Here is a 71,138-nt window from a genome sequence, read left to right on the forward strand (position 1 = left end):
ACATCCCATCCAAACACAAGAGAATTCACCTTCTTCTCACAGAACTTTTTCCAAAATTGACCACACACTTGGTTATAAAGTAAGTCTCAACAGATAGTATATACAAGAAAATTGAAATAGTCCCCTGCATCCTATCAGATCACCATGGATTAAAGCTAAATTTCAAAGACAGAAACAATAGAAAGCCTACAAACTCATGCAAACTGAACAACTCTCTCCTGAATGACTCTCTACTGAGTCAAGGCAGACATAAGAAATAAATGAAAGACTTCCTAGAACTCATTGAAAATAAATGCACAATATACTCAAACATTTGGGACATTATGAAAGTGATGCTAAGGTTCATAGCATTATAAGTGTTTACATAAAAAATTTGTAGAGATCTCATACTAGCAACTTAAAAGCACACCTGAAAGCTCTAGAAGAAAAAGAAATAAGCACACCCAAGAGAAGCAGACAGCAGGAAATAATCAAATTGAGAGATGAAATAATTAAAATAGAAACAAAGAGAACAATACAAATAATCAATGAAACACTTATTATAGCAATTTTATGGAATTAAAAAGTAAAATTATATATTCTGTAGAAAGAACTTATTTTCAGTTGTCTCAAACAGCTTAAGAGGGGTTCTACCAGCCTATGACAAGCTCTTGTTATTATCCTAATTTTGATGTTCATGGAAACAAATAATTTTTAAACCCAAAGCTTATTTGCAAGCATTGCTCTCTTTGTCCATGTTCAAAGCAGCACAAACACACATAGGCAAATGTCTGCCCTTCGTACCCCTGAGAAGGAGATTTATTTTATACTCCTCCCTCTTGCCAACATTGGACCATGACAAAGTTAAGGTAAATGGCCAAGCTCTGGTTACGGTGGAGCTAAGTGGCTCAGCTCCACAAAAGATGTTGGTCCAAACTATTCATCTGGTAAGGGTCATGCTCCGTATCCTGGCTCCATTCAGCTGCAAAAACTTAACCATTCTAGTCATCAAGATGGTCAGGTTTTTCCGGGATAGCAGTGGTGCCAGAGACAAGTACAGAGTCTGACATTTGGTTCAGTTTTTAGGTGTAGGTACCCAGATTTCCCCTACTTTTGGCAGGTTCACCTTTGTATTTAAAAAAAAAAATACAGTGTTATTTAACTAATGAGATATTCTGTAAATGGATACTTTAAAGGATATTTGCAGCACTACCTTCAAAATGGAAATTCCTTGTTATCTTATATGGGAATAAGAAACGGTTTCCCAGTGGGCTCCAGATAAACCTCTCAAGGTCACTGGCGCAAGTTTGCATAAATCTATCAGCCAGAAATGTGGAATTTCCAAAATTGACTTAAGACTTTGCTCTATCTACCTCAGGGACACATGGAGGAGGGATGGACAGTGAAATACAATTGGGGAGCAAGGAGGAGATCACTGTTTGGGAGATGGAATAGCCTGTCGGTAGCAGGGATAATTTAGAGGAGACTGGGGAGGCCAGTCTGATTACAGCAAAGTACTTGGTCTAGAGAATAATAGGACAAAAGATTGGAAAGGTTTTGCAGGGGTCAAAGTGTGGGAGCATCACGAATGCCTAGCTAATGAGTTCATGTTTTACCCTACATGGAAAAGAGCAACACTGAGGAGTTTTGAAACAGAAATGATAACGAAAATGGTTTGTGAACATATAACTTGGTACTTGGGAGGCCAGAACACAAGGATTGCCATGAATCTCAACCAGACTGGGTTATATAGTAACAACCTATTTAAAAAGAAAATTTTAAAAAATTCCTCAAGCATATATGTGTGTGTATTTATTTCTTTATTTCTTTATAGTATGTGAGTACTGCCATGTAATTATTGCTATTTTGACAACGGTGTTAAGTATGAATTAGAGAAAGAGGAGACTTCAAGCAGTAATTTTTATTTAGGAAACATTTGTCATAATACAGATATGGAAAGATAACAGACTGTGCAATGTTGGGTAGCAACAAAAATTCAAAGGAGGGGGTACGTTATTAAAAAGGAGGAAGTGGAATTTGATAGTTAAATTAGACATATGACAAATTATTTTATAAAGCACAAAGAGAGAGGGGGGAACTATCACTTTTCTCAGTGATGTAGCCGCCAATAATTTGCCCGTATATGAGAAAACAACTCCCAACTCATGCTCAGAAAGCAACTTTGTTTAAATTTAGTGGGTCAAACTTTAAAAGACATCACCAGACCATCTAGGGCAGCGTAGTGAGACCTTGTCTCTGAATTAATTAAGTTAATTAAAATTTGAAAAGAACATCGAAGTAGGAGGGTGATTGTTAGGAAGAAAATGAGTTTCACTGTGAGAGACATGTGGATGAGAGAGAGTAATGGGGAACATAATGACAAGTTCAGTGGTTACATCTATGAAATCTATCAAAGAATTAAACACAAACACACACACACACACACACACAGCGGAAGACATTCAAGATTAAAGACCCCCATAATTAAAAAATTAACAGATGTAGTGTTGCACACCTTTAATCCCAGCACTAGGTAATCAGAGACAGGCAAATCTCTGTGTGGTCAAGGCCAGCTGGGTCTTTGTGGTGAGTTCCAAGACAGCCAGGTTTATGGTAGCGGAATTACCAACGTAATAGCGGCTATGTTATCGAATGCAATCTGTATATTTGGTACGGTCCTCATCCAGATTTCAACTGCATTCTTCACAGGACAGATAAAGTAATCCTAAAATTCAGATGGAAACACAAAAGGCCCCAGATAGCTAAAGTAACCTGAGCAGAAGTAGTACTGTTAGAGAGATCACAATACCTGGTCTCAAACTACAGTCTAGAGCTGTAGCAGCAACAGAAGCACGGTACTTGCACTAGCACAGATCTAGAGATCAATGGACTAGAACATAGGAAACCGCCACACAATTGCAGTGACAGCGGTTTCCAATCCATGCATTGGAAAACAGCCTCTTCACCGAATGATGATGGAAAAACTGGATCTGCCCGTTTAAGGATAAAACCAGATCCATGTCTTTCATCTTGGACAAAAATCAGTTAAAAATAGATCAAAGTTTATATGTAATATCTGAAACTTTGAAGCTGCCAGAAAACAACACAGGAGAAACACTTCGATGTGCAGGCATAAGCAAGAACGTTTCTATTTCCTGTCTTAAAATGTTGGAAGAATTAAATGAAGCAGAGTCTCTTACTTCAACACAAAAATGGTGCAAAACTCCTAATGCTCATGGGGCATCTCCTAGCCACATAAAATAATCTAGTTTGGCTTTTACAATGGAAACCAGTATTTATGGGTATGTTTTCTTAAAGATGTGTATCTCAGGTATGATCTGTGGGAGAAGAGTACCATCATTCTTCATGTCGAAGGAAAGGCATCATGAGCAAAGGGTGACAGAGTACACTCCACAAGGAGAGCAACAGAACTAAGAAATCTGGGCCCAGAGGTCTTTTCTGAGACTCATACTCCAACCAAGGACCATGCATGGAGATATCCTAGATGTAGCCCATGGCAGCTCAGTGTCCAAGTGGCTTCCCTAGTAATGGGAACAGGAACTATCTCTGACATGAACTCAAGGGCTGGCTCTTTGATCACCTCCCCCTAATGGGGGAGAAGCATTACCAGGCCACAGAGGAAGACAATGGAGCCAGTCCTGATGAGACCTGATAGGCTAGGGTCAGATGGAAGGGGAGGAGGACTTGGAAAGGGCATGGGAGGAGATGAGGGAGGGAGGGTAGGATTGGGAGGGGATGAGTGAGGAGGCTACAAGCTGGGATGCAAAGTGAATAATCTGTACTTAATATTAAAAAATATTAAAAAATTTAAATTTAAAAAAGGAGTGGAAGGTTCAGAGTTGAGGGTTTTTTCTACCTACTTTATATCTAGATGATGGGATAAAACTTTTGTGTAGTCACCTATAGACTAAAGAAGTTGGCAGTCTTTTGGTAAACCTAAAGGTGGAACGTGAAAAGTTGCCCCATGGAAAAAGAAAAATTATACTGAGTTTCTGGATCACGCCTTAAAGGGGAAGTAACATGAAGACCTGATGACCAAAAGCATCAGAAATGGGTATTACATGAGTGACAACTAAACCTTCTACTTTCCCCACCAGACTTACTAACAATGCAGCATTTTCTTATCTACTTAACAAGGTGATTGAGATTATTTTAATGATGAAGCCAAAAGTAATATGCCTACCACCTCACAATTTCTGTGTAAAAATATCTAAGATCTATTCTAACAATTTTCAAATATATAAAAATTTATTAACTGTGAGTATTCTTCTAAGACCTCATCTTGCATAACTGAAATTCTGTGAAAGTTGGCTAGTGTCTCTGTTTCTCAATCTCCTCAGCCCTTGGAAACACTGTTAAGCTCTCTGCTTCCTCAGTTTAATTATTTGTCATTGTTTCTTGGCTTGATGTTTACATATAAGGTCTCAATGTGTTGTGCGGGCTATTCTCAAACTCCTGATCTCCACTGATTTTCCTTTTTTAGACTCCTGAATGAACAATGAGCAGAGCTGACTTGGCTGTCTTAGGTTCCTCACATGACAGGTATCACTGTTTTGTTCTTACTGAGGCTGGATTTTACACTTACCATAATGTCCTCCAGGTTCATCCATATTACAGGATCTCCTATTTTTGAGTGAACAGCATATTTTGGCCCTTTCCTCACTAGACATTGTGATCCTAGCTATGATCCTAAAGTGGCAGCAACCAATACCGACTGACGTTCTGTATCAACAAGGAGTAATGATCTTGGGCTCTGAAGGAAAGCACAGTTGAAGGATGAAAATGACTTTGTTCCTTGTTGCTGTCACAAAGCTACTGAACCAATCCAAGATGCTAGACCCATCTCTAGACTTCCTGTTCTGGAAGACTTGATCAACATTTAAAGTCTCTTCCTTTCCTCTCTCCTCCCCCTCTTCCTCCCTTACCTCCTCTTCCTCCTCGTCCTCCCCTTTTTGTCCTTCTTGTTCTTTTTGTTCTTGTTCTCCTTCTTCTCCTCCTCCTCTTACTCTCTTCTCATTCTCCTCTCCTTCTTTTTTTTTTTTTTCCTTTTGTGGTAGTAACTGAATCCAGGGTCTAAGACACACTAGGCAAGTGTCCTGCTTCTTAGCTGTACTCTTACCCTAAATGTCTTTGAGTAAATAAAGTTGGTCTTTATAACCATTTATGAGCAAAAGTTTCCAACTCACAACCTGCACTAAAGCTCTCTTCTAGAAATCTCCCTGTTTCCTGCAAGGTTGTCATTCACAATGCTATCAAAAGTATAAACTTTCCTTATATTTATTATAAATACTCATGATATACCTTATTACTACTTCAAATTTTACTTTTGTCATAGACTTTTCCTCACCAAGTGGTTTTCAAAATGGCTTTATAACATGTTGAATATAGGCTTGTTGAATGATTATATAATTTAATTTCTTATAAGCAAGCTAGTTTGGGAACACCATCTCTGGAATTCTAAACCGTAATCTAACACATACAGCAAGCTTTTATCGTTTGTCAATAAAAACTAATAATCATTTGACTAAGCTAAATCTAGAGCTGTTAAGGATCAGTGGTAAAGGCAGCAGCTGAAGTACTTAGCATCAAAGCACAGAAGCAGTTTCCAGTGCAGTGGTCACGACTGGCGGTTACGGCCCTGTGCTGTGGGCGTGCACCCTCCTGAGTGTTTGCATGATATTTGATTTAATGCTCACAGTAACTTGGAGTTGGGCATTTGTTATATTTCACAGAGGAAGGATCACATTCTTGCAGGGTTTTAATGAGCTCCTTCTCAGACGTTGAGAAAGTAGCTACCTAGGTTACAAGAAAATTCCAGGTCCTCAAGACTTCAACATTAGCTTTTCTACATGTCTTGCTACCACTCAAGAGTTTATTTACTCATGGACTTAAGGATGGCTTAGTCACTGTTTTCATTTATTTATTTATTTATTTATTTATTTATTTATTTATCTATTTATTTTTGAGACAGGGTCTCACTTTGTAGCCTTGACTGGCCTATAATTCTCTATGTAGACCAGGCTGGCCTCAAATTTAGAGATGTCTGCCTGCTTCTGTGTCAAAGTGAAGGGAATTAAAGGCATGTGCCACCACACATAGCTTAGCCACTATTCTTAAATGCAGAACAAATTGTAGGCAGAATGTATATATTCTTATTAACAATCATAGAATTTACACCTGGTAGATGGTATCACACAGTTATGATCAAATAGTCCATAATTTCAGAACTCACTGTGCATACAGCACATATTTTATAGTGCTCAGTCAGTCATGAAGCTCTGGATTTTCCCTTATTATTGCTCCCATAAAGTCATAGAAACAATTTAGTTCATAGGATGCTGCCCAAGGCGAACCATAAGGAAACGTTACCAGAGCTGGGATGATGCTCAGTTGTTAGAGTGCTTACCTAAAATGCCTGTGACGCTGGTCTGGCTTCCGGTACTGCACTAAACCTAGTACGCTGCTGCATGCCTGTTATTCCAGCTAGGGAGGTAGAGACAGGGTTTGAGATTGTTTCTAACTACAATGAGAGGTCACGGTCAGACTAGGCTACAAGAGGGAGACCTTGTCTCAAAAATAAATAAATAGAGGCTGGAGAGATGACTCAGTGGTTAAGAGGCCTCGCTGTTGTTGCAGAGAATCTGAATTCAGTTCCCGGCACCCAGATGGCCACTCACAACTGTCCAAGTTCAGGCAATCTGATGCCCTCTTCAAGCACACACATGGAACACATACATATGTACAGTAAAAATACTCATGCACATAAAATTAAAATACATTTAAAAATAAATGCATGAATGAAATATGATCAGACAGGGCAACTAACGTGGATGGCGTCTTGAATAAACTATACAGATAGGAGCACAGCGTCTACAGCCATACCACCCAGAATGAGCCCAATTTCATCTGATCGCAGAAGCTAAGCAGGGTCAGGCCTGGTTAGTACTTAGATGAGCACACTACCATTTAACTGCAGAAGCTGAATACATTCCACAGCTTTTGAAGTTGCATTAGCTTTACACCTGTGGAAAACCTAAAGGGGTTGCATGTGCAGTGTTGATCACCGAAGCATGTCATTCCTCCCCACCACTGGGAAGATATGAACATGTATCATACTCAGTAGACTAGTCGTACATGTCAGTGTCATGGATATTTGACCTGAAACTCAGTGTGCCTTTCATTCCAGTCATGGAACAGTGGACATGCTTCCCCCTCAGGCAGCAGCAAGGCTGCAGAGAACAGCTCTCTGATTTGTAGGCTGCATTTATGGACTTAGCCAAGATGCCTGTTACAAACGTGTTGTCATGTGAGAAAGCCTGTAAAACTGTGATATCCATACACCTTAAAAGCACAAATCAAATCCATCTATTTTAATAAAATTATTTTTTTTAATTTAGCAATGCTCTTTTGGGAGATTCTGCCTTTCATACTGAATAGATACAATTGTAGGCTTCATTTCTAATGCTTGCATAACAAAAGGGCTAGAAGTAATTAGTGCGGATATTCCATGTGACAGTGATTGCATGTGTGTAGTTTATAATTGGAATGATTGTGTGGGGTTAACAAGGCTTCACTTCACTGTCAACATGTACTTATTTCATTTGGACTGCAGCCCATACACTATGCTCGCCATTAATTCAATGACGGTTTCAGGGAAACTTACTAAAGAGATTGCCAAATAAAATCACAGTTACTTTATTATCTTAGTATACTATGACTCAGAACAATAGCCTAACATAAACTGATATGTTGGGACAGTACAAAGCTGATTCCTAATCACAACGTATTAGCAAAAAATGCAAACCCATTGCTTCTTTTTAAAAATTTATTTAATTTTTACTTTATGTGCATTGGTGTGAGGGTGTCAGACCACCTGGAATTGGAGTTACAGAGAGTTATGAGCTACCATGTGGGTGCTGGGAGCTGAACCCAGGTTTGTTTGGAAGAGCAGACAGTGTTCTTAACCACTGAGCCACCTCTCCAGCCCCTCATATTGCTTCTTGATGATGTGATTCACAACTGGGCTTCACTGCTATTATTTATTCATCCATTCATTCACTAGGCCAATTTTTCTCCAACCTCTCTCACTCTTTTTCGTCACTTCTTATGTATTTGTGCCACTACAGATAAAAAAAAAAAAGTCAAGACTATCTTTATCATTAAAGGCCCAACAGTGAAAGGAGCAGGAAAAAACACATCATGAAATGATATAAGAGGAGAATGCAAATGTAGTTGTGCTTCAGATTTTAGGGGAGCAGCGAGGGAGTGTGCACACACCCTGCAGAAAAGGCTGGACACCATGAACAAACAAAGTGAACTGTCAGACAGGTGACCACAGCAGGCACAGGCTGGGGCCTGAGGAAAGACAGGTACAAAGATGTCACACAAACAAAACTGGCAGCACCTGCTGACGATTCTCCTGGGAGCTCATGTGGAGAGTTCAGGATCTCTCAGTCAAGTGGGAACTGCGTGAGTGTACCGGATTGACCAGTCAAGTCATTTGAGAGACCAGAAGCAGGCAATGGGGTAGATGCTAGACTGCTCTTCATTACAACAGTCGAGCGAGAGGACGGGACAGGGAGATGAAACAGTGAGATTCCTCTATGTTATGTGGCCCATCTCCCTGTGTCCAGGCGAACAAGAGCCAAACAGGATGAGAGTCAAGTGCAGCAGTGCTCCAGGCATGCGACCCTTGCAAATAGAAATAGTTAGAATTCCCTGAAGAATTTTCTAAGACCAGTTCCATTAAAAAAAAAAAAAAATGTGTGCTACTCAATGTCTCATTAAATGGGAAAAAGGAAAAAAAAAGAGATATAAATTCTCCATAGGCAACCTTAGGGGCATGTAACATTTGCTCTCAATCACAGGAATGGACAGTGAAGATGCATGCAGCATGCAGCATGGCATGTCATAACTTATCCAACATGAATGAATGCAACCGGCAGCACAGAGATAAAAGTGTGTCGTTTGCTCGGTGGTTCCAGCACTAATTGTCCACCCACAGCTCAGTAACTTCACAATTAAAAACATCACTTGAGCCGAGCGTGGTGGCACACACCTGTAATCCCAGCACATAGGGAGGCAGAGGCAGGTGGATCTCTGTGAGTTTGAGGCCCGCCAGGTCTACAAAGGAAGTCCAGGAGAGCCAACGCTACAGAGAGAAACCCTGTCTCAAAAATAAAAACAAACAAACAAACAAACTAACAAGTTGATGAGGCAGCAATTTAGGGGCTCAGACCAGACCCATGATAAGTTACCCATGTGCACTGTTACCGACATGACCCATTTATTTAGTAACTTTTCAAATTTAGCTTATCATCTTACTCAGGTTTTTAAGAGACATTTAGTTACAAGTAATAGCTATTTGTTCAAATATGTAATATCATATATAGAAACTTATAATTTCAGGCGGCATGTAGAGAAAGACACACAATGACTTATTTATGCAGTCACAAGTTTTCTAGTGACTACTGTGTTTCATAGTCACACAAGGTAGAATGATGGGCGGTCGAGATGGAAAGGGCATGTTCTCTATTGCTTGTAGTATTCTGGGGCTACAATGCCAAAAACTCGAAGGACATGTATAACTGTGAGGTGCCAAGGAAAGACAACCAGGGTCAACTAGAGGGACAATTTAAAACATTTCTAAAATATATTTCTTTATGTATATGAGAGCTTTGGGGGCATGTACATGTGCGCTACAGAACAGAGCATTGGATACCATCATAGACGGTTGTGAGCCAACATGTGGGTGCTGGGAACTGAACTCAGGAACTCTGGAAGGGTAGCCAGTGCTCTTAACCACTGAGCCATCTCTCCAGCCCAATTTAAAACATTTTTAACATGAAAATTTAAGCACTACAATCTCTGGGTGGGCTGAAAATTTTATTTTGCTTTTGGAAGCCACACATAGCAGATATTTGTTAATTGTGCCTCTAACATTAATAAAGTCCACTTTGAGACAGAGATGGGTGGGTTATTCACAGGCAGGTCCAGATTAACCCTGATTGGATTAAGTGGAATCTGTTCTCATAAGATGATTTAGGAATAAACATGATGCTGATTATAATAAATAAAATCTGATGGCCCATTTTCAGAGATGCCTCAAGCCAGAAAATACTAGACCCTTTCTAAAGCCTGACAATGTAGCTACACCCCACTCGTCCAAACTCTGCTAAATTTTCCACATTCAAAAACTAAGTTAGAATAAAAAAGTTCTAATAGCCAAGCTTGCCTACAAGGTCACCTATCTGATAGTCGAACTAGAAAAGATCATCCTGAGTGAGGTAACAGACCCAGAAAGACACACATGGCATACACTCACTTATAAGCAGAGTTTAGTCATATAGTACAGGATAGGCATACTACAGTGCACAGACCCCAAGAAGATAAGTCTGACGTGAATCTTAAGCTTCATGTGGGCTCACTAGTTAGGGGAGTGGGGATATCTCTGACACAGACTATGTTGCCTGCTTTCTGGTCACTTCCCTCTGATGGGACTTCCCTTCCAGGCTACAGGGGAGGAAGAACTCAGTCTTCACATAAATAGATGAGCTGGGGTATCTGGGTAGGGGGGGGGGTTCCCCTATTCTGAAGAATAGGGGAGAAGGGATGTAGGAGGGAAGGTGGGATTAGGAGAGGAGGCAGGGAGGGTTCTATAACAGAGATGTAAACTGAATGAATAATAAAAAAAAAAGAAATCAAAAGTATAGAAAATGTAGAGATGACGCCTGGGTTGGGTGTTTTCTTGAGGAAGAGTCAAAGGTAAGTGAAAGAAAGAAACACAGGACACAAATGACCAGTAAGATTGTCTTCAGCCACAGAAGACAGGAAGAAAGGGGCTTTGCTTTCACTGTGGTTTAAAACTGCCTGTCCTCAGTTCTCTGCAATCAGTCAGTACACTCCTGCCCTTCTGGACTGATGTCAGACTTCACAAAGTTGTAAAATAAACTGCCTCAGTGTCTATACTCTAAGGCTCTGGTGCTCTTTTTATTGGAAGCAAGAATTAAAAAAAAATTATATAGTATATTTTTATCATGTTTCCCTTCCCCTAACTCCTTCCAGCTCTCCCTCACCTCCTTGTTTACCCAACTTTACGCTCCTTGCTATCCAAACAAAAACACAAAAATCAAGAAACCCCCACAAAAATGAAAATCAAAACAGACAGGTAAAAGAATAATGAGATAGTTGTATAAGAAAAAAAAAAAACAAAACAAAAGAAAAAGTGTACAAAAATACCATTGAATCTATTTTGTATTGGTCAACTACTCTTTCCCAAATAGCTCCACCAACTGCGCACCAAGTGTCCAAACACAGGAGTCCACGGGGATCATTCTCATTCAGATGCCAACTCTATCATCTGAGGTTGGACTTGATGCTCTCACTTTCAAACAGTTTTGGCTAATATGAATTGAGAGAATCTGAAAAGGAAAGCACACACAAGAATGAATTGAAAGTCAGTCCCAGCAGGGGCCTTTCAAAACAAGTGACACAAGGAAGGGTGATTTGATATGGAAATCAAATGAAACTTGAAGACAGATATTTACTCAGTGTCTAAATGATGTCATAACTAAACTACCAAAATACTTAGGGATTATTATGAGATATTTTCTCATCTCTTTTAATTATGTCTTCAGCTTTGGTACTTAAGGATGCATCTGTAAGAATGCCCACAGCGGGAACATGTGATGAACACAAGAGCATCTTCAGCTTGTGTGCAGGGGCACAGACTAATCAGGATGATTATTCCTCTTTTTCTTAGACTGAATCTTGTTATGTCTGGAACCCAGGCGGGCCACAACCTTATAATACTCATGTCTCTATCTCTTGAGCACCACACCTGCATGATTGTTAAAACTGGGAAGAAAGGAGATATTGAAGAAAGGTTCTGTGTATTCAGTAACCTGGAAAACATTTTTTATCTAATTTATTACTGTTCTACATTGTAAATAATTTTGGATTCATAAGTTTTAAATATTTGGAGAAAGTCTATATATGCCCTCCACCAAATTTCCTTCAATGCTTACATCCTTCATGCACTACAATATGAAAACCAACAGTGTGAATTCCAAGTGTTGGAACACTGTGTGTACAGCTCTGTGCTATCTTCCCACATGTAAATTTGTGTAAACTTCACAGCCAATAGGAGGAGCTATTATGTTCATGCAAAGATCTCTCATGCTCACTCACTCCTCTCTTCTGAAGCAGGGTAACAGTTTTTCTTCCTAGACAGAGGAACTGCTCTTCTGTGGTTTCTATTTCCACCCAGTCTTTTCCATTTCTGTAAAATGTGGTCTCCATCTTTTGAGTTGATATTATGTTGACATCTTGATCCTCGATTTTAAATTGCAGTACAATAAACCTGAGCAGATAAATTTAATTTTGAGGTGTTTGGGGATAAAACGGGAACCCAATTTAAACGTATTTCAGGTGAGTTTAACCTTGGTCCCACCCATCCAGATTTCCTTAGGGTTGCTCAGATTACAGGACAGTCAGTCCCAAAATCTCAAATGTATATGAATGTTTGAATACAGGATTCCAACTTATTGATTCATTGAGATTTACAATACAACAATAGAGTTGTTGCAATGTGTGACTAAGATCAAGCTGTGAATTCAGGGCTACGTTGTAAATGTAGCTACTGTAAAAAAGGAGTTGCGACACTCTGTGGTGTCTTAGAGACCTTTCTCCTGTCCAACTAATCCACTTTTGCTGTCAAGGATCCACTCCTGCCCTTACTTCTTCACACCGAAGAGCTTTAGCAAAACTACTCAATAATAACCCCTCTCTTGAAATTCAGACTGCGGGATGCAGGCCTAGGGGTGGTGTTAATTTAATGAACACATGAAATTATCTCCTGGGCTTCTGCTAAATTCCCCAAATTAACTTTGTGGGAGTACACGTGTCACTGTTTCGGACAGGATTTTAGATTTGATTTTGTGGAAACTTCGCTACATGAAAACAGCACCCTTAGTGTGAAACTTTTCCTTGACTTTCATTCGAGGGCGAGACAATGAACCAAGTCACCAAGCTACTGCTTCCAGCTTTATTCCCCTCACACATGACCAGAAAACACCCAACCTTTTCTATATGGGCTGAAGGTGCTTCCTATTTTTTTTTTTTTTTAAACGGGTATGATGATGCTGAATATGACCTAGCCGGACGGGAAATTAAAACACTCGCCTTAGTTTTGAAGAGAAGACGGCAGGGAATTTAAGAACAGGGAAGGCACCTTCTTCCAGTCCTCGCGTGCAGGTTTTTCTCCACAACACGGCCAGGTAGAGGAAGCTGGAGACCGAGGGCCAGTGCTCCGCCTCCCCCTCCGCCCCGCCCCCTCGGCCCGGCCCCGCCCACCGCCACCGCCCTCCGCCTCCCAGCGCGGCGGGGCCATGGCTGCGCGGGGTTTCCGGGCGCTAGCCAGAGCCGCGCCCGGGAGGCCACTGCCTAGGGCCAAAAGTTTCCGACAGCTGATCAGCTCCGCCCTCCGCTCGGCTTCCGAGGGAGACCCGAGGCTTCCGGCGAGCCAAGAGTTAACCGCGGCCGAGAGGCACATCGCCGAGCTGCACCGGGCCGCCTGCGCGGTGAGGCCCGCTCCGGCCTGCCCCGCGGCCTCTGCGCCTGCGCGTGACCGGCCCCTGGAACCCAGGGGCGTTCCGACACCCCCGGCCTCGGGCGGCCGGCCCCGTGCGCTCTCTGGGAGGGTCCTGCGAGAAGCCTGGCCGCACTTTTGCGTTCCGGATGGAGGTGTCAGTTCTGATCTGTGTCCCAGCCAGAGGCTTGTCTCGGGGTTTGTGTGTGTGCGCGCCCTCCTGTGTGTGAGTGTGTTGGGTGGAGAAATGGGACTGTTAAAGAACTGAAGGTGGAAGGACTGAGCAGTTACAGGAAAAGTATGTTGTACAGACATGCTGCCTGTACATGATAGCTTGAGCAGCCTGCCGTCCAGTGACTTTAATAATGAAAACATAAGACAGACTCTACATTTTTGCCCCATGTCCTCTCATCCTTTGTCTCCAGTCCAAGTGAGCAGAGGAAATTACAATCCGGCAGGTTTGCATTTTTCCTCCAGGCATTCGAGAATAAACTTTTCTTCTGGTTTATGGATTTGACAGTTGCTTGTCACCACCAATATCTAACTTTATCTCCCTTCAGTATCGTTACACCTCAGACTACAGGAGTTTGAAGATAGCATTATTTATATTTTAACTTCTATAATGATAGAAACATGATTTGTAATAAACCTGTATATTAAGCTCTGTGTTTGGCTAGTACTTGATAAGACCACTGAGTATTATTTGGTTTGGCTTGAGCCACAGAGGTAAAGAGGAAAACCTTGAACCTTTCCTAAGATTGATGCTCTTTCCCTTGACTATAGTAGGCCCTGAGAATCCACTGTCTGACCCTTTCATGTGTTGAAAGTGAATGAAGATTCATCAAGAGCTTATTGGCAGCACTGGGCAATTCTTGCTTATGCTCTTATTTTAAATTTAACACGTGCAGTTTGTTTTCCCAAGTCACCGTACAAATATGGTGGATAAAAGCAAGAAGCCTCATAATTTTCAGAGTAACCAACAGTAGCATATAAAGACTGGTTCAATCAACATGGGATAGGGGACTGCCTTCCACTGGGGAACCCACAACTTTTTCATCAGTGTGGGTTTCACAGGTTACATGAATGTCCAGACCATAAGCAAACCCCAAAATAAGCCTGGCATTTCTCTTTTCCACAAACAAGAGCACCCAAACAACAGCATTTTCCATGTGTCCAACCAGATGGCCGCCTTACCTTTTTCTCCTGCTTCTGCTGGGCATCAGTGGCTGTCTTGCTCTCCAGTCAAACTGTCAGCACACTTGCCTCATCTTTGTTGCCATCAATATCTGAGGCTCACCTAAAGAGGGCAAACTGTATGTGTAGGCCGTCACCCTCCACGTGGAGAGCAGGGGAGTATGTATGCAGGAGCGAACCATTAGCCTTCCAGGTTGCCAGATACTTGTCCCCGGAAAACACACAGAAGCTAAGAAAAACGAAGACTATGAAAGACTTCACAGTGTTTGTTTATTTGCCTTTCAGGTCTTCAAACATGAGCTTTGTTGGGGAGGGTGAAGAGGGAAAAAAAAAGGGAGGTCCTGACAGTGGTCCTTCTAAAGCAGTGTTGAGTGTATCTATGGCCCCAGGATTTGGGAGGCCCGTGAGACCAACACTGGATTTCCTGGATTCTGACTGCCCTGATCTATCAGTGCAGGGATGCCTTAGAGTGAGCCCAGACTTGAGCCAAAGTGAGGTGTCCTAAATGTCAACCATAATGAGTGACATCATTAAATACAACACTGAACAGCTGAAGTTGTTCAAGACTAATTAAAGAATGCATTCTGTAGCTGGTAGTACTGGTGCATGCCTTTCATCCCAGGCAGGCAGGTTGCTGTAAGCTTGAGGCCAGCCTGGACTACATAGTGAGATCCATGCCAAAAAACAAAGGAAAGGAAAAATGTATTCTAGATCTTCATTCATATTCTAATGAAAAGTCTATATGCAAGAGTGGCACACTGAGTTACTAATGATGAATGTGTTATATAAAAGCCTATAGGGAAATTCTATAAAATCGGGAGGCTAAGAAACATCATTAAAGCCATACAAGTCCAGAGACGTTACAACTTACCTTTCCTGTCACATAAAGTGTTTTGGAGGCTTCATTTTTTAAATCACAATTGGATATAGGTGGAAAATATTTCCCTGACATTTGAACTGGTATACTGGAAGTTGCTTTTGATCAAGCTTGTTAAACCAGTCAGTGTTAATGTGGCAAAGCAATACTTTTTTTCAGTTAAGACTAGAACTAACAACACTGGTGAGGGAGAGGACAGGAAAATAGCGTGGCCCTGGCAGTGGTGTAACAGATCATGACGGTATAGAAAGTGTTCAATAATCACAAAGGCAGTGCTGTTCTGTGAGGGCTGTTTGGCTTTGATTAGCACCTTTTCTGTGAGTTTAAATCATTGTCCACATACTGTAAGTACTGAAATTGTAACTGTGACTTCTGAGTGTAGTTCATTTCCAGCCACTTAAGCTCTTAAACTCATCTAAATCACCTGTTCCTAAGCTTGTTACCTGGAGGCGGAATGAAAAATATCAGAGCAGTGCCCACATAGTTATTGGGTACAGAGGAGTTCTTGTTTTTCCATCAGCTTCTCATTTTACTCAAACTATATGTTTTCCCCTTTAATCACATATAGTTAAATGGTATATAACATTGAAATGCATTCACTCCTTAATTGCAAATGCCACTACAATTACTGGGAAAGAAATTTAATATTCTTTTTTTAACAGTAGTTTGGACTAAAAATATTACTAGGGAGATATGATGAACATTAACAAAGATTAATGCATTGTTTTATTGTTTTCAGGCTGGGCAGCTGAGCTATGTGGACCCAGCTACTGGCTATGTGGTTCTCACAAGGCTGGCCCACTTGCAGAGAGGTTCCTGCTGTGGTTCTGCCTGCAGACACGTGAGTAACAATTCTCGAATTACTCCAGCAGTGTGCTGAGCTTCTGTAACTTCATAAATACGTGTTATTTGAACAACAAGTCAAATAAAAAAGCTAAATAGACCTAGAGTGTGCTTTTCACAAGCTGTTTTAGCAAAGGACAATGAAGCTGTTAGTACCAACACAGGACCTTTAAAGTTAATGGAATTTTGTAACATTTTCCTGCAAGCATCAGCTCCTCCAAATGCTAAGACTTGAAATTCAGGGGAGTTCTTTATTGCATGGACAGCTTTCATGAAGTCTGAAAGAAACTGTATTCACTAGTTAGCACAGAGGGCAGGAAGAGAAACAAACAACAAACAAAAAATGTTGCAGACCAGATCATAGAAATACTGCTACCTTAAGAAACAGAAATGTGGGGGCAGGAGAGATGGCTCAGAGGTCTGCTCTTCCAGAGCTCCTGAGTTCAGTTCCCAGCAACCACATGGTGGCTCACAACCATCTATAATGAGATCTGATGCCCTCTTCTGGTGTGCAGGCACACATGCAGGTAGAATATTTAATTTAAAAAAGAAAGAAAAAGAAAAAGAAAAAGAAGAAAAAGAAAGAAAGAAAGAAAGAAAGAAAGAAAGAAAGAAAGAAAGAAAGAAAGAAAGAAAGAAAGAAGAAAAAAGAAACAGAAATTTGCCCGCATTAGGAGGTGGATGGATGGATCTCCTTCAAATGGTGTGACTTCTTCCTCCCCTTCCATCCCACTCCCCTTTCCTGGGCAGATATCCAATGCTGGTATTCTACTTTCTTCTTGCTCATTCATTCCATCTGTCTCCCTCTCCCTCTTTGTCTCTTTCTCTCTCTCCCCACCTCTCTCTGTCTGTCTGCCTGTCTCTGTCTCCTATCCCTCCCTTCTGTTCTTCACACTTCTTTCTCTGCTTTCTTCTAGTTTGTGAGGCTAAATTACTCCAGAGTTAGTGCTGTAGGTCTGAGTATGCTTATTTCAAGAGATACATACCTATGTTTAATGATCAAAGTGAATGAACTGTTTATTCCTTCCTCTATTCTGATTTCAGAAGAAATCAGATTTTTTTTTTTTCTGTTGGGAGGCCTACCTCTGAGGTGCATTATTTTTCAGTTAAGATTATAACCAGGTAACATCTGTTTACAGAATACTTTGTATGTTTTTCCTTTAAGAAGATGTTATTTCCTTTCACTAGTCCCCTTTCTAATTAAAGACTAGACACTCATGAACTGTAGACAGTGTTTTAAAAGTCAGTTTTCACTTTTATGGATACTCCTATATATACCATGAACTGTTTCTAATCAAATGAATAAGAGCATAAGATTTGTATAAATCTAACACACATGGATTTTCTAAGAATGGGGCTCTGATAGTAAAATTCTTTAGATTGGGATGATGTACTCAGGAAATGGTTCCTAGACCCTAATTAGGGCTGTTTACCTGAGATTCCTATGCTCTTTAGTCCCCAAGACATGATTGATCAAGTGTTCTAAAACACAACCACCATGAGAAATGTGCTTTCCCACAGTGACTGTTAAATAATTCTATAATTTGTTGTCCTTCTTTTTCAGTGTCCATATGGACAAGTCAATGTGAAAGATCCATCTAAGAAGAAGCAGTTCAACTCCTGTTTTTATGTTTGACAATGCCTTCATAGCTATTCTGTCAAATTGAACTTGTGTTTTGGAAAATAAAGCCCTAATCTAGAATTTTTATCTGTTATGAATATTTGAACAGTGATTTAATATTAAATACACATATTCATAGAATGCACATTATTTTCATTTATTTTTGCTGCAAAACTACACACATGTATTGAAGGTGAAAATAATGGCTGTCCTATTACAAGAAAGTAGCAGTCAGGTCACAGGAACAGCTTTGGATTTTCCTGAGCTTTGCTTCTCCCATTGTTTTCTCATCAGTGCAAGGAAGGCTGCTGGCAAATAGCAAGCACATTCTTTATTTTATTTATATCTTCAGTTTAAGGAGATGAGTACAGTACCATGGAGTGCAGCATTTGAATACTCAAGAAATGCCATCCTTCAGCAAGAGATGGTCCCGTCATCTTCTTTCTGTTCTTTCAGTGTAAACTTCACACCATTTCGGTATGGGGGTTAGACCACTAAACATGCCTCCCTTAGACCATTCCTCATTCTCCCTCTACCCAGTTTTCCTCCTTTTCTTTTGATACCTCTCGGGCAAATCTGCCTTTGGACATCTTTCTTGTTTTGTGTCCATTTTCTCCACTGTGGTGATTTTGCTATGAGGGCCCAGCCTCCAGGGAGACAGGATCTCCAAGGATTGGTTCTTTTCATACCTTCTCTGCTTCTCCTGCAGAACAGCAGCCACCAGGAGGCCCTTTGTCTGACAGTGGAAGAGTTATGCAGTAACAGAAGGCTGCTGCCCAGGGCTGGACCTCAGGCTTGGACCACTCATAGATTTTCAGATCTTAAACAACAAAAAGGTTCCAGTGCCAATATTCATTACAAAATGGAAGTTCTTCTTAGCTGTAAAATATGTGAAAAGAAACCTAGTGGCTCTTTATTTTTTTATTACTATTTTGTTGTTTTTCATGCCTGACATTAAATTACCTTCAAAGCCTGTTGACCATATTGATAGCTGCATCCTTTTGGTCCTCTAACCCTTTGGTTACTTTAGGAAGCACCCTGGGAGTGCCTGAAGCTTCCTTGCATTAAAATGCTGCTCTGCTGGACCTGGTATGGTCATATCTACAAGTTATTCTGAGGAAGGGATTAATTGTGACTGTGAGTGCAGTTAAGGATTCCTAGCAGTCACTTTCTTTCCCACTCTTAGGTACAGGAGCAGCTACTTACTTTTTTTCCTTTTTCTTTTTCAAACCTAAGTTTGAAGATTAACCATATAGTTTTCTGGGTGGAGGATGGATGGTGTTTTCTTCTGACACCCCAAGAAATACTGCCTCAAAAGATTACCTTTCTGAAGAATCTAGAGAAGGGAGAAGGGGAGATTATCTGGAAAAGGAGTACTACTCAAGGGAGTGTTTAGAAAAAGACCCTTGGTAGATGGAAGGCACTCCAGAGGATGCTCTTTCTTCCTCTTGGTGCATTTCTTCCAAACGAACAGCAAAAGCCATGGCTATCATGGACTTTGGCAATTCTTGGGATCTCAATTTGCAGCTTAGTGGCTGCTGGGTTAGGGAGGGAGGAGGAGGCAGTTGTTCTTCTCTGCACCTGATGCCAGGGAGTAAGGGTCTGCGCAGTTCTGGAGAAGGCCACCTTGGCTGCACCGAGGGGGGGTCTTTATTCCAGCAAAGCATCCCTCTCCGAAGGCATGGTACAGTCCTTTGCTCTGCACAGTGCTGACATCAACGGTTGGTAGGCTTCAGTTCATCTGAACAGTGTTAGAACCTGGTGCAGCAGGGCAGGGCTCTCACAGTGAACACAGCATTGCCACATAAATGGACTTTGCTGGGGGAGGGTTTAAGCTATACTGTTTTCACACATTGTAAAGTAAAAACTCAGCTCTCTTATTAGGTGCATAGATACAAACATATGGAGATGCCCAGAAACAGCAGTGTCCCCACATACATCACCCCTCCTGTAGCTCTACTCTCAAGGTTTCTGGAGGCTCCTTCTGCCTCAGGGCACCATAAATCAACAGAGACTGATTTTTGGGTTGTTTCTAACACAGAATGACCCAAGGGAAACTAAGGTTACCAGAGCAGAGGTGGAGATAGATTGTTGAGGCTACATTTTCTTCTCTCAGCTGGGAGAAGACCCTCTCTAGCCCTAGATGGTAATACACACTCCTCTCTCTTCAGGGGCCGCACTGTCCCCCCTGATTAAGAAGGTCGAGAAGAAGAATTGTTATCTTTTCAAGTAAAACCTGAAGTTCCAAATAGGGTGTTTGCAACAAGGAGATCCTGAAGTTCTCACAGGCTCCACCAAGGGTCTTTCAGCAAAGTGCCCCTCTCCAAAGGCGTTTTGTTGCAAAGTTCTTTTGCTCAACAAAGTCCTAACATCAAAAATTGGTAGGTCTTTGATTCATCTCCAGACAAGATTAGGAAAGGAGGCCCCTACCTACCTGATGAATGACAATTGCCACATTGCGTTCCTCAGCTGTTAGAAGTCTCAGGGCTCCAGGTCAGCCCGAAAGGAACCTTGCCCCCTGAAGCATCACCTTTCACTCCTCGCCTACTTCAGCCACTTCATCTTCTCCACCTCAGCGATGGTGGAAGCTCGTGAGCTGACACGTCAATGGTGGAGAAGTAAAAGCTCCCTGTTACTTTTTCACTATCCTACAATAGTTAAGATGTATTTCCGAAATGGTTTTCTCCTTTCAGGGAGAAAAGCCCCTCCCCCCTGGGTGTGTGTGTGGGGAGTGGGGGGAGGCGCATATATATCAGATACCCAAAACGGTTACCCGAAGAATTAAAAGGCGCTGCATAGAACAGAACTCCCGAACACCTAAGAGTTTCTAGTTCAGTGATTAGCATAAAAGCTGAATCCAAGAGTTTTGTACCCACCAGGAGGGTATAATAGAGAAAATAAGCTGAATAGGCAGGGGTGACCACTAGTTCACGAAGCCTAGTGGAACCCGAGGCGCAGTCAGTCCCTAGCCCCTTCGGGCGACTTTCTGCCTCTTAGGGTGCAGAGTGAGCACGCATGGGAAGGGGGCTGGGATTCGCCATTCCTGAGCGGTCCCTTAAAGCCCCCAAACTGTGGAGAGCAGGCTGGCTTCCAGCCCCGCACAATTCCGTGGTTTTCGCTGGTGGCTTCGAGGCACACAAATGCCTTCAACCCATCCAATCCGTGGCCCGTGCCAAGTCAAGGAGCCGCTAAGATCGCCCGGGCTTTGGGGAGCAGACGGGTGGGGGAGGGCGGCGCCGGCTCTGACCGTCCGGAGCTGCCAATCTCTCTGCTCACACCTCCTTCCCAACTGGCGCGGGAGCCCAGCCTAATCCCCCGCCTCCCCATCTCCGACGGTGAGGGGCGCCCTGGGTGGGGAGTGGGGTAAATAATTGGCCAGAGGTCTGGCTTCCGATTCTCCTCCACTTCCCAGCGGCTCGAGGGAACTCGGGGCTACGCAGCCCTAGCAGAACCTGAGACCAGGTAACAGGGTCCTCACCGGGTCCGGGGTCCCAAAGCAATATCTTCTACCCGGGGATGGGCGCAGGTTTCCTTCCAGAAGATTAATCTCAGTCCTTGCGCTTTAGTAAGGACCCAAGAGGGACAGGTGTCCTGGCCCCCCTCACAGACGGTCACAAAGGCAGTGCAGAATGTTCTCCAACTTGCTGGGTTTCCAGTGTCCGGCTACGGAGCACCGACGCTGAGTGAAAGACGGGGAGGAAGGCGGGGGTGGTGTATGAGCAATCGCCCAGTTTCCCCAAGAGCTACCACCCATTCATTTGCTGTCTGTGTAGCAGGCACCAGCTGGCGGCAGCATCTTTTACGTACCAGCTTCAGCGAGGCAAAGGCAGGCTAGGGGTCCGGGAGCCCAGGGCGCATTGTGGGGCTCCAGCCGCCCCCCACCCCCACCCCGACCCATCTCCCCTCTCCTCCACTTCGGCTGCGCCCAAGCCTCGAGATGCTCGTCGCTTTATGAGCTTCCCTTGCCGCCAAGTCTTCCATTAACACCTCCTCGGATTATTGAGAGGTTGGCAGGGCTGAGCCTGTCCTCAGCACTGGTGTCGGGGCACTGGTCGGAGGCTGAGCCCTCTGCCACCCCCATCCCAACCCCCCGCCTTTTCCGATTTGAGAAAGCATAAACAGAAAATAAAAGACAGGTGGAGGAGGCTGAAGGTCAGAGGTGAGAGATTCAGGTCAATACTGGAGGAGGGAGAGAAGGGAGGAAAGGAGGGAGAAGAGGAAGGAGGGAGGGAGGGAAGAGAGAGGAGAGGAGGGGAAGGAAGGAGGGAGGGAGGGAGGAAGGAAGGGAGGGAGAGAGCGAGCGAGCTTATGTTCATTCACTGGCTTATTTATTTGCTTAACAGAGTGAGACGTGGGGACTGGCCGGCCAGCACCCCTGACCGTCACCTCTGGCCACCACCTCTCCAGGAATCAAATTCTTGAAAGGAACAGCTGACACCAGGACATCAAGGTAACATCCCTTTAGGTCCCGCGTAGTGGGGAGTGCTGTCCTCTCCCGGGGAGGAGGGTCCATTCTGAGCCCGGGAAGGGAAACTCAGCTTGGCCATAACCGCGCGGGTCCCCGAATCTCAGCAGACAAGAGGCTGAGAGCGGCCCCACAAGGGAGAGAAGGTTCTTGGGACCGTACAGTCCAGCTGACAAAGCGGGATTTCTTTTTACGACAGCACGACCTTCTGCGACCCACCCCTCTTGCAGAAAGGATGCTGAACGGCACCACTCTAGAGGCAGGTGAGTTTGCGCCAGGTTCCTTGGCATTTTCCTGGCCACCGTTTCCTTGGGCCCGCATGTGTTCCAGGAGAGAGAGAGAGAGAGAGAGAGAGAGAGAGAGAGAGAGAGAGAGAGAGACCCGGTATGTGATCGGACCGTGAGCGTGCCTCCATTGAGTGGAAGGGTCGTATTTGGAGGCTGGAAAGTGTTTTGACTCAGGACTCCCAGAACCACCCCACCCCCACCGCTGCGCGCTTTGGCTCTTCTTGACTGTCTTTGACTTTCCTTGGTGTCAGGAGGTCTAGGCTCCGGGTAAAGGTCCAGGTGTCATCGGGCCGTCAGAAAGCACAGGTACCAGGGGCTTGTGACCCTCGTCTGTCGGAGCTGTCCTTCAGTGGCAACGTACTTTATTCACATTTTGTTTTTGTTCTTCATCCCTGATACGTTGCGCTGCGTAGAATTCCCCTTTTTGTTGTGAAGGTTCTGAGGGCCACCGGCACCGCAAGCTTCAGGTAAAAGGGCTTTAAGTTGCAGAAGCCCGGTATTCTAGGCGAGACGGTAGCCCTGGTGGGGCTGGAGGTGGGGGCAAGATTAAAAAACGTAGGTCTGAAGAAAGCAAGTACTTGATAGGGGCCTTTGTGGCCTCAGGTGTTTGTGAACCCTGACCCCGGCACAGACACATGTCCCAGAGAGCAGCAGGCAATAGCGCCGGCGTGGCAGCGAGAGCGCGGCCACCCGGCTCTTGCAGCCACAACTCTGAAGGCTTGCTTGCATTTGTCTTGAGGAAAGCTTCACTCGTAGGACTGAATCAGAGATACTCTCTGAAGCAGAAGCAGGCTGGAGCTGCCATAGAAAGATATGTCTCGGCTGTCCAGGGAAGGGTTTGGGGACTTGCGGGCCCTTGCCCTGAGCCTTGTCATCCAAAGTGGATTGGAGCCACCAGTGAAAGCAGGACTCCTGGCTTCACAACACCTCTGACTTTTCTTGGCTGTTGAGATACTCCCACATGCCAAAGCCTAAACATGTTCTCAGAAGGTTCTCCTTTCAGGCCAACAGTATTCTTAGGATCTAAAGGAAAGGAATTCTGGCTTCCAATGGCCCCACTTGCAAGCACTGGGACACGGTCACCAAAATTGAGGTCTAAAGAGACCTTGAGTCTCTTACCGATAAATGATGAGCATTTGCTAGGTTATTTCCTCTCTGGAGATTAAAGCCATGCAGCTATTAGAGCAATCCAGGCCATCTCTATTTTTCCTTTCCTAACCCCCAAGGAGTTGACTAAACCAGGGACCTTTCCCCAGGTGGGACTGCCTGAGCCCAGACAATGGCCCTTCAGTCTCCTCTGCCCTCAGGAAAATGCTGTGATCTGGTATGCTAAATCTAAAACCTTCTGTTTCGTTAGAATACAGACTCACACTCTACTGAAAGTTGTAACAATAGCCTTATGGACAGCCAGCCACAGAAGAGAGAGAGCACAGCAGATTGCCTATGCTGGGGCAGAGGGGACAGCGCCAGGCCAGGGACCTGCCTAGTGGAAAGAAGACTCTAGATCCCACCGGAAATGCCAGCCAGCCAGCCAGCCTGCCAGCCCCCATGCACCTGTCCTATTGATGGGGGGGGGGGTGTCTTAGTCTCTGGAATTGAGCTGGCTAACTCAGGGAACATGTTTGATGAGATGTTCAGCCTCGAGTTGGAGGGGAGAGAAACACTTCCTGTGGAACAGGAGTGTTTTTACCTGGCAAAGTGATCGAGATGCTTTCCCCTTTAAAGTCACCGAGAGTCCTTTGGGTGAAGAGGAGGAGGTGAGACGGGCCCTTCACCAGTCTCTTGGGGCTCCTAGACAAAAGGTTAGCTAGCATATTCTGTTGCACTCCTAATTCTTGGGCCATTTCACCCTTTACTCCTTTGGGGCTTCTTTTGGAGGAAGCTTGAGAGGAGGGTGAGCTAGATCTTTGGGGAGCCATTTCCCCAGAACTAACTAGGACCTCCCAAATGCTATAAGGCCTCTGCCCTAGTCCCACCTTTCCAAAGATTTCCTGCATTCTCAGAGCAAGAAAAATCTTGGCAGTCTGCTTTTTTACGGAAGTAGCCAACCCCGGTGGACCCTGGAACTTATAACCTGAGTTTTATAAGAAAGAACAATCCTAGCTTGTCTCCAGCTAGGAAACTCATTGCAGACAATGCTCTAACCTGCCCATCCTTACAGATGATTCAATGATATGTGAAGAGAAAGTAGATTGGATGGATGGATGGATGAATGAACGAATGAATGAATGCAGGCTTACAAAATGTCTGTGCTTGGCTTTCCTCCTGACTCTTCCCAAAGCTGTGGCTTTTTACAAGAGGTGTTTTTTTAAGTTTTCCTTCATGAAGTGTTGGGTTTTTGTTTTGTTTTTGCTTGTTTGTTTGTTTTTTAATACTCTTGCTGTACAGACCAAAATCCACCAGCCAAGGGCAATTCCAAACACTCCTGTTTGAAGGTGGGAAGGGTTTAGGGAGAAACTAGGCAGAGTGGGCTACACTTCTACACTTACTTTGTGCCTGGAGCCTTCTTGGGTAAATGACTAGTTCTTTAGGTAGACCCCTCCTCTTTGGGTTCTGAGTCAGTTTAACTGCTGACTTGTAGGAAGGCAATCTGCCCCTTTGTGAGAGGACCTGCTGCTGTCTCTAAAAGGGCCCCTGCTCCAGCCCCTCCTTGGGGCCCTTCCTGTGTGCACGTGGGTTTGAAGAGCTCATTGATTTCCATCCAAAGGGGCTAATTACATTACTTACAGTAAATAGCCGTCCTGCTGTCAGGTAGGGCTGCCAAAATGGGGAGGAGGGTGTCTCCAACTTAGTTCACTTGATTGGCTTCATTTTTTTTGTGTGAAATTGTGTTTTATGAGCTGTATTCTGGCACCCAGAGGACCTTAAAAGCGTCCAGTCTGCAAATAACATCATTTTGACCCTGAGAAAAAAGAAAGGTGGGGAAACACTGGAGGCTTGGGTTTCATGGAAGAGGCGACCCCAGGAGCCTCAGAAAGCGAAGCTTTGGGACAAGAAGTTAGACTGCTGCACTCGGGGTTGTTTCCTCCTTCTCGGCATTCCTTCCCCGCAGCTTCCTTCCTCGTTCACTTCCTTCCTTCCTCGTTCACTTCCTGGTTTTCCCTCCCTCCTTCCTAAGTCCCCTTTCATCTGCTCCCATCCTTTATTCTTTCCTTTTTTTTTTTTTTTCTTTCCTCCGCTTCTTCCTTTTCTTCCCAGTTTCTCCTCAGCCTTCCTTTGAGATTGGGCTAAAGTGGAAAGCCCCGGGTGGAGGGAAGCTGCGCCGCCGCTCGTGCGTCCAGACCGAAACCCGCTGTACCCAGGCCAGGCGGCAGGGCGACGGGGAAACAGAGGCTGGCGAAGCCGCGGAGAGGGGCGGCGGCGCCCAGGCTTTCTTCTCTTTCGGGTTAAGTTCGTGTTGCAGCTCCACCGTCCTAGGACTTCTCAGGTTGTGTCAGTGAATCCACATTATCGGGATACTGTGGACAGTTGTTAATGGGTCCAGAGGGAGGGGAAGGGCCCGGCCATCAAGAACAGAGGACGTCAGAACAATACCATCGCTCGTGAGGAGCGGTCTGCCACCCTGCCTGTTAGTTCTCACCTCCCCGCCTCCACCCCAGCAGCCTCCTTCACACTCCCCGAAGTGCGCGGAGTGCAAGCGGCCACTGCCCGGTCCTCCGCGGCTCAGGCGCCCAGCTCAGCGCACGCGACAAATTCCAAACGGGACTCTACGAGGTCCAAGAGTTTACCTTCCATCTAGATTTAAGTAAAAGAGCAACAGATGGACGAACCTCCACGGACGAGGTTCTGTTGAGTATCCAGGTCTACAAAACCATGCCCTGGCCTCTACACTCGAAAATTTCGGGGGGGGGGCATATTTCTTTCCAAAAGTATTACCCAGAAAAGTAGGTTCTCCACGCCCCTTTTCAGTTTGGAGGGAGCCTCACAGCTTGGCGTACCTCCTGCCCTCGGGGAGGTGAGACAGGCAGACAACTGTCAGGAGAGAGAGAGAGGGGAAGAGGATGGGCACGCACTAAAACCACCGTTTCTGTGGAGTGTTTCAAAGTCTGTGGGTTTTTATACATTTCTGGTGTCAGCCTTGTAAACTGGGGATTTTAAAAAGTCTGTGGACGCGAAGGAAACCTAAGGTTCGGAGCTGATCTTCTGCGCGCTGGGGTCTGATGAACTAGGATCAAGTTAAACTGGCCCTGCCTCCTGCTCCATCCAGGACCCGGACAATAAGGGCTGCCTTGCCGCTTTAAAACACGCCTGTTGAGAACTCTTGGAAGATGTGTTCTTGAGTGTGTGTGTGAGTGTGTGTGTGTGTGTGTGTGTGTGTGTGTGTGTGTGTGTGCGGGCGCGCGTGTGGGGTGGGGGCAAGGTTCCCCCCCCCCTGCCCCCCCCCCCCCCCAGTCCCCCACCCCTTTGTAATGTTTGTCCCTGCTTGCCCGTCACCAGGGGGTTGAGAGGAGGTATGACAGGTCTTTGTTGTCTGAATAAAAATCCGTGGCAGCTCCGGGGAGAGGACTCCTCCTACTAAATTATCAAAAATGGGCTGGCTTTAGTCTCTTAACAAATTGGACACAGCTCCGGCTGAAGCAGTCCCCAACCCAACCTACAGGCTCTGGGAACTTGCGGGCAGCCAGGGACCGCTGAATACCGCTCTTCGTTTTCTTCCTTTGTGTTCCAAACTATTTTTCTTTCTTCCTTAGATTTTGTTTTCCTCTCTCTCTCTCTCTCTCTCTCTCTCTCTCTCTCTCTCTCTCCCCCTCCCCACCCTGCGGCAGTTGTTTCCCATTAGTAACTCGATCTCCCACTGCAGTAAGATTCGCCTGCTCTCCCTTCCGTCCGCGTTTGTTTGTTTTCTGCACATCTCCTTCTGGAAAACCCTGGACACCGCCCCCCCCCCGTTCCCCGTCGCTCCCCCCCCATCTTTTCTCCTCCTAAGTAGATCTATTTCCACCCTGTCTTTTTCTTCTCTTCTCCCTGTCCCACGCGTCTCCACGCTCCGCCGCCGCGCAGCGCTTTGCGGCCGCTTTTGCTTCTTCACTCGAATGCACTGAGAGCCCCAGGCGTGTGTTTATGGAAATAGTGGGGTGCCGAGCCGAAAACAATTCGTGTCCTTTCCGCCCCCCAGCCATGCTCTTCCACGGAATCTCCGGAGGCCACATCCAAGGTATCATGGAGGAGATGGAGCGCAGATCCAAGACCGAGGCCCGTCTGGCCAAAGGCACCCAGCTCAACGGCCGCGACGCGGTAAGGACGGAGCCCGCGCGGCGCCGGCGGGGCTGCAGGTCCCCGGCCCCCGGGCTGGGCGGCGGGGCCCGGGACGCCCGCTGGGATGCCGCTGGCTTTCCTCGAGGGGCGCGCTCGCGAGGCAGGGCTCCCCTCGGAACCGAGGCGTCCGGGCGCTGCGGCCCCGGGCTCACGGGCCTTTGTATGGGGGCTGGCGGCGAGCGGGCGGCGCAGCTGGCCTCGGAGGGAGCGGGCGCGCGTCCCGGCAGCCCCAGACGCCCTCTCCCGCCGCCCGGCCCGCCCCGCCGCCCCGAGGGCCAGCCTCGGGGCCGGGCGAGGGCACCGCGTCCGGCACAGCCTGGTGCCCGAGACTGCCCAGTCCCTGGGGTGGAAGGCCAGACCTTCGCAGTAGAACCCGAAGCGCTGGTCCCTTTCCGTCTCATCCCCCGCGAGCAGAGGTTACTGGAAGGGGCCCTGGCATGCCGGGTCAGCTCCCCTGGTCACAGATCTGCGTCTCTCTTCCTTGCGGGGCGGGTGTCATGTGTAGCGGGAAATGGAATAAAAATGAGAAGGAGCGGCCGGTAGTCTAAAAGCAAAAACACGAACTCCGCGACCCTGAGAGAGAAGCAATCACCCACGAGTGCTGGTACTGTCCGTACTGGCACTTTCGTCTTCGTGAGGTCCCCGGCAGCCTGAGCGTGTCCCCTTTCCACCTACGGACCGCAGGGAGGGAAGCGGCAGAGGTCTGCGGAAGCGGTTCCGCGTGAAATGCTGTACAAAGCCTCCGTAGCCTAGCCGGGACTACAGCTCGGACTGAGCAGAGCGGCCCCAGCGCTCAGCGAGGTCTGGGGTCTCCTGAAATAGCCCACTCTCGCCGTTTGAACCGTTAATTTAGTGATAATCCAGTACTGGAGTAGAAGGCGAACATTAACCTTCCCCATGCCGCCCAAACGTAGCAGGGGAAGCCCGGACTATCTCTGTTAGTCCGAGGAAAAGATCTGGCGGCGAGTTTCGCGGCTATTTTATTTTAAAAATAAAATAAAGCAGCGACCAAACCCGCCTGGGACCCTCAGGGTGAAATTTACCGCCTTAGCTAGCCTCACTTAGTTTGGGAATCAAACTTTCAAGTTTGTGCTGATTATGCTGGCTAGAGAGAAGAGCTGCTATACAGAAAGGGCTGGCCGAGGGTCCGTCCTTCAGGCACTTCACTTTCTTACCAGGGACAGGGCCACGGCCTTGAACTTCGAGAACACCAACATCTGCTAAGTATGTCCAATCACAACAATGCCGGCCAAATCATTCCGCCTGTAAAAAAAGTTGAAAAATAGAAGTATAGAATCATTTATGTAAAAAAACAACAACAACCGTATACTCAGGGATTCTTTCTATTTCTCGGAAACAGTTCCTGCAGTTTTATTTTGTGTATTGTTTGAAAGTCACAATTTTTTAGCCTTAGTTGTTCTACTTCTGGGACCGCCCATCAAAACATCCTGTAGGCTCCAAGCAAGCCCCAAAGATGTCAAGCTATTTTTAGGGTCCCAAGCCAGGAGGACCGGGACGTTAGGAGGGGAGCTGCTTGCGGAAAAGGGAGAAATGGCTGAGGCTGCCCCTACTTTTGCCAAAGGCGTCCCGGGTTGTGGGGCGTCGCCACAGCTCCCTCAGCCTCGCTGTGTTTGCTTCGCAGGGCATGCCCCCGCTCAGCCCCGAGAAACCCGCTCTGTGCGCAGGCTGCGGGGGCAAGATCTCCGACAGGTACTACCTGCTGGCCGTGGACAAGCAGTGGCACCTCAGGTGCCTCAAGTGCTGTGAGTGTAAGCTGGCCCTGGAGTCCGAGCTCACCTGCTTCGCCAAGGACGGCAGCATTTACTGCAAGGAGGATTACTACAGGTAGATTCCCACCCCGCCCCCCTCACGGCCTCCCCTGACCCGAGGCACCTGGTCAGAGCCCCCTGCGGGAATCCCGGGTCACCTCTCTGTCCCCATTTTTTTTCACGGTCTAGCTGTATCTGAGTTGGAGGAAATTCGTTACATATGCCTGGAAAGTGCGCCTAGCCACTGGTGAGGGTGGGCGTGGGCGGGAGGGCTCCCAGGGTGCAGAGGGCTTCAGTGGGGCCACTAGCTCCTCACTGCTCCCCGGGAGAAGTCTGCAAGAAGGTGTCTCGGCCAAATAAGACAAGATTGTTCTTGTTCTTGTTGTTGTTGTTGTTGTTTTGTTTTGTTTTGTTGGTCCCCCTTGATATGAGTTGGTCAGCTTCCCCGCTGTCGGCCCAGGTCGATGACAATGAAAAAGTCAGAGGCCACTGCCCCCCTAACGGCTAGGAAGAACCAGAATGAAGAAAACAAAAATCAACAAAGCAGAACAAAGCAGAAACAAGCGAACGAAAACAAACACATCTCAGGAAGCTGGGAAAGATTTGAGCTGGTGGAAGTGACCCCCGCTCCTCTCTAAGCAGCAACGGGAGGAGCGCTAAAAGCCTAGGCTTTCCTTTGTGGAATGGCCGTTTTCGGGGATTGCCCGGCACGCGCGTACACGCAGGAGTGGGGTTCTTTGCTCATCAATAAGATCAGGAGGTTTTTTTTTTTTTCCATTTGGCGTTGCAATTTAGTATTTCTTCAAAAGCTCTGTGTGTAAGGCAGTTCAGAGTTTTGTTTTGTTGGCTTAAAAAATACATCGAAGCTTAGTTCCTGGTTCCTTGGACTTTAATGTAAGGATTCTTTTATTTCGGTTCACCAGAACCAGAATAGGTCACTGAGCAAATGAAGCTGATATCCACAGTGGCCCTCAGTCAGCACTCCTGAGTTAATCTTTGGGCCCTGGTGCTGCGAATGGGAGCTAGGTCCTCCTTGTACCAGCTGGCTCCCTGACTCTCCTTTTTGCTTCCAGAAGGTTCTCTGTGCAGAGATGTGCCCGCTGCCACCTTGGCATTTCCGCCTCTGAGATGGTCATGCGCGCCCGAGACTCTGTCTATCACCTGAGCTGCTTTACTTGCTCCACTTGCAACAAGACCTTGACCACGGGCGACCATTTCGGTATGAAGGACAGCCTGGTGTACTGCCGCGCACACTTTGAGACCCTCTTGCAAGGGGAATATCCACCTCAGCTGAGCTACACCGAGCTGGCAGCCAAGAGCGGCGGCTTGGCCTTGCCTTACTTCAATGGCACTGGCACGGTGCAGAAGGGGCGGCCCCGGAAGCGAAAGAGCCCAGCTCTGGGAGTGGACATCGTGAATTACAACTCAGGTGGGCCCCTAACCTTACCCACCCCGACAGCTCAGATCTCACACTGCTGGAGAAGGATTTGGCAGTGCCGGTTCTGTCCAAGACCAGGTCGCCAAGACAGTGCTTTTCCTAACCTGATCCTGCTCTCACCACACTCCTTTCTCAGTCGGAGAAGAGAAAGGAGTCAAGGAATGGAAGGGGAGAGAGGATGGGCTATTGGTTATTGAGCTTGTGGAAAAAAAAAAAAAAATATATATATATATATATATATATATATATATATATATGGCCATGGTGCTGAAGTGACTTCCCCCAAACAGGCAAAGCCAAATCCTTGTTGCCCATTAGTTAATGAGCCCATTAGTTTCTGGCTCTCAGTTGGAGCAAAACAGCCCCAGGGCAATTCCTTTGTTGGAGCCAAATTATAGATCCTGGAGGAGGTTTTCCTAAATTGTTAATAGGGGGGGAAAGAAAGACTTCAGAGCCCAGCTCCACTCTGTCTAGAGGGGGCAAAGGCTGTGGTCACCAGCCCAAAGTTAATCAGCAACATAGCTGGCGAGGGTATTGAAAAGCTGAATCTCTGATCTTGGCAAAGAGCAACTGTAGGGTGGGGTCTCACTCTGTGCAGCTGAGACAGCTTTGCCTCCCTCCCTGACCCTCCCTCCCTGCCAGGTAGATCATCCCGTCATTTAGACCTGCTGGGGTGGTTTAGTGTTGTCCCAGGCGGCTTCCCTGCCTCTGCCAGCCTCCTCCCAATTCAAAAAAAGTACAGGCCACAGTCCGCAAAGATGTCCTTGCTTTGGAGGACACACCTATCTGTTATCAATCTGTCTCGCACTCCAGCGAGGTTTCTGGTTGCTGATAGCCTATCCCCACCTCCCATACTCAAGGTCAGAATTTTGGCAGACCTTGAAGACCTGAGCTCCTGCTCAGAGTAAGCACAGAGGAAAAGGGGATTCCAGAAAAGCCAGACTGGTTTGAGGGAGCCCAAGGAACTTGACTGCTCTGCTTTCCCATGCTCTGACCCACACCTACTTGGGTGCTCAGCACACAGGGGACTTGGGCTACTGGAAATAACACACTAGTTAGTGTGAGTATTCATTACTTGCCCCCTTCCGGTGTTCAGTGTCTGGTGTGGCATGTGACCTGTAGCTCAATGATAGTGGAAAATATCCTAGTTAAGTGATCTGCCCTGAGGTCATAGACATGGAGGACATCTGAACTGAGAGCCCTTCTCTGACTCCAGTTCTCAGGTGCTCCCTAGAACATAGAGCTCCAAAGTGCTCTTGTTTTTCCGGAATGGAATTCTCTTCCCAATTTAGAGGAATCAGAGAGATGGGATCTCAGAGAGAAAAGGAGGAACATGTAGCCCAAGGAGGCCACATCTGTCTCTAGGGAGTTCATATCTGGGCAGTGGCTGGAATAAGGGAAGGAGGCCAACAAAGAGGCTAAGGGCTCAGCCCAGGGCTTGGACAAGGGCATTAGCGGCTTTGCCTGGCACCAGGGCTCCTGCTAAGCTGGGGCAGGGCTTTGCCTAGGGTCCAGTTGCCCAGTCCATATTCTTTCATGCCTGGCCCTCAACACAAGGCAGGCAGGACAATAATTATTTTTTATTGATAGAAGATGACATTGGAATTTCCAGCCACTCACCAAGACCTGACTGTCCTACAGAGACCAGAGAGACCAGAGAGAAAGAGAGAGGGAAGGGGATAGGGGAGGAGAAGGGGAACAGGAAGGGGAGGGAGGGAGACAGGGTTATATACAACTAGTAGGGAAAGAATGATGCCTGTACCCCATGAAACCCAGAGCGGTGGGATTTCTAGTCGAACTGGGAGCAAGCTCAGCTGTTTGCTTGTTTAATTTAATCTAATTAGCTAAACTTGGTTTTGCCTCGGTTCTTATGTTATATTAGACAGATCCGAGAAACTTTCAGAATAATAGAATTTGGCTTCACTTCTTCACTTTTTTTTTTTTTTTTTAACTTTCCTGAGGACAAATAGAGTTGGGGGGGGGGAGCTGCTTAGATTATTAGTTTGCTCCCTAGGGCCACCCAGTCTTTGAGTAAGTTTTCCTGTTCCGGAACAGAAAAGTGGCCCAGGCTGCCTAACATTCTACAGCTTCTGGACATGCACTACCTTTCCTGGACATTAGCAGAGGCAAGAGCAAATAGTGCACATTTCTTTAAGATTAGGTGAAGAGAATCTAATCAAAGGAACTTAATCAAAATCGCCTTATTTTAAAAAAAAGTGCTTATGATTCTAATGTTAGCTTTGCACACAGTCTGATGGAACAGGGGTGCATAGGTCAGTAAATTTAAAACATATTAAAATATAGCACATACAAGTCACCTATATGTTAAGCTCATTGGTTTTAGCATTCTCTGGGTTTTCTATTGCAGTTTCTGTGTAAAGCATCATAAACAAGAGCATTAATGAGGTCCAAATAAATCCATACAATGAGTTTTTAAAAACACATACACAAAACATGCTCATGATTCGAAGACTGTTAGGGCCTGCCATAGGGTTAGCACCTCTCAACGAGAATGTTCCTAGTTTAGTTCCCACCTCTTTGTACATATTAATCAAACATTTCAGGCTTATATCTTTGGAAGAAGCATAGATAACTTATCTGAAATGTTGGTTTTAAATAAAGCCCTCTAGAGCCAAAAGGAGTTAGCCTAGGGTAGATAGGTCCTATATGGGTAATTGACCATTAACTAAGAAAATGGATTTCTGCTACTTCTCAAAACCTCCCTCTTGGGGTTCCTCTAAATGTGCAAGATTTCGCCTTGTTAAATTAGCCTGGCACTGACCCCTAGTGGTCTCCCAGGAATTCGTTAATTCTCAGAGGGTTCTGAACCTTTAAGAACAGAACCTCATTTTAGGCAGGTGACCGGCTCCCAAGTAAGCCAATGTAAAACATTTATCTCTTTGCGATAACTTCAGTAGCAGCATGTGCAGCTGCAGGTGAGGATGTGAAGCAATGTAAAGGGAGTTATTTGTTCTTATGATTCAGGAAGAAATATCCCAAAAGCTATGGGGAAAACACAATTTACAATTTTACACAAAAAGCAATTTGTGATAAGCTGACTTACATTGTGGCAGAAATTGATCTCTCTATCAAGTTGCATGATGTAGGTGCAGACGTAGCCACATGAAAATCACATATTGTGAGAAAGACCTGATACCTGTGTTCTTATGCACTGAATTGGTATGTGACAGCAAACCCAACAATTCTTTCTAATTTCTAAACTGCTATCCTGAATTTGCAATGAGCAAAATCAAAAAGGAAGTACATAGTCAGAGAAGCAATTTCCTCAATTTGTATTTTAATTATTATTTTTTTCCTTAGATTCATTTCAAATGATGAATAGCTAGATAGCTAGGTTGAGAATCATATTCATTTCTAGAAAATGTTATCCTGGGAGAGATGGAATAAGTAAGTGCATTATTTAAACAGCAAGTTTGTACTCTTGTCACAATTGATGTGTTGTTCAGGAAAAGTTGCTCTCACAGGCTAGGCATGATGTCTCATTTGAAGAAACCTCCAATGACTGGAATGCTCCTCTTTGACCATTTGCTGAGGGTATATTTGTAATCTGGCTGTGAAATATGGCTCAGTTTACTGGAGATAACCTAGTTTTTTAGTCACCAGATGCCGGTTTATCCATTTGAGGATCTGAAAGTGCAATTGTGTGGACTGTTTGAGGTTGACATCTCCCCACTGAGATGAAATAGAGTAAAATGTAAAACATATTCTCTCTCTTATCTGTGGTATATGTTTCCCTTCTGACTGGCCTAAGCAGCTTAAGCTCAACGTTTAGCAGTACATGTCTGACTCGGACACCATCACAATTTGATTTGACTTTGTATTAACACACACTTATAATTTCCCTGGTGAACAAAAAACTTGAGATCATACTTGTTGAGTTTATAGCCTTGTTTTTGACTTGGGGAATCCCAAATCAATAAACTATCCCAAGAACATGATACAGTCCTTTCCCTCAGAGAGCTCATGGACACCTCCTCTTTTGTATGACTGCACTCTTGTATGGCCTCCCAGTTTTGTGTTTTAGGGCACACAGAAGTTCAAAATTCATTTTATTATATTTGGGATGTAGGTTTTCCAGTTGACTCCTGCAGAACTGCATATATGTTGTTTTCTGAGCACTTATGTGTGTATATACGTACTGATTTGTTAGAAAAATTTGAAAGGAAGTCCAACCAGAGCCAGGCAGGCAGAGAACATTTTAAAAAGCAGAAGGAGAGGAGTACTATTAAGCGATTCCCCCCCCCCCAAGATTTAAGCTTTTTCTTCAGAATGACAAGATCAGGATGATTTTAAATAATTCATTGAAGCACAGGGTGGTCAGATGTGAAAACACATCTGATAAACATATGAAGTTAGGGTTGAAAGAGCCAAAGACAGCCATGTCCTTGAATTCACAGAGGTGACTAAGTCAGTAAATGTTTGGTAAAATGTTTTCATCTGTAGTCATATGTCTTGCGCAGAACCAGAGAAGAGCTTTCAGTATGATGGACTTTTACATCCTGAGGATGAGGACTTTCCCCCTGGTTTTGAAGTCTGACTTATTTCACCCCTGCTGCCAAGGAGGGTTTTCCAGGCGCAGAGAAGAGTCTGCCCTCTCACTGCCAGGACAGTCAGTGGCACAACCTGACTCAAACACATCCAGAGCACAGGGGACAGAGTTGGAGAGAAAGCATCAGTAAGCCTCAGCAGTGAGCTGAGGGGAGTGCTTCAGGCACGAATGAATGAGAAGGCTGGGCCATTTTCTTTCAGAAATATTTATTAGAATAACTCCAAGGGAAAAGTGTTTTCTTCCTGGCATAGCCCAGACTGACCAGATACAGCTAAAACTCTTCAAATACAATGCTTTTATGATTCTCTAAGACATTAAAAAAAAAAGTCATTTTCTCACGTCTCCTCATTTTTCCAACCATGTTCTTTTTTTTCCTGCTCGAGAAAGCTCCATGGATATAAGAAAATGGTTTAGATTATTCCTTAGTTTTGTGTGTGTGTGTGTGTTTGTGTGTGTTCATGCGTGTGTAGATAGCTTGAAACTTGAGACCTGAAATATACATGTGCTATATTCATCAGGATAAAGAGCAGTGCCTTCACACAGAACATGGAATTCAAGAAACAGGCAAAAATGTCTCAAAAACAAACAAACAAACAAACAAACAAACAAACAAACAAACAAAACATGTGAATGTGGACACCTGGGTGCAGTTCCACAGAAACCATCACAAAAGGATTTCTTCCTTTTTTATTTTTTATTTTATTTTATTTTTTGAGGTTGCTCTTACTCTGACTTCCTACCTTTCCCCAAGGTTTTCCTAGTGAACAGCAAGCAGAGGAAAGGATTTATCTCATCTCTCCTAGTATGTAAACCGCCTGTGTCCAAATAGCCTAGGCTAGCTGGCTGTAGCCGTTGTCTTCCTCCTGTCTACCGCTCACCACTGGGCTGACAGCCTTCTGCTTTAGGAAGACAGCAGCGGTATCACACACCCTCCACCCTTTAAGCCAATGTAGAAGTTTCCACTGAGCACTGGTCTGTTCACTGTTACTGCAACAGGTTGTAATGAGAACGAGGCAGACCACTTGGACCGGGACCAGCAGCCTTACCCACCCTCACAGAAGACCAAACGCATGCGAACTTCCTTCAAGCACCACCAGCTCCGGACCATGAAATCCTACTTTGCCATCAACCACAACCCTGATGCCAAGGACCTCAAACAGCTTGCTCAAAAAACAGGCCTGACCAAAAGAGTTTTGCAGGTAAGACCTATCCATCGTTCACGTATCCTCCCTTCCCCTTGACAGTGACTAGTTCTCTTCCCGAATCACCTGGATATGGTTTCCTATTCTGCTACGGAGTTGTCTCCTTTTTTAGTTATCTTCCTACAGGGGCTTTCTGGAGGGTACTGAAGGAGGCATCCAGGACTCATGTTCTCCCTACGGATGGAGACGTGGGCTCCAAAGACTCACTGCTGTATAAATGGCATTCATTTTATGTAAACATGTATTGCCTGTAGAGATGTGCACTCACATTGGGATAAGTGTACTGTTTTCTAAGGATCTGCTGTCCCATGTCCACAAACTCTCAGCAGCCCACTCATACCTTATGACCTTCCAAATTCAGGTGGCCGGCCCCCACCTCTTGAACATTTGAAAGTAAGTTCCTCAGCAAGCAGTTAGAGCAAGAATTTTTCCATTTTACCAAGCTGTAATTAAAAACCCCGAGTTCTTCCTGGTGTTGAATTGGCTTTCCCAAAGTTATGGTAAGAATTACAAAATTATACCAGGTTGCAGCGAGTGACCTGTGATTTCCCTCTCCTCAGTGACAAATAGCCTTCAAGTGTCTCTCTGGCTGTTTGGGGTCTGTGGCTGGGAAGAGTTTTACTATCTGTGGATCATTTGCCTGGTGTCAGACTAGCAAACAGCTTAAGCTCTCTGCTGTCCCCTACAAGTGAGTAGTTCCTGCTTTGAGACATTTTTAGTGACCCAGTTTTCCCCTATTCTTTCTGGGGATGGTTTACTTTCCCCTAGTCTCCATGGCTTTGTTCTGTGGTGTCTTTGCTCCAGCATCACTTATCCGAAGTGGCGCATTTAATGCAGGAATATGTACAATTAAGAGAGAACAAATCTATTCTACTACTTGAATTACTTTATTTGAAAGAAGTAGAAAAAGTCCACTTTCTTTCCAAGAAAAAAAAATATTTAAAAGGAGAAATAGAGGAAAGAAAAGGAAAAAAAGAGAGAGAGAGAGAGAGAAAAGAAGAGAGAAAAGAACTTAAAAAAATCGATAAAGAAATCAATTGGGATTGGTTTGCAGGTTTGGTTCCAAAACGCACGAGCCAAATTCAGAAGGAACCTTTTGCGGCAGGAGAATGGGGGTGTTGATAAAGCTGACGGCACGTCGCTTCCGGCCCCGCCCTCAGCAGACAGCGGCGCTCTCCCTCCACCCGGCACTGCGACCACTTTAACAGACCTGACCAATCCCACTGTCACTGTAGTGACAGCTGTGACCTCTAACACGGACAGCCACGAATCCGGAAGCCCCTCACAAACTACCTTAACAAACCTTTTCTAACATTGGTTTTTTTTTAAAGGATTCTTCCTCTTTTTATTATTATTCTAATATTATTATTTTATTATTTACAAGACTTTTTTTTTTTTCTTCTAACCCACAAGATATTTGGGGAATCAAATAGCAGCTTGGTGTGTACCTCTGCACCACTTGGCTATGAGTTTACAGTATTGTCGCTTTTAAGTGAACGTATTTTGTCTACAAGATGTATTTGATCTTTTTTCTTTAATCAGTTTTTTTTTTTTTCAGTTGGTAAGGGGAGATTTTGAATCATTCTAATAAGTGCCTCTTAAAATTGTATGTTACTTATTTCCAGAATCTCGAAGGGAGGAAAAAAATGGTATTATGATGGGCAAATTATATTCCTGTTTCTGTGATTAGGTTATTAATTAACCAGACACTTAATTAGTTGTTTTTTTTTGAATCCTATAACTAAATTTTTTCATATTAAAAAATTAAAAACAAATGTATTATTACTGTATTTTTAAAATTTGAACTGTTAATTTGAGTGAAGGATATGATTAAACAAAAACATTAATATCAATTTTAAAAAGTAATGATTGACTTTTAAAGTTACTTTTAATGTAACTTTTCCTGATGTTAGGGTTGTACAACTGCCCCCTAACTTTTTACTGTTATTCAAAATTAAAAAACAAAACAAAACCAAACCTTAAACTCCTTGTGTATCTGTGAAATTTACACTTTAAAGTGAAATTCTATATTGACCTTCTAAAACATAAGAAAGGAGAAAACTCAGCCAGCCTCTCTGAAACTATTCTTTCTACTTTAACATTTTTCCTAGAGAAATGGAAATAAGCAAAATATAATTTTTTAAGAAGTAAAAATAATTGGCATAATTTAATTAGTTGGCTTCAGCTGTACCATGATATTGTATCTGGCATTCTACATAATGTCTTTTCTTATTTTTTTTTAAACCAACTTAGTAAACAAATACCAACAATTATTTGGTTTTTCTTTATTTTATTTTGTCACGGGTTGATTTATGTATGAAATCTTTTTATCTTTACAGATGTGAAAGTATGACTCTTAAAGTAGATAAACTCAGAAGCCTTGTGGGTGTAGAGCTGAATATATTTCCTAGTTTACAGTAGCATTTTTTTTTTCTTTTAATTTAAGGTGAAATCTTAATGGTCTGGGCAGTGGTGAATGTTCATCTATCTGCTTCTGTTGTAGTTAAAAAACCAACTAGATTGTGGATTTCCTAAAATAATAAAGAAAGAAGTCAAGATCTATGTCTTGCTTTACTGAATTGTTAAGAATAACTTTGCACATGCTGCCCACTTTTTTGCACCCCTTAAATCTCCTCTGGTGGTGGAAGTGGCTACTTAATAGATTTTAAAGGTGCCCTTCTGGCTGTGTAAATGTGTGGTTACATATCGACAGTTCACTGCCCACATTAAAGTGCATTATTGTAACTTTTGCTCAGGGTCTTTAGAAAATTAGCACAGAAAGTAGCTTATTTTTTAAAAAAAAAAAGATGATGGAAGAGAAGTTAACACTGTAACAGAAGAAAAGTGTGATCGCCATTATATATTTCGCAAGCGTGGTCATCTTCTATGGAGCTTAAATCTTGACTTTTCATATTTCTCTTACATTTTGGGCATTTACCACTAACCAGACCAAACAACCTTGGTAAGGCTGAGATCTTATTAACACACTTTTACAGGTAAAATATCAATACTTATAAATTTTGTTCTTTGACAGAACAATATATGGTACTACGGACCTACTTTATTAAGTAGACTAATTATAACTCAGTTCTCCTATGTGCCTTATGATATAACTTGGAAGTAAGTTTGTGAAAAATCAGGATATATGTGTTGTTTGTTAAATTAACTGTTTTAAGCCCTTTTGACACCTCACTAGTTTTGTACTGTTTTACCTCTTATTTCTGAAACTCTTTTTATGGTGTATCCTGTTAGAGGGGTAAACATGTCATAGAAAGCAGTTGTGCACTCTTTCAAATATAGTTGATAAATTCAATAATCTTATATATTGAGCTTCGTGTTTATAGTACAGTAAGTGGTCTAGCAAAATTGTCCATGTTTCTTTGTTTATTGATAAATGCATTGTATAGAAACTATTTCCCCTAAATATTTATGGACCAAACAATTGTGATATATCCTATTAAATTTGTGTGAATAAACCATTTCGAATCTAAGGAGTTTTATTTCCCACCAGTTTTATTTAAGTTTAACTTGTATTAGTATGTTTTCAATATCTTTGTGTAAAAGCTAAGAAATAGCTGTGCAATTAAAAAAAATCAAACAAATAGTTCTTAGGTTTCCAAACTTCTGATTCATATTAAATGCACACACCATTGTATATAAAATGTGATTCAATCTTGAATTACCCTTAAATATTCTTGCTTATAATAAAAGAAATGCCCCAATGATTTGACTCAGTTCAATTTTTAGAATAAAAATAAATTAGCATATCTGTAGTTGCATGAAAAGAAACCTTAAAGATGATTAAGATTTAATAGCAGGTCTATTGAGCACAAGTGGATATTTGTAAAACTAAATAGAAATTGCAGACCCCTAAAAGCCAAGTTGCTCTGTAGTTAATAAATTGTCACTATGATTTTTTTTCAGGGAGAACAAATCTTGGGGCATTACAGCCAAACATCCCGACGTTTGAAAATTCCCTAAAGTATTAAAAGAAGGGGAAAAGTTTGATCGGAAATCCACTGCAGTGAAGACAAAGACACTATTAGGTTATGATAATCATACATTTAAAAGTTTATTGAACCAAAAGAAAGAGAGAGAGAGAGAGAGAAAGAGAGAGTGAGACTTAAGTGTCATTTATTGAATGCTAGCAAAACCTCTGTTTTTATGATGTCTGACGCAAATGAAGGCTTAGCCTCATGTGGTTTAACAAAAGAACGAGATAAATCGTGGCTAAACCCAGAGCAACCTGGCACTAATACGCCCTCCCCACATTTGGAGAAAATTATTATCGAAACAATTCCACACATTTGTCAAGCAAAATAGCTGTAAAATAAAGTCCAAAAGCATCCATTTCATCTGCTTGCTAATGTGTATCAGTCCTATCTGTTAATGGCATTTTTCCAATTGTAAATTCAAAGAATAACATTTACTCATTAACGAGAGGATAGGGATCAAACCCAGTAATTTTAGTATTATTGTCTATACTTCCTTTTTAACCAGAAGGCTCTGCATGCACGTTTGCATCTGTCACTTCCAGTGTACACCTCTGTAATGATGACCTTGCTGTTTCCTGTATGATAAATAGCTTTCATTAATAAACATTTTACTTGATGCAAACATAGTTAACTTTATGTTAAGCACACACTGTTGAAGTTGATTTTGAACACTGTATGAAAGAAGCAGGACAGCACACCTGCAGCCTCTTATGCCCAGGAACAAAGGGCCAGACTAGAGAATCAGGTGAAGTTGTTTTCTTTGATTTTAACTTTTTATGGCTTGTTTTCACTTACTATATTTAGTTGACACATGGATGAACATAAAAGAGTAAGCCCAAATTATAACAAGAATAAAACAAAAATAAAATTATTATGTAAGATTCCAGCAACCCTTTTTTTAGATTGTATGGTAACATTTATAGATTCTCTGTGAGTTTACATGTTCACTATGCAATGAACAAATTTATTGAAGTATATGAGTATATTCTGAACGGTGACATTTTGATCTTTGTGTACTTCAGGTTGCATATGGTATCAGAAACAAAGGATCAATGAGAGAGAAGAGCAATTATTTAGGGAGGAGGTCTCCTTTCACTGTTAGAGGGAATACTTGAAGAATTTTGTAAAGCTACCCTTCCTTAGCTATATATCCAAAGCACATGTTAAACAAATTAGCATATAGAATACTTGCCAGAAAAAAAAATTCCTTATGAAATTTTTATTACCTACAAATAATCCCTATGTAAAGGATGTAAGTTTTACAAATGACAGACATAAAAAAAAAAAAACTCACCTATATTTATTCTCAGAATTTTGAATGTTTTCTCAAATACTCTCACTTCCTGAATGGCAAACAAGAGGGGGGGAAAAAGTTTAAAGGACAGGTACCAACTTACTCACAATGCACCCAGAATGCACCATGACAAGTGGACTACTCTGAGTGACCATGGAACATGTTGGTTTTGTCAGTCCCTTGGATGTTTCTGCCTCATCAAGCTTTCATCCATGACGCTTGCAGCCTGAATGGATTTTCCAACCCATTTTCAGCCAGAGTGTTGAAATCTTGGTCCTGTAAGCTTTGCCTTCTTTTCCTGTTCTGTCACCTAGAGGGCAGTTTCATTTTGAAATATCTGGAAGTTTGCCTGGTTTTGCAGACTTTTAACTATTTGTCTGGTATGTGAAGTTCGGGAAGAGACCAAAGAGAGAAAAAACGTAGCTGAAATTAGACATCTGAAAAAAATAATACAAATTTGAAACAGGCACATTTGTTTTTAAAGGAGAGGAAAAGAACACTAATTATGTGAGAGGGAAGAGGAAAAATCACGTGTAGCAGACTTGGAAAGTCCAACACACTTTCCTGTGATGGATGGCAGTCTTCAGCCTGGCAACTGCAGATTGATTGCTTGGTGTAGACTAGAAGACTGAGGATGTTTTAGATGGGTTCAGGGCACCAGATTGTGTAGCTTCTACCTCCCCAAATGCCTAGATGAGTGTAACTTCTGACAAACTGATCCTAGGCACACAAATTCTTACCGACAGTGTCTGTGAACCGCGGTTGAATACCACCCTAATACTGACTCACATAGTAGGTAGGCTTTTGATACTTCAAATAGGGCAAAACTTCATAACAGAGAAACCAAAGCACATGACTCTTAAAGCCTTGGTGATTTTCATTACCTAAAAAGTCAATAGCTTTACTTAGCTGAATCCCAGTGGAATTTGCTGTTCAGTTTTCAGAGTCGACGTCTCTTTTATTAGCCACATCTAAAATAGCATTGTTTTCTATTGCAGTATGTCTGCAAAGAAAGCTGTGGTATGAATTATCAGAAGTGGGAAGTGCTGGGACAGAAACACGGCATTTTATCATTTTAGGCTTTTAAGGAAATGCAAGAGATAATGCTGTTGTTATAAAAATAAAGCGCTTTGAATAGAGTTTTGTTATTTCATTTTTAACTGTGTTACTAGCACAGTAGCTTCTTCACGTGTAGGAAAATTATGAACTATCAAGGAGATTTAACACCTTTTATACCTACGGTCACTAGACATCACGATACAGTAAGAACACTGTGGCTTAGTCTAAACTAAGGAAATAATGTTGCATTTTCTTTGAAACTTTGCATATAGAGAAGGTCTGTATTGGCCTGTGGGTGAGTCTATTTTCTATTTCTAGTAATGGGAAGTCAATTCTGAAGACTGAAATGAAAAATAACAACAAAACAACAAATCTCTGATGTATAATTCTTTGCTTTACAGGCAATGTAAAAAAAATGGAGCTTAATCTCTTTAGATTTTACTACGGATTTTTAGGTGTTTTTTTAGTCATACCTATTTTGTCTTTGTAATACTTTTGAAATTAATATGATTTCCTTTATTTTTAAAATAAAACACCAAGTTAAAATATTCTTTTTAATGTCTTCTGGGAGCATTTCTATTTTATTTGACTGGATGTTGTAGCAAAAAGAAAAAAGTTCAGAACTGTGCATGATGCTCAAGGAGATCTCTGAATAGGATGTAAGCAGCAGCAATATGATTGCCAGGATTTATTTCCTTGTTAACTGTGTTGCAAACTAGATGTTTCATTCAGAAACCATCTCCTGCTTGCTACATTTCTCTGTGAACAGTGATAAAGAATTAACCACCACAAACATGTATCCCACTGGCAAGTTTCTCTTCTCCTGGACTGTTGATTTTTGCTTCTCTATATTACATTTTATCATATGCTGAAATGTCAAGTAACAGACAGGGATGAAGATGCAGGCATCAGCCCTGGATAGAAAAGTTCTGGTGTCTGTTTCTTTGTCCCTTCAGCTCACTTGTTAGAACCATCGGGAATGTTTCTTTCCTTTGGACTTTTCTGTTTACACCATGCATGATCTCATAAGTTACTCGGAAGAGTACCTGGATACCTTTTAATGGTTATTTGAAATAAAATTTGCTACAAATAAGGCACTCTGGTCTCTGTTGTTTCATATCATGCATGAAAGAATTGTTTTTTTATACTTTCATATAAACCAGAAAACATTAACATTTGAAGATAAATATTTAAATTGTTGTTTTTGACAAATAGACAAAAATGAAGAAAATCAAAAGTGAGATTGCCTTTACTTGATCATCTTCTTCTTTTCCGTTTCCAAAGAAGTAAAACCATGACGAGCTGTCAGCTTTGATATTAATGCTTTTGACAATGTCTATCACTTAAAGTTAGATTTGTTATTTGGTAAAGTTTAACTCTATAGAGTAAATGCGCTTTATGAAGTGTGATTTTTGAAAAGCAGACATGTATTTTAGAATTTCAGTTGTTTGAATTCTGCAAGCGAGAATATTTTCTTAAAAGAAAAACAGTGGGAAATTATTTTAAATGTAATATTCATAGCATTTTACATGAGTAAACTAGAGGCTGTAGACATTTTTTAAAGACCTCCAAACATGTTGTGAAGTAAATAATTAAATGGGGACATTTGTCAATACCAAAAGTTGGGATAGTTTATGCTATAAAACATGATCATAAAGTTGCCTTATTTTTTGTATGCACATTTGAACACTTTAATGACAAGGATGTGTTTATATTTCTAATGATACTGGTTAATTGTTAAATTGATTTTCCTCTTAAACTCAACAGTATTAGCCTGTTGTGTGTATGTGTATGCGTTGAATATTTTCTTCCTAATATCTATTAAAACCTGTTGTTAAGTAAATGCAAAACAAACCGGTAAATAATGGGGATTACTTGATTCAGGTACAAGCCTACATTTTATTAAGTAACTTGTTTGTGTGTCTTTCTTCAGGCTACCCTGGCCAGTAGGCCAGGCTGAAGTTTAGTTTTATTATTTTTTTACTCAGATATGGATAAATTCATAGAATCTTTCTGAGTGCTGAAAGGTGCCTTACTAGGTTGATTCAAATTCTTTCCTTCCTTCATTCCCTCTTTCCTTCCTTCCTTCCTTCCTTCCTTCCTTCCTTCCTTCCTTCCTTCCTTCCTTCCTTCCCTCCTTCCTCCTTTCTTTCCTTTCTTCTTTCCTTCGTCTCTCTTTCTCTCCTTTTCTCATTTCCCTCTCTCCCACTCTCCCTCCTTCCCCCTTTTTTTTTCCTCCATCCCTCCCCCACCTCTTTCTTCCTTTCTGAGACTGGGTCTCATATTTCCCAGGATGGCCTCAAAGTTGAAATATAGCTGAGAATTAACCTTGATCCTGTGACTCTCCTACTTTTGCTCCCAGTGTGCTGGAATTACAAGCATTCATCCCTGTTCCAGGTATTATGTATGTAGCAAGCACACACCAGTGTGGTTGAAGCTTCTTGCCTCCTCTCATTTCTTGAAAGAGAAATCAAACTGGGTGGAAGAGGAGGCTTGGGAGGGTAACAGGGGTAGGGATTAGGTTGGGGAGAGCAGGACTGGGGTGGAGGGAGGACTGAGAGAGGGAGAGAGAATGGAAATTGGTAGGGGTGGGGTGGATGGGTGGCATCTCTGGGACAAAAGAGGCTCCCAACAGTCAATGGGGTGACCCCAGCTGAAACTCCCAGTAGTTGGGGTTAAAAAGCCTGAAGTAGCCACCTCCTGTAGCCAGGTGAGACTCCCAGTAGAGGGAGGGGGATAACAACTCACCCATAAAACCTCTCACCCCAAATTTGTCTTGCCTACAAGAAATGTAGGGATAAAGATGGAGTAGAGATCAAGGGAATGGCAAACAAATGACTAGCCCAATTTGAGAGCCACCAGACCCTGTCAATATTAATGATACTCTGCTATGCTTGCAGATAGGCGCCTAGTATAACTATCTTCTGAGAGGCTTTGTCTAGCAGCTGATGGAAACAGAGGCAGAGAACTACAGGCAAAGAATAGGCTAAACAAGGGGGCCTTGTGGAAGAGTGGAAGGAAGGACAGAGGGAGCCAGAGTGGTCAAGAACACCACCACAAGAAGACCTACAGAGTCAACTAACCTGGCCCACGCTGGTTCACAGAGACGGAACCACCAACCAAAGAGCACTCACGGGGTGGACTTAAACCCTCTACATATATGTAGCAGACATGCAGCCTGGTCAACATGTGGGTCTCCTAATAATGGGAGTAGGGACTGTCTCTGGCTCTATGACCTGCCTTTGGATCCCTTTTCCCTACCTGGCCTGCCTTGTTAGGCCTCAAGGAGAGAGGATATTTTTAGTCCTGCTGTGACTTGAGAGCAGGGTGGGTTGGTACCCCTTGAGGACTTCCTTTTTTCTGAGAAGGAAAAAAGGGGGATGGGGCGCATGAGGGTGGGTCTGGGATCAGGCTATAAAGTGATTAAATAAATAAATAAATAAATAAATAAATAAAGGAAAAAAAATCACAAAGATAGATGCATATTGTTTCCAGTTAGACACCATCACAGTCTGTTCTGTTGTGTGCCAGGCATTGAACCCAGGGCCTCAGGGACTCTAGGCAAGTGCTCTTCTCCTGAAGTACAGGTCTAGCCCTAATTTTCTTTGGAAAGACATTGATGTCAAAAGTTTTTGTTTAGTCTCTGCACATATAGTCGTCTTTCATTGCTGGTGAAGCAATGCCATTTCAGCAATATGGCTAAAACCAGTACCTCTTGTTCATTGCTCTGAAGTGTTGCTGAAGCTTGCATTCCATTTGGAAAGATTATTGCAAAACATAGATAGTTATTACTTCATAGACTTTTCTACAGCCTTTATCCAGCACATCCATGACCATCATTTTCTCCTAAATTCTTTGATCTTGCTTTTCGCTTCTATTCCTACTGCACTGTGAAAACTGCCTTCTTCAGATCTTTCCTTGCAGCATTTTTTCCTATATTTATTTACATTATCTTTTGTGCCAGATTTTATACCCCCATGACTTGCTTCTCTTGAGAACTACTCTCCTTCAGGCCTTGCACCTGCTGCTTCCCCCTGCAGCTCTGCTGACTCGGAGCCAGCCCACCAGTCAGGCCTAGGAGTGTCCCTGAAAGCCACATTCTTTCCAAAAGGTTCAACTCTTCAGTAATGACTCCAAATATATTTTTTGGGACATTTCCATCTAACATATCTGCTATTGCTTTAAAGGCAGCATAGGTGAAATTCAGCTCATGTTTTCTCTTTAGAAAATGTCTGAACTTTTTCATTTCTGCTAATGGCATTTCTGAAGTTTCCTTTAATCACCCAGAGTAAAAGTAGGCAACTTCTCTGTAACGTGCTCTTCCCCCCTTTTCCTATTAAAACTATTTCTTGTCATTCATTCACTTACCAGATCCTATTCATTCTTTATCCAATATCTTTGACCTTGGTCATATTCCATCTGTGCTTGGCCAGTCCTTTTTGTAGGGAACAAGTGAAGTCTTGAGTGAGTGTGTAGTATTTGATATCAGCAGTCATATGCCTTAGCCCCATGAAAATGGCAAACCCTTCCCTGGGTGAGGCTCAGAGGGGTGGCAAAGCTGTCATTGGGTCTGAGGGTGAATGTTGACCTTCCTGTAGAAAAATGATTTTCACAGTTTTCTCCCTCCAGCCTGAAGACTACTCTTGTCAAAGAGTGCTCCTACACACATAATCTAAAATTGCATCCTTGTTTAGCTATATGTACTAGCTCTACCTCCATGTGTATCTGTATGTAATAGCCTCACCTCCTTGTTCAGTTGTGTATAAGAACCATGCCTCCTTCCCTGTTCAACTGTGGATATCAAACACACCAAGATTGCTGCTCCCTCAGACAGCCGAGGCCACCTGATCCCAGTGTCCATATGTATGTCATTTCTTCATTCCCTCCATGTACAAGTTAGGCCACTTCCTGGAATCATGCAGGATACATCGCCTCTGGCCATCTTACCCACAGGGCTACGCTTCCTCCAGCTTGTGGGAGGACATTCTCCTTTTGAAGCTGTAAGCTTTATTAAGACATGTGGTGCTCTGCATTCCCGTATTCTGATTCTTCATGAGAGCAAAACCAATGGCTAGAGGTTTTGAATGGGTTCTATGGAAGTGATGTTGAGTCCCCCCATTGTCTACAATTAACAATTAATCCATATCCCAACAAAGGCAAATACACAATACAATACAATACAATACAATACAATACAATACAATACAATACAATGGCTGCTTGAGTTAGAAATGTAAAGCCCCCTGCTTTGGGGAAGTTTAGGGTCACAGAAAGACCTCCCAGTAGTGTGCCCAGGTTCTAAGGCTACTTCTGTGGAGAAGGTGGAGTAAGTAAAGTAGGCCCAGGGTGATTTTTGCTTCTGTCTGCAGCAGACTCTGTAAAGAAGACTTGCGAAGCTTCAGAGAGACAGACCTGGGTCTGCATCTTATCTCTCTCACTGCGGTTCTGGTGCAAGCCCTCATCTGCCCACTGGACCCATATTATGCTTGCCTGTGACTTTCTCTTATTCAGGAACGGGAAAGCCAGACCATAGGTGGTTCTAATAAAAACTGTCCTGATTTGTACTCCTACCAACAGTGTATAAGAATTCATTTTTCTCCAAATCCTTGCCAACATTTGTCATTTATTTATTTTTCTGGTAATAGTAATTCTATCTGAGTTGAGATGGTCTCACGATATAGTTTTAATTTGCGTTTCCACAGTAGCTAATGATACTGATCATTTTCACGTATTTATTAGCCATTTTGAGAAGTAACTATTTAAATTGCTTTTCAATTTTTAATTGAGTTCGTTTTTTTTTATGTTAAGTTATTGTGTCCCATATATAGTCTAGATAGAAAATGTTCCCACTTCCTTTTTTTGGTCAACTTTACACAAACCGTGCTCATCTATAGGAGGGAACCTAATTTGGGAAACGCCTCCATAAGATTGGCAAGTGTGCACTCCTGTGGGAATTTTCTTGATTAATGATTGATGTGGAAGGGCTGTGCTGGGTGCGGTAGCACATGTGTTTAATCCCAGCGCTCAGGAGACAGAGGCTGGGGCATCTCTGTGATTGTAAGGCCAACCTTGTCTACATGGAAGGACAGCTGGGACTACTCACTGAGACCCTGTCTCAAGCACACACTACACTGTGCACCCCCCACCCAAGCACACACGTGTACAAGGAACAAACTGGTCAAGTCACAGGCAGCATTTCTCCCTGCTCTCTGCTCCGGTTCTGCCTCTGGTTTCCTGCCCTGAGTTCTTGTCCAGCTTCCCACCGTAATGGACTGTGATCTAGCCAGGTAAGCCAAATGCTCCCCTTTGTCACCACATTGATTTTGGTCATTGTGTGTATCACTGTAATAGGACCCTAAGCCAACACACAAACGCTGGGTCAGAAGAGGTGGCCAACGCTCCCCGCTTCCGCTTCCGGTGGATGCCTGCCCCCTGCCTGTGGACCACTTTCTTCATCTGGCAGCAACGTTGTGGGAAGAGCCCCCCTCACTCTGCAATGCCCGCTTTGGTACTGTGCTGAGGTCTTCCTCAGTCTCTTTCATGAATATGTACAATTTCACGTTCTGGAATTTCTTTACCTTCTCAGTTAAACATAGTCTTAGGTATTTAGTTGTAAATTTTTTGTTAACTATTGTTAATAAGATTGCTCTCATGATTTCTTAGTAAATTTGTTATTGTATAGAAAAGCCATGATTTCTGTATGTTTATTTTGTATCTTTCCTGAATTTCTTAGTCCTAGTGGTCTTTTGGTTCCGTCTTTAGTTTTTAGTTTTTAGTTGTTTTTTTTTTTTTTTTTTTTTTTTGGTTTTCTTTCTATATTAGAAGTTCTGTCACTAGCAAATCATGGCAGTTTATTTCCCTATTCCCATTTGTACTCTTCCTCCTTTCGTTGGCTTGGTGCTGTAGTGTTACATTAACAATTTAAAAGTTTGGTAAAATTTCAGTAAAGATGCTAGCTGGCCTTGGGCTTTTCCTTGCAGAATTTTTATGATGGATTCGATCAAATGACTTGTAACTCATTTATTTGTTAGCAAATATTTATCTGAAATAATCCCTAATGATTCTTTTTATTTCTGTATTATTTATTTTAAAATTGATTTTTTTTTTATTTCTAAATTTGTTTATTTGGGCATTTTTTTGTAGTTTAATTACATTTATTCATTTTATGCTTTCAAAGAGCCAACTTCTTACTTCATTAATCTTTTGTTTGATTTCCTTTTTTGTGTGTGTGGGATGGTTGGGGAACTCTCATCAGCTTACTTCTGCTCTGATCATTATTATTTCTTTCTTTCTAACTTTATGTTTGAATTATTCTTGATTTGTTTTTTTTTTAATTCCTTGAGATACATTGTTAGGTTGTTTATTTGAAATATATTTCCCCTTTTTTAGAAAAAAAAATTTTTTTGGATACTGCAGAAGCTAAAAGCATCTGATCCCCCTGGAAGTGGAGATACCACAGTTGGTTTTAAGCTGCTTGACTTTCATGCTGGAAACTGACCAAACTCAGGTCCTTTGGAAGAACTCTTAACCACAGAGCCATCTCTTCAGTTCAGTCTTTATGTTTCCTTTTTTTTTTGTTTGTTTGTTTGTTTGTTTGTTTTGTTTTTGGTAAGAGGTGCTAATGAGGGATTTTAATCTCCATCCTACTACTGATTTTGTTTTGTCCCTAAGTTTTTGCTATCTTGTTTATCCATTTTCATCTGTTTTGAGAAGATTCAAAATTTTTTCTCTGACTTCTTCAATGATTCACCTTTTCATTGGGAAGCAGGCTGATGTCTTATTTATTTGCATGCTTTCTACAGTTTCTTTTGTTGTTGATGTTTAGTTTCCTTCCATTGTGATCAGAAAAAAGACAAAATATGATCTCAGAGCATTTGAATTTCTTACGGGTTGTTTGTAGCCTAATATGTGGTCTATTATGGACACCATATTTTAATAAAGACATGTGTATTCTGCAGTTATTGAAGAGAATGTTCATTCTGTAAATGCCTGTTGAGTCCATTAGATGCACAGTACAGTTTAACCCTGATGTTTGGTTATCATTTTGTTTGAGAGATCTGTCTGTTGATGAGAGTATGGGTTTGAAATCCCACTGAAAGGTCCTCTCCCTTCATTTATATTTAATAACATTTGTTTTTATAAAATTGTGTACTCTGACATTAAGTAGATTGATTCAACTCCTTAATTTTTCTCTGGTGACTCTGCCTTTGTGGTACCTTTCTGAGACTTTCAGGGATCTTGCTTGATTACCATCTTGCCTTTCCAGGCCACTGTGCATTCCTTCCCAGCACTAACTCTCCTTGTTCACGTCATATCACACTGCTTCTTAGTCCTGTTTTTATACACATTATCTTCTCTAGTTATGAAACACTTTACTCTATTTTTTCATATACCTAAATTTATGTTACATATTTTTCTTCTTCACCTTTTTCTTCTTTTCCCTTCTTAGCCAAGATGGCTGGAACTCACTATGTAGCCAAAAGAACTCATGATCTTCCTGCCTCAGTCTTCCAATTGCTAGAATTACAGGGTTCTACCATCACACAGGATTCCAAGTTTTTCTTTTTTTCATTACTTTCTGCATATAGGATACTAATAATGAAAAAATTAGGAAAAAAATCATCAACAATTCCTCCCAATTTATATAATATAATTATATATAAGTGTATATTATATACTGTTTAATTTTATTATATATTATTATACTATATATTATATATTATAGCAGTATAATTCTATTATATAATAAAACATTAAAATACTTTATATATGATATAAATATATATCATATACAATTTCCAAGTTCTATTCAAGTAAAATCATGGTCATGTATTTTAAAGCTAGTAGTCTGGTATTCAACTTAAAAGTGCAATCAGTGCAAATTGACTTAGAATCTCCAAATAGTCCATCATTTACCTTCACTCTTTTTATCACAAAAATTGTCTCATCAACACTTCCCATCAACACAAGCCTTTCTTCCTGACCTCACAACACTGTGACATGAGTAATATTAGGCCTTCGTCATAGGCATACCACAAGTATAATCACTTTCTAAGAATTTCCAAATGTTACAACATACCTTTTTTCTTTTTTGAGGCAGAGGCTCATGGTGTTCATGCTGACGTGAACTTGCTATGTAGCTAAGGGAAACTTGAACTTTTGGTCCTTCTGCCTCACATGGCAGTTGTGCACCAGCACACTCCATTTTCGGTGGTACAAGGACTCTAACTCAGGACTTCAGACATGCTAGGCCAACACTGTGATAGCTGCACTACATTCCTAGCTCAGTAGCTTTCTTGTGACAGAAGATGCGTTCTTTTTCTCCTGCTGGCACTTACCTTTCTTTATGATGTCTCTAATGCCAGTAAGTGCTTCATTATTCATCATGGATGACAGTATCACATTTCAGTGGCTAGTCTCGGTATTCTTACAGGAGAGGCAGGATCTCATTGTCTTAAATCTTAATAGTTCTATCACTTGCTAATTCTTTTCTTTTTAATGGATTCTTACCTCTGTGTACTTTTGGAGGCTCACTGGAAAAAAGTAAGACTCAGACAAACATTAAGGCACAAATAGTGATAATTGCCAGTTTTGGTGGTACATGTTAGTAGGATTTGCTGAAGGAGGTGAAGGCAGGAGGATCATAAATTCAAGGCCAAGCTGGACTATGCACTTTGCCAGGCAGTGGTGGCACGTGCCTTTAATCCCAGCACTCAGGAGGCAGAGAAGGGCAGATCTCTTGAGTTCAAGGTCATCCTGGTCTACAGAGTGAGTTCCAGAACAGCCAAGGCTAAACAGAGAAACCCTGTCTCAAAAATATAATAATAATAATAATAAAAGCAAACCATTCCACCAAAAACCAAATGGTTTTTCACTACTGCTGGATGCTTTCCATCAACAACAGAGGCATTTAGTAGTTATTTCTTAGCATCTCTGTCCTTCAATCATGAGCACTGGTTTGAGTGAGATTTTGGGCTTCCTCAAGTTGACATTCCTGTGTATTCATAAGGCATACACATTCCTGTGTATTCAGTAGGCATAAATGTTTCTTGGGTACCAGGATAGTGTTAAACTACATTTGACCCTTCCCAACTTGCAGCAAGTGTTAGCTGACACCACAGAATCTCAAACCAACAACATTGGCATATCAATATATAACACAGAAAAAAAAAAACATACATTTTTACACATTGACCAAACATTGGCATCAAACTTTAATGAGTGCAAGCATAGCCAAGAAGTCCTTGCAGTGCATCTGCAGCCCTTAGCATCTTAGCTGAGAATTGCTGTGCTTGGGCAGGTGCTTGCTGGGCCCCTCCCCACCCCTGTAGCAGCTCATTGCCTCTGCAGCCCATTGTTTTCCCAAGGATTGCTGTTGATTTTGCGTTATTCACATTAAAAAACAGGCATTAATTTCCTCTACCAAATTGAAGCTAATAGTCCTTATTAAGCATGACCTCTTTGAGATACATGGTGACCAATATAATTGGTCATTTCTACATTAATTGAATAAATATGACCTTTAGATAAATATGTGAGGACGTTGCTAGCTGTGGGGATTAATGAACAGGGAATGAACTTTAAAATAAGAGGCTCTGAAGCGTTTTGTTTTAGACAGGTGAACTTTTAAAATATAACCAAGCTTACAGAGGGGAATATTTTAAAATTCTAGCTCTCAAACTCCTCTCCCCCTCCTTTTTTTTTTTTTTTCTTCTTTTTTTTAAAGCAAGAAACCTTTCTTGGTGAACTTTTTTCACAGAAGAGAATATGTGAAATAGGTAAGAATAAGGCTTTTTTTGTGTGTGTGTGTGGAAATAGGAGAGTCTGAAGAAATGAAAGCTATTCTTTTTCCAGCCCTTTTACACCTGGCATCTGCGTACAGTGTCTTTCCTCATTCCTCTTGTGGTCTGAATGTAAAATAGTCTACATATTTTTATGTGTTTCAACACTTGGGCTCTGGTGGGTGGTGCTGTTTCGTAAGGTGCTGGAACCTTCGGGAGAAGGATCCTTCGCGAGGGAAACAGAGTCCTGTGCTTTATAGGTGGTTCTCATGTCCTGGCCACTCTGCTTCCTGTGAGGACGAGAAAGGTGCTGAGGAGGCCCGCACCTTACTGCACCACACAGTTGCCTGTTGTGTGCTTTCTGCCCAGGATGGCTGTCTCCTCTCCAAACACGAGCCAAGATAAACTCTTCCTCCTTTGACTTGTTTCTGGTTAGGTGTTTGGTCATAGCACGAAGGTGTTCGGTCGCACAACCAGTTCAGACCCCAGCCGGAAGTCCCTAGACACCTGACTCCTGAGAGTTTTCTCTTGTCCCTTTTGCCAGACTCCCTTGCATCCGCTTCAGGCTCCAGGTAAGAGGGCCTGTGTGTGCAGTTCTGTTGGCTGATAACTGATTTGGACAGTAAGTCCCCATTCAGTGCCACTGAATGAATTAATACACCTGTGGGAGGTGTCTAGGGGCTTTCTCACGGATTGAATAATTTTCAATGTTTTTATTACGGAATTAGCTTGCGGATGGAGCTGTCAGGTGGGTCACCTCTGCAGATGGCACAAAGCTGGGAGGGACAGAAAATGCAGTAATGGCAAAAATTAGAATAGAAATGGCACTCGCTGTCTGAATGCTGATATGAACCTCTGAAGTAAAATACGGGAGGAAGAAAATGTACAACTTCATATAGACCCATGAAGTTCCCCCGGCTCAGATATGAGTTGTGGCAATGCTATTGAATTACTCTACCATGGAATGCTCCCAGCCTATGAAATGTTGTCAGTATTCTCTGACATAAGAAAAATCTTCTCTGGCTGCTGTGGAGGAGAGACAGTGGGGAACCATGACCCTGCTCATCCTCACCTCTCTATGACCTCTGTGGAGGTTCTGTGTAGCAGCCTGGGGACTCTTAGCCTCTGAGTTGGTAGAAGGAGGGAAAATAAAGATCTAAAAAAAAAAAAAAAAAAAAAAAAGGAGGGCTTATTACATGGAAGCAAGAGCGTATTGGAAAAAAATGTGAAATTTGTGTTGAGGGTAGACTCAGTATGAAGCAGCAGTGTGACATTGCTCTTGCCCTGAACGTAGTACTTCATTTGGGTCAAGTCCATAGGATAGCGAGACTGGGAAAATCTCTCTCCAGGGCAGCTACACAAAGGTACAGTATTGTTATCATATCATGATCATCTGAAACTTATGACTTTGTGTTTATTCATGAACATTTTATCATTGTAGACTAAGTATCCCCTTGCTAGGTAATTACTGTTTGTAAAGACTGTAAGCCATAATACAGCTATATCACCGTGGTGGTTTGAAGGAGAATGGCCCTGTAGGCTTATATGTTTGAATACTTGGTCCCCGATTGGTGGAACTATTTGGGGAGGATTAGGAAGTGTGACATTGTTGGAGGAACTGTGTCACTGGCAGTGGGAGTTTCAAAGCCCATGCCATTCCCTGTCACCTCTTTCTCTGCCTTGCGCTTGCAGGTGTATTAAACATGAACCCTAAGCTATTGCTCGCATGTGATGTCTGCCTGCTTGCTGCTTTCCTCCCTGCCATCATGGCCAGGGGCTCTAACCTTCTGGAACTGTAAGTGTCTATAAACTCTTTGTACTATAAGTTGCCTGGGTCATGGTGTCTCTGCAGCAATAGAAAAGTAACTAACTAAAATGTAGATAGTGGATAGTTGTTATAGAAATTACAGTGGTGTTGGAAAGTAAAATTTAGAAGGCTTTAAAAATTAATTTGGAATATCTTAAAAAACTTTTTGTACCTACAGAATATACCAACAGATTTTAAAGGTATAAATGAAACTTGACTTACTAAGTTTAAGGTAGAGGAGCCATCCAAAAACTGGCTTCATAATGTTTTATCTAAATATATAGTGTAATCATTTTTATGCAATATACATTGATAAGCAGAACATCCAGGTGTGTAATTTGAAAGTCCACTAGTATAAAGAACAACTCTTTTCACATGAGGCTTTCACTTTTAAAAACATTGTGTAGCTAGTACTGAAGAATGTGCCTCAGGTATATGTCATTAATTAACAAAGTATTTTTATGTATTTCATTGGGAAAATATCTGTTTTCTTCTTTGTGTTTGCTGTATCACATATATTGAATAAATGAATAATTAGCTTCAGAAATATGAATGTGTTATTAAAATATTGTAACAGTGAAAAAGAAAAAAGAAAAGTAACTAAGAGAATCACAAGCCACAGGTCATTCTCCACTGTGGGGAGGTTGGCCAGGAGTGCTGCACATGGCTACATGGACTGCGCCTTGCAAAGCCAGGAGCATTATGCTCAGAGACTGTAACGTCCTTAAGAAGCTCTTTCTCTGGTTTTATTCTCTTAGCATTTAAGGTTGCCTGCCATTTGGACTTCTAAGATGTTTTCTTTTAAGGTCAGATATATGTCAGTGGTCCAGTGAGAAAATTTCACGTATGGGAAAAAAAAAAAAAGACATATGTGTTCTTTGAGGCTTTAGAGAAGTCTTATAGTACTTGGCATCTTGGCATGGCTTAATTTTCTTGTTGGTCTGCATGGTCAGAAGAATAGCTGTGGGGCTGGAGAGATGGCTCAGCAGTTAAGTCCTGCAGGGGACCCCAGTTTGGTTCCTAGCATCCAATCAAGTGGTTCATAGTTACTTATAACTCCAGCTCCAGAAGATTCAATGCCCTTTTCTTTCCTGTGAAGATCGCTGTCCACTTGTACCATTCATTCACACAGATGCACACACATGTAAATAAAAAATTAAATAATCAAAGCACTAAAAAAGCTATAACTCACCAAATAAGGTGACTTTAAGTCTAACTCTTTAATTAGCAAGATGGCTTCCATTGTATTTCTGGCCTTGTTTAGTAGTCGTTTCTTCCTCTCAAAAATAAGAACTTTGGTTAAGCACCTCAATTCTTCTTTCAGCTTTGCTATTCCATTTCTCTATCATAGCTTCCAGTCATTGAAAAATATATATTTAAGATGGAGAGGTGATACTATGTAACTTGTTATTTTTTAGTTGGATTTATCTGTACACGTTAGAGTCATTTGAGTTCCTCCTGAGGATTCTAAGGCAATGTTCCTCCAAGTGTGGCTGTGAGACTGCAAGAGTTTCCCAGGATAAGCAGCCATGCCCCAATCTAATTATTTCTCCCTAATTCTAAGATGTGATTTGCCATTTCCTATGAGTGTGCAGTGTAGGAGTTTCCGCCTACGTTTCCAGACTCCATCAGGACTGCAACTATCCTTTATGAAGATGTAGTTGTCCAATTTTATGTGTGTGTGTACATGTGTGCAATTGTTGAGATCTGATGCAATGCAAAGTAAGACAAGTCACAATTATTTGGCTTCTTTTTCAATGTTCTTGTGTTATTGGAGACTGAATCTCCTAGATGCTAGGCGAGTTCTCCACCTTATATCCCCAGACCTATTCATAATTTTCTGAGACGTTGCTACGAGGTTTCTGTCTCTCCCAAATGTACATCTCCCTTAGATCAATTTTTAAAATAAATTTTATCCAAAATAATGTAACAAATAGAACCACAGCCAGATAGAAGATTTAATTTCTCATGCAAGAAATGTTGATATAAGCAACATGGAAAACAGAGCTTAGGGATCCTCAGTAAAGACTAAAGACGTGAAAGGGGACCCGAGATCAAAACCTTTAAGAACACACGCTTCAAAAGTTACTGCGGCAGCCAGGCTTCCTTCTCCTTCAGGCCGTTTGCTGCTGCTCCCTTCTTTCGGCCCTCCACGGTTCTCTCCTCATTTGCTCCTGTGAAGGAAAAGTCATTAGCTACTTGAAAAGCAGTTCTCTTGTAATAGTCTTTAAATTAAAAAAGCTACTTACTATTTGTATTTGTGTACGTATGTATAAGTGTATGTGTGTATGTATATGTGTATGCATGTGGGTATGTATATGTGTATATATGTGTATGTATATGTGCATATGTATATATATGTGTGTATGTGTATGTATATGTATGTATGTATGTGTGTATATATATATGTATGTCTATGTATAGGTGTGTATGTGTGCATGTATAGGTGTGTGTATTTATATGTGTGTATGTATGTGTATGTGCATTTATGTGTATGTCTATTAATGTATGTGTATATGTGTGTGTGTGTGTGTGTGTGTGTGTGCTATGAAGCACATGGAGATCAGAGGTTAAGTTTGTTGAGTCAATTCTCTTCTTCCACTTTTATGTAAGTCTCAGATATCAAATTCAGGCCATCTTTACTCACGGAGCCATCTCCTTAGCCTCCTGGACTCAGGTTATGATGGTTGCTATGGAGTCTGAAAGCTATGAGGGGAGTACAGACACCTCACCCTCTCACAGGGACCTTTGTTCACTGGAAAATAACTTATAAGATACTTTTTCTTTCTCCAAAGTCATTCTTTGATGCCTCACAATTCAGGCATAAGAAGAGAAGAGGCAAGATAGAAAATACAAAGAATTAAAAGTTTTTACCTTTATGCCATTTCTTAGTAAATTCTGGATGATTCACTGTTTTCTGAGCTTCCCATCACCACCTGCTCTCTCTTTTTAGGAATTTTACCAAGGCTGTGTTCTGACTTAGAGTGAAAAATGCTATCACCTAGGTGAGGTAGGTCCAGGCTGGACTTGACCCTGCCAGGGAACAGGCAGTGGGGGAAGGACACAGAGGCTTTTTATGAATGCCACAGGCAGAACTCAGCCCTTTCATTCCCAATCAGGTCACCAGTAATGAGATCCTGGAACCTTTCCCTGAGGTTAGCCCCTGATGTTATAGTTAGGCCTGATGCAATTTGGGCTCATCAAATGGAACATGTAAAGAGAGGAAGTGACAGCCAAAATTTTGAGCAAATGCTGGAACAGTTACACTGGGGTTGCCTTGAAGCAAGGTTAGAATTAACGTAACATTGCTATGATATGTAATCATATGTAAAATGGTCTGGTTATGATTATTTTTATACTTGAACAAATGAAAACATTTTATTGAATCCATTCATCACTTACCATCCATTAACCAATTTATAGACTTCCACTAGGTTCCAAGGTCCTCTCCAGCCATTTATCATTTGAAATGATAAAAACTCAAATTTAGTTAGTGTAACTGCACACCTTTCTCTATGACCATGTAAGAAACAGGACCCTGGAGAGAGATTTCTATCATGGGTCAGATAGGCATTGTGAGGAGTTCAATATACTAACTAACCTCAATATTTCCTGTTTGATTCCGTTTCTCTAATGAAATTAATCTCTTTCCCTGCAACAGTTTTTAGATGGTCTCTGTTCATTCCCAAGCTACCACTGAATCCTGTATGCCATCTCCCAGCAGGTCATGTGTCTTAGTCCCTGGAAGCACAGGATCTGTTAGACAGGACCTACATCATCTTTCTTCTGAAACATCTTGGCCTGCTTACAGCAGGTGCCAGCCTTTCTTTGTTCTGTCGTGTAAAGAACGCCTGCCTTTCTCAATAAGTCTTTTCATTCTCTAGTGTTTTCAGGAGCCTTGCATACTTACTCATCTATTTTTTTTGCCATCTGACCTACTGACTGTCCCCAAGCCTACTCTCTCTTTCCCTCAAGTGTTTATTATTTTGGGGAATGGCACCATCATTCTTCCATCATTCAAACCAGACAGCCCTAAAATCATCCTTGACACTTATTTTCTGTATTTGTAATATCCAATCAATTGTCAATTCTGCCAATAATTACCCCCTAATTATTTTTTCTCCCAAGTCTACTTCCCTGCTTTGTCATGCTGATGATCTAGGCTAGCATCTTTTTTTTTTTTTTTTTCCTGTGTGATTCCCTTTCATGTTGACATCTGTTCCAAACATAGCCAATAGTCTTGGCTAAGCCCACTCATGCTCCTGGGTTTTTCTTTAATTGCTCTCCATGCTTTTAAAAGGTCATGATTTTTTTTTCATGTGTAGTGGAACTCCACCTTTAACTAGATTTCTCCTGACTTACTGAGCTCTGTCCTCTCTGGTCACAGCCTCCAATAACAGAGGCCTTTGTACGGGTGTTCCCCCAATCAGGAAAGTGCCTTGGTATTTGCAGCTGAAGTGGCACTCTTTTTCAGAGGCATGCCTCAGATATGATCACTCCATAAGGTTTCATAGCAGTGTGTGTTTTCAAGTGTCTTTCTGTGTACAGCTTATGACAGCTGCCATTTTATATTTATTCATGAGATTGCTTAATACTATCTGTCTTTTCACTAGTCTACAAACGCATGGGAGCAGGGCCCATGTCTGTTCTTGTGCTATGTGCCTAACCTAATGCCAGGCAGATAGTAGGCAACCCATAAATATTCATTGAATGGATATGGAATGAATAAATATTCTGGGGATTGTTTTAGATGCTCCAGGGCATTGGTTCCCATACTCTAACAACCAGATCACCCAAAGGCTTGTTAAAGCACAGATTGCTGGGCCTCAACCAGAATTTCTGATTTGGTAGGTCTTAGGAGTCACATAAAAATTTACATTTCTAACATGTTCCAAGATGCTGACATTGCTAGTCCAGAGAGCAGGATTGAGAGCCATTGCTTTGGGGAATTGAATAGGTGATGATTGCTCTGATCAAGAAATTTACAATTTTATTCTGGATGAAAATCATAGATGAGACAAATGTAAAGAAATACTATTTAAAGCTTGAGGAAACTGGACTTAGAGAAGACAAGGAGTAATCTTGTACACTCTTGATGTACATAATTGATTGATATGTCAAAGTTATGGTCAACGTTTGCTGCTAGCTTTGGAGGGAAAGGAAAATCATCTCAGATTGAATAACGAAAAGCTATACAGTAGGTCTTAAAGGGGACTTAACAGGACTGTGGGGGTGGCTCAGGACACAGGCAGAGAGAACCCCCAGAATGCACACACATGGATGTGCTCGGTCATCTAAAACCATCCTCAGAAGTAGACACAGATGATCCCTGGAGTGAGCTGGCTAGTGACACCAGCCATATTAGCAAGCTTTGGGTTTGACCGAGAGACGTCTCAAAAAGAATAAAGGTGGAGTGAGGAAGATTCTTAGGCCTCCACACACATTAGCACACCGGTGCTCATGCACCCGCACCTGCACACGCACACACGCAAACACAGACTGCTTATGTACTCATGCAAAGAAAAAGAAACAATTGGAGCCTAAGGATTAAAGGGTTGAATTGTGGAGTCAGGGAAGGGTAGGATGTGCAAATGTGTGAGAGACAGAGCCATGGGTCAGAGGAGAGGTTGCAGACACTGTGACTGGAGACAAAGGGGATAAAGTAAGCATTTTAAACCTATGATTGATGTAAAGGTCAACTGCAAAATTGAGTAGCAAACAGAGAGATGTTCCATTTTGGCAGCAGTAGCACAGGAAACAGCGGGCTGGAAACACCTGTGTGTGTGTCACCAAATTGTATTGGTTTTCCACCTGCACAGATCTACCTCACAAATAGAAGAGAGAAACCAAAGGCTGCTTCTCTAAGGGCAGCAGACAGTCCATAGGCTGCTCTATGCTTCCCTACAGTCTCGCTATGTAATGTCTACAGGCCCAAAGGAGCACCAAGAGGGCCAGAAGCTTCAGAATGCTTGATTCTCTGCTGATAAAAGTGGGACCTGGCATAAGTTTCCATTGCCCATTACTGTTCTTTGGTGTGTGTAAAAAGTGCTACTAATGTTCCTATTGTCTGAACAAATTCCTCGGCCATTGTCTGAGCCATTTCCAGAGATAACTGTAGATCATTCAGGGTCACAGTACAGAGCTCACTGCTCACCATGAAGAACTGTACCATGAAAAGTAACAAGACAAATGCCTGGCACACTGACCAGGTGGCAGGACTCGCACCATCTTGCCGGCTGTCATCTCGGAAAACACCAAAATTCAGGCAACTACTTTTATGCAGGAGCAGCTGTTAGTTTTAGAACACATCAGTTTCTTAACAAGCTTGTCTTCAGTAGAATGAAACACAAACACCCAATTAAAATAATATTGAGTTCTTTAGAACTCTTTTTACTAACTAGAAAGTTCATAGGCATTATTTATCTCACATTTTGACAGTTAGACAATAAACATTATGTTATAAAGTTTGCCAAATGTTTATACTCACTTCAAACACATAAGGAAAATATTGTTTTTTCTCTAAAGGATTTCAAAAAGTTCACTGTCCATGAATAATCCTGAAAGCAATATTTGATTAAAAAAAAAAAAAAAGAAAATCTGCCTTGCCACCATCTTCTAATGTTAAATTTCTCTGGTGACTGGCAATTTTGTCTCAGCTTAAATAATGATGATCACACAAAACACAGAGGACTGAATATCCCCCTGTAAACAATAATAAAATCTTGGTGTCAACACAAGGAACCTGGAATTCAGAATGTTTAAGTGAAAAAAAAAAAAAAAAAAAAAAAACAGGCACAGAAAGACAAATGCCACCCAACTCTACTCTAGGTGGATGGAAGAGGGTGAATAGGAGTTTTCAAAGTCTGGAGAGGGATGAGGTATTGGCTGATGGGTACAGCCACAGGTAGACAGAAGGACTAGATCTTGTAGCCTATCAAATACAAGGGCGATTACAGTTGTCAGTATCATATGGATTAACATAGCAAGGAGGGAGAGCTTTGAAGATTCTTACCACAAATTGTGTGTGTGTGTGTGTGTGTGTGTGTGTGTGTTTGAGATGCTAGATCATCTAAATGCCCTGAGTTAATCATCTAACAATGTACATATAAACTGAACCATTGAACTGTGCCCCATAACTGAGTACAATTATTCCATTGTCTGTGTTGTCTCTGGCACCTTGTCGCTCCGCTCTGTCATGGCATATGTTGTTTTAGTGTCATGGCCTGTGCCTATCTTTTCTCCTGGGATTGCAAGCTCATTGTATCTGAGGACAATGACATGTGATTTTTTTCATGATCCTTAGGTACTCTAGGTTCGTGGCTTTAAAAAAGCGCTTGGTGCTGGGGTCTAGAGAGATGGCCCAGTGGTTGCGAATGCATACTGTTTTTGTAGAGGACTCTAGTGTACTTCCTTGCACAGAAGGTGGGGACTTAGAATTGCCTATAACTCCAGCTTCAGGAAACAATCCTCTGGCTTCTAAGGCTACAATACACATGTGCCTATCCCCCCATACAGAAACATATATGTGCACAAAATTAGAAATAATAAAAAGAAATATATTTTTAAAAACACTTGGAAATTCCAGAACATTTGGTTATTAATCGGGAATCTGGTAATGAGCAGAAGTTTAAAACTCATTAAACTTATGAAGTATTTTTTGTTGGTGGTGGTATTGTTTTGTTTTGTGAATGCAACACTGACTATTTTAAAACAGATGGTTAACAATCATATTAGGAAGGAAAAGCATAACCCTAAACCATCCAGATACTGGGTACAAAGAAAAATTAAGAGCTTTTTAAGAATTGAAAAACAGAAATTAGCTTACTTTGCACAGGGCTTGAAGCAAGGGGATCCGATGGGCCCTGCTTTGTGTTATGGACAGATGGGAAGAGAGGAGGAAGGGGGACACCAGGATGGGTTAGCATGTAGAAGGAGCTACATGGGCAGAAGGAAGGATTCCAAAGATGGTGTGGATGGAAAAAAAAAAAACAAGATAAAAATATAAGCAAGCACTTATAAGGTTATGGATGGAAGGTAGTCCAGCTGAGGATGGTTAAGGCAGATGGCATTGGGTGAGGGCTGGGAGGCAAATGGCAAGGTTGTTGAGATGGCGTAGGTGGAGATATCTGCCGGCCCAAGGTAATGAGGCAATTATAAAATCTAACAGGTGTCTGTGTCTTATTATTTGTGATTTCGGGTTAAATAATACCGCTGCAATATTTATAGGGATGATAATAAAAATAATAATAATAATAACAACAACAACAACATATAGCTCCACACTCATTGTTATTTACTGCAACAGAGAATTGAGTAGCCATGAAAGGTAGAGTAACTCAGCAGGACTGAAGAGAAGGGGGTACTGGGTGTGTGTGTGGGTTAATTTCAGGCCTTGCTAAGACAGCCATTGAGTGTGGTCCCAGAAAGGCATTGGGAATGTGTTAAGTGGTTTTCTGCCAGCAGTTCCTGGCCTGAGCGGCATTTGAGAAACATAAAAGAGCAAGAAGAGGCAGAGAATGAGATCCAGAATAGAGAAACTCAGAGCAGATATCATGCAGAGTTTTTGTATTGTACTTACTGCATAGTTTTAATTCTGTGAAGTGGGAATCCAGTGTGTGTGTGTGTGTGTGTGTGTGTGTAATGCACAATATATTGGTGGTGTCTATTTTTGTATGCTTGTGTGATGGTGCTGGAGATGGAACCTTGTGCCTTCTACATGGCTAGGCAATGTCTCTACCACTGAGCTAGCCGTCCAGCACTTGTATTTTAATTCAGGCACTCTGTTGTTAGGTTGAGCCTTGCCTGAAAGAGATAACTGACTTGTTAGGAGTTTATTTTGATAATCCAGTTGAGAAATGCTGGTGGATTTAACCAGGTTCAAGCAAAGAAGTGCAAGAAACAATGTTTAGAATATTTTAATATATTGAAGGTGATGGATTTGTTGACCTATTGTGTGGCATGTGAATGAAGCAAATGAAGAGTTATTTCAAGAATTTTAATCTCTGTAGCTGGAGAATAGTGACACCATTAACTGAGGTGAAGCTGTGGGAGGAGATGTCTGGGGTTTGGGATGGGGCAGTAGGATCTTGGTTTTAGCCAAAGTAAATCAGAAACAGCTCGCATGTAACAGTATGCAGCAACTAACAGAGAATAACTGACAAAGTGCACATTTCTCAGAGGTGGAAAACTGATAGTGTGATAGCGGCTGAGTCTATTGTCAAGCAGGTGGGAAGGCCTGGGATTGAGCTCCCTGAGGACTACAGGAAGTTCATTCACAGCACCAGGAAAAGGGCAGTGCTCGTTCCACGGTTGGAGATGGCGGCTGCATATGATTGTGGGCCCTTGGGAAAATTCTCTACCTACTCCAATGCTCTCAATGGAAAAGGAAGCAAAGTGACAGCTGAGAGAGAAAATAGGTATAATGGTATTGGAGACATTATGAAAAGAAGATAGGAAACAGTGGTCTAGACTGGTGGGGCACAGGGACTTGGCAGCGATGGCAGAATCACCTGCCAACCGGAAAGGACCCCCTCTAAGGTTCCACTCTAGAGTGTAAACAGAGAGCGGCCTATCTCCAGCCACAATGGGCTCAGCAGGTGCAGTGCAGATTAGGCAGAGAACTGGAGCTCTGCCAAGCAGGGAAGACAAAGTGAGAGAGGGTCCTAGTAGTGAAGGGTCTGACCAAGGGAGCAATTACCAATGATGGACCACGAAGGCTGAGCTGTTAGAGGAGAAGGGCGATGACAGAAAGGGGCCATGGGACCTTGAAAAGGTGGGAGGATCGACAGATTGAGGTTTCCTTTGCCAGCAAAGGATTGTGGGAAAAGTGGCATTAGAAGAAGTGAGTGGGTGGGAGAGTGGAGCTGGATGCAGAGAACACTTCATAAACAGGTTGTGCTCACTATGTCTCCAGTCCTGGAATCCAGGTAAAATCTACTAATTAATATGAGCTTGAAATAAAAACTTAAAATGCCCCCAACAACTACACTTCCTGTTTATTGCAATTTCCACAAAGTCAGACTCATAAAAAAGGTTAAGGAATTCCTAAGAGTTAATAACAAAACCACATGCCTGGAAGCAAGTTCAAGGGGTCCCAATGCAGATGACTTCAGTCTCCCACCAAAACAGACCCTCCAGGAGGAAATGCCACCGCTATGGTGAGCTGGCTATTTGGAAGTTCCAGAACTCCACCACGTTACAGATTTTGTAAAACACTCTCATGGAGTTGAAGCCCTTGCATTTCATTCTTTTTCTGGAGTCTGTAGGAGAAAATCAGTGCGATGGGCAGTGGAGGCGCACACCTTTAATCCCAGCACTTGGGAGGCAGAGGCAGGCGGATCTCCAAGTTTGAGACCAGCCTGGTCTGCAGAGTAGGTTCTAGGACAGCCAGGACTACACAGAGAAGTCTTGTAAAACAAAACAACAGAGAGGGGAGAGAGGGGAACAGAGAGAGGGGGGTCAGTGGTACCTGTTTTTATAGCTTTAATTGTGCTGGAGGCAGTTTTCAATTATGGCTTATAATATGTAAGCAGTTACTTGTGAGGTTGATGAAGAAGAAAATATGGGACATGCAAGTCTTAACTCCTCTGCAAACTACAACTGAAGGTCTTTCCTGTAGTAACAAGAAACCTCACTCAGAAGCACTGTGAGCCCCACAGCTGATGGGAAGAGAGTATTCAAATCTCCTGATCAGTTTCATTTTCTAGAAATCCATGTTTTGTCCAAGGTGGATCTCTTCTGCTTGAGATGGACTGGAATTTTTCAGTGGTCTGTTTTGGAACATGCATCTTTCTGGTTTTGGAGAGCTTGGTAGAGAATTGCCTCACAAGGACAAGCTGACTCAAGTGCTCTGGAGGCAATATTTGTACAGAAAAGGAACTCTTATTGTCAAACCTTTAATAAGGTTTTGAACTGTGGGCTCTTTGGCAAGTCAGTGCACTGTAGTCCTAACACCTATGGAAAGTCAGATAGCCATCTCTCTTTTTTCTTCTTTTCAAGACTAGCAACAAGCACCCTGGAGAGACCAGCCAGATGTGGCAGTGAAGGGAAAACAGCTGCTTCTGAGGCCGTTTCCAGTACTGTTGCCACAAACTCCTGATTATTTGCTTCTGGTTCTGATTAAAGGCAAGTGGGATTTTAGAAGGAAGTGGCCTTTAATAGCAGGCTCTCCAAGCTCTGCATTCAAGAGTGAAGGAGAACAAGGATAGATAATCTCAATCTTACCTTATCTGCTGCAGCAACGGAGACCTACAGAAACATTGCCAATGTAAGCAAGCACAGAGAATAGGAAGCTGTTGGAAAAAAATATGTTCTTTCAAGGTGTTGTGCTTCATATTGGTGGGAAGTAGGCAGGAAACGGCTGAAGGAGGAGGGCTCAAAGAGTTGTAATAGACTGATTTCAGGAACTGCCTCTAAATAGCTTCCAGAACAATGGAGATGGAGGACACAGACAGCTGGATCCAAGGGGAGAGAAACAGGAGCTAGCATGATGTTGGCAATGGCCACTGGCTCTCTCCCCTTCTAGCCACACAGTAGTTTCTATCTTTGCTTCCTTCTTTACTAAGACCCCTCTCCCCAACTCCATGACCCTTCCTCTCCTCTCCACTCTCCTTCTCTGGGATCACCATGTGTGTGTCCTGCTCCCCACTCCATTCTCCTTCTCTACCATTGAGTTTTTGCTACTCAGCATGGGATGCTCCTATCTGTGCCCAGCAGGTCTTTGAAGTGCAGGTTCTGACATCAAGGACCAAAGTGCCTGAGTTGCCTATTACACAAACTCTTACTCCTTGACAGAAATTCTGATAGACGCCATTATGGCCAAGGTGGGCTCAGATGGTTCAAACAAGGAAGGCAAATTTCTTCTGCTGTTCATGGAAAATGTTGTCTGAGAAGGCTGTGGTCTGGGGAAACAGATACGGAAGATTTTATATCACGAGGTTGATTTAAACAGGCTTCCATGTGTAGTTGTCACAGTGGCACAGTGTTTTGTAAAACCGTGTTCCTGTGACATGCTGGGTAGTTTCCTTCCTGAGATGAGGGAAATATCATCTCTCGTGGTTAATTGCCAGCTCAGCCTGCTCTGCTTGCCAGCGCATCACTGTTCTGTTACATTCAAAAGCTTAGTGACAGCGTGGCATGACTGCCTGACACTCACTGCTCATAAACAAGGCTCTCATTTCCCACTACATCCCTTCCTCGCCAGACCATGGAAATGGAATTACGGATGATATTAAGACAGAGGTCATTTTTTTTTCTTTTTGAATTTTAACACCACTTTAGTCACTATGCTATTAAAATGTATCAATCTCATTATACCATTAAATACTTTAGGAACTTTTAGTACAGAAATATTTCAACACATCTGACCGCAGATGTGTATTTTTGTGGTGGGAGTATGACAAATGAAGAGAAAGATCTGTGTTCTCAGGGAAGCGCTCTGCATTTTACCAGCAACTGAGAGAGTCCTCTCTGAATGAGTGGCTGTGGATGTCTGCATCTGTTTGGGCTGGTAGTGTTACAAATATATGAAGCATTTTGTCTGCTGTGCGTCAACTGTAACTCGCCAGCTGCCACAGCTCTTCGCACATCCTCCTTCTTCAAGGCAAGAAGGAGAGGCGAAAGTCTTGCTTTCTTAATAGAACGTTTGCTTCTCGGTATGTTTTGGAAATAACGTTTAGAATTCCTTCCTCTTTTTGTTTTCATCTTTCTTGGTTTGCAAGCCTCTTGGCTCATACATTTATCCTGCCAAGAAGCTTTTCAACACTAGTCTATATTTTGAGATGCTGACTCCAACCAAGTGGTAAGCTGTGAAATTCTTTGCAGTGCTTACATTTAAATTCTTGGAAGTTGTTTGGTTTGTCCTGCTGGTGTTGGTGTGAATCTTTTAAAATATAAAATGCAAAATTCCAGTTCCATTCTTTAAAATAAAAGCCTTTAAAATACTGTTTTGTGCTGAGCGGTGACTCAGGAAGGCTTGGGGTGGAGGCCTTCCTCTCTTCAGAAGGGAGTCCTTCTCTGCATCCATCAAGTCTTGGGAACCACTTAAGCAAGGCAAACACTTTTATAGACATTATTGATGCCTCTCTTGTTATTACCTTTTGGATAATATTACATAGTGGAAACTGAACATAGGCAGATACGGATACAGATACAGATATGGATACAGACTTAACATAATGGCACAATCTAGAGCGGCAGGAAGGCTTTTCATCCCTGCTCTGGTAAGGTCTTGATGTACGCAAATAAGGAGATACTGCATACTGCATACACCTGTGGAAGTCCTTCTACAGATGAGAGGAAATCGTATCTACTGGGCCATCTTTTCAGGGATGGCAATGAGCTCACCCAGTCATTCTCACTGTAGTCTAAGTATTAAAGACCTATTGTAGTGGTGTCTGTTAGGCATGGTACCAGAGGGCCAGCCAGCTGCAGCCAGCCAAGGAAGCCCTGAGTGACTGAAGTCCTAAGGGAAAGTGAGCTGTTGACATGGGCACAGCCATGACAAAGATCATGGACAAAGCCTTTCCCTGTATAGGCCAGGCTTGAAGTTGGCAAAGCTTTCTGCTTCTGGTACAAGTGTGAGTGTTTTCAGGAGATTGTTCAGTGTGTATAAAAGCTGGATCTGTAGCTTCTTCCTTCTAGGTGTTTGCAGCCCGAGACTGCTCGGCTGCACAGACCACCCTATCGAGACCAGCCAGCCTCCTCCCCCAGTGCTGTACAAAATAAACACAGTGGGGTCTGGGTAGTGCTGTGCTAAGTGTGGCTCCGTCAGAGCGTGTGCATCCCATGTGATGGCAGCATTTCAGCATGTGTGTCTGGGTGCCTGTGTGTCTGTGACTTCTTCATCCCCACCGCTCCAGCCAGGCTCCCCATTGTGAGCAGCACACTAGCTGAAAGTCTCAGGTTTCTATACCCAGGGGCAGGGTCCTCCGGGGGGAAAGCACTGGCAGTTTGATTTTTGATATGTCTTTCAGACCTTCTGAAACACTTCAAAATCTGTCTTATGCTTCTAAAACTAACATCAGCATGAATAAATACCTGATCATGTTAAAAGAGACAGTTGATTTCTAGAGTGCATACTCTCCAATATCCAGGTATTTAGTTTACTATTGTGGGATTTCTATTCCTGGAGTTAGGAGTGCTGTATGGGTTGGTGATTTGGAATCAGAGCAGACGGAGATGCTGGATTACTTTGGATCAGTGACACCACAAGCCATTCTTTTGTGTATTTTCTTGATCTGTGACTTAGAGGAATCTAAGGTAGATTCCAAGAGAGGAGCACACACCAGGAAGAGGCAGCCGAAAAGAGAAATACCACATTAGGCAGTGGCAAGAGGCCTAGAAACAAGAAAATATAAAGCTTGTTACAGAGGGAATTGAGACGTATTCCTTGAGGAGCTGAAGGGTGTGAGAAAATAAGCATAAACAGCCAGAGTGGGACCAGATTTTCAGAGTCTGTTGGGGTTTGGGTACTGAAGCCAATGGGGAGCAGCAGAGCTTTTAAGCATCACAGTAACATGACTACTGAGATGGGCATGGAGAGTGTGAGTTCAAAAAAGGAAAGGCTAATTCAGAAGTGCAAGTGTATGATAGTACAGGCGAGACTAACGGATGGATGCCTAATCTAGAAATCCAGCAAAGGAGACAGAGATTGTGAAAGTGGGATCCAGAGCAAATGTTAGCTGATGATGGAGCCAAGGAACCCTGGGGTTTCTTACTTGGGCAATAAAGTAGATATTTTTTTCACTTTAACAATGATGGTTGTGATGCTTGCTTTTTGAAATGTCCTAAGTTGCAAGGCATTTATTTCATCTTACTATGTTTTCTTTGACAGAATATTTTACTGTTAATAAAATAGCTCAGTAAATTAGACCTTTATTTTTAGAGTGTCTATCATGTGTCCTGAATGTTGGCCACAGATTGCTATTTGTTCAGTCCTCAGGTGAAATAAAGGCTGGGTACAGTTGGGACACCTCACTGTTTAGCAGTTTAGCCTACAAACTTAAACGATGCTACAAGAAAGAAGATGATGTCTTATAGTACTTTTAAAAGGTTTTGTTTAGGTTTTCAGTACATTTGAAGATATCTGCAAC

At 42.5% G+C, this 71,138-nt stretch overlaps 2 protein-coding genes across 8 annotated transcripts; both read left to right on the forward strand.

Annotated features, from left to right (window-relative positions):
- Window positions 1–13,369: 13,369 nt before the first annotated feature.
- On the forward strand, window positions 13,370–19,102 carry CUNH1orf53 (chromosome unknown C1orf53 homolog). 4 transcript variants are annotated; one of them, XR_008722090.1, is made up of 3 exons: window positions 13,370–13,786; window positions 16,399–16,500; window positions 18,838–19,102. XR_008722090.1 is itself a non-coding variant. In XM_055624537.1 (3 exons), exons 1-3 carry the CDS (start codon window positions 13,389–13,391, stop codon window positions 18,883–18,885), a joined length of 507 nt encoding a protein of 168 aa, XP_055480512.1. In that variant the 5' UTR covers window positions 13,370–13,388; the 3' UTR covers window positions 18,886–19,102. The 4 variants fall into 4 exon arrangements, 3 of the variants coding, with proteins under 3 accessions (XP_055480512.1, XP_055480511.1, XP_055480513.1); XM_055624537.1 differs by having other exon boundaries at window positions 13,370–13,745; XM_055624536.1 differs by lacking the exon at window positions 18,838–19,102 and adding an exon at window positions 18,067–18,208 and having other exon boundaries at window positions 13,370–13,745.
- A 3,413-nt stretch (window positions 19,103–22,515) lies between these two features.
- Lhx9 (LIM homeobox 9) lies at window positions 22,516–41,789 on the forward strand. Of its 4 annotated transcripts, none has more exons than XM_055624550.1 (7): window positions 22,516–22,573; window positions 22,788–22,851; window positions 27,992–28,110; window positions 29,774–29,976; window positions 30,974–31,329; window positions 36,905–37,107; window positions 41,035–41,789. In XM_055624550.1, exons 2-7 carry the CDS (start codon window positions 22,824–22,826, stop codon window positions 41,089–41,091), a joined length of 966 nt encoding a protein of 321 aa, XP_055480525.1. In that variant the 5' UTR covers window positions 22,516–22,573; window positions 22,788–22,823; the 3' UTR covers window positions 41,092–41,789. The 4 variants fall into 4 exon arrangements, with proteins under 4 accessions (XP_055480525.1, XP_055480523.1, XP_055480524.1 ...); XM_055624548.1 differs by lacking the exon at window positions 41,035–41,789 and adding an exon at window positions 38,165–38,422; XM_055624549.1 differs by lacking the exons at window positions 22,516–22,573; window positions 22,788–22,851 and having other exon boundaries at window positions 27,855–28,110.
- Window positions 41,790–71,138: the final 29,349 nt, after the last annotated feature.

This window comes from Psammomys obesus, unplaced genomic scaffold (assembly GCF_907164565.1).
Source record: "Psammomys obesus unplaced genomic scaffold, mPsaObe1.curated_primary_1811, whole genome shotgun sequence".
NCBI lineage: Eukaryota > Metazoa > Chordata > Mammalia > Rodentia > Muridae > Psammomys > Psammomys obesus.

What these genes read in the sequence shown, in the direction of transcription:
- Lhx9 (XM_055624547.1), top strand. Translation starts at nt 27,937, where the DNA reads ATGGAAATAGTGGGGTGCCGAGCCGAAAACAATTCGTGTCCTTTCCGC. An exon ending in AGCTCAACGGCCGCGACGCG is followed by an intron (nt 28,111 to 29,773) that starts GTAAGGACGGAG and finishes TTTGCTTCGCAG; the next exon opens with GGCATGCCCCCGCTCAGCCC. An exon ending in CATCGTGAATTACAACTCAG is followed by an intron (nt 31,330 to 36,904) that starts GTGGGCCCCTAA and finishes TTACTGCAACAG; the next exon opens with GTTGTAATGAGAACGAGGCA.
- CUNH1orf53 (XM_055624536.1), top strand. Translation starts at nt 13,389, where the DNA reads ATGGCTGCGCGGGGTTTCCGGGCGCTAGCCAGAGCCGCGCCCGGGAGG. An exon ending in TTTGCGTTCCGGATGGAGGT is followed by an intron (nt 13,746 to 16,398) that starts GTCAGTTCTGAT and finishes TATTGTTTTCAG; the next exon opens with GCTGGGCAGCTGAGCTATGT. An exon ending in GTGGTTCTGCCTGCAGACAC is followed by an intron (nt 16,501 to 18,066) that starts GTGAGTAACAAT and finishes CTTCTTTTTCAG; the next exon opens with TGTCCATATGGACAAGTCAA.